The 59536-nt window shown below is 31.8% G+C and overlaps 3 protein-coding genes and 2 long non-coding RNA genes across 5 annotated transcripts; 2 read left to right on the top strand and 3 right to left on the bottom strand.

Annotated features, from left to right (window-relative positions):
- Nucleotides 1-315: 315 nt before the first annotated feature.
- LOC139517586 (uncharacterized) lies at nucleotides 316-9258 on the bottom strand. The gene is made up of 3 exons (XR_011663165.1): nucleotides 8447-9258; nucleotides 1749-1836; nucleotides 316-1042 (listed from the first exon to the last, which is right to left on the bottom strand). It is a non-coding gene; the product is annotated as an uncharacterized lncRNA (long non-coding RNA).
- Nucleotides 9259-14102: 4844 nt separating this feature from the next.
- On the top strand, nucleotides 14103-18817 carry LOC139514509 (uncharacterized). Its single transcript, XR_011662630.1, has 3 exons — nucleotides 14103-14227; nucleotides 16714-16806; nucleotides 18688-18817. It is a non-coding gene; the product is annotated as an uncharacterized lncRNA (long non-coding RNA).
- Nucleotides 18818-28831: 10014 nt separating this feature from the next.
- Nucleotides 28832-34007, bottom strand: LOC139517585 (trafficking protein particle complex subunit 1-like). The gene is made up of 4 exons (XM_071308804.1): nucleotides 33865-34007; nucleotides 31514-31584; nucleotides 30552-30690; nucleotides 28832-29027 (listed from the first exon to the last, which is right to left on the bottom strand). Exons 1-4 carry the CDS (start codon nucleotides 33961-33963, stop codon nucleotides 28899-28901), a joined length of 438 nt encoding a protein of 145 aa, XP_071164905.1. The 5' UTR covers nucleotides 33964-34007; the 3' UTR covers nucleotides 28832-28898.
- Nucleotides 34008-34193: 186 nt separating this feature from the next.
- LOC139517584 (uncharacterized) lies at nucleotides 34194-39389 on the top strand. The gene is made up of 4 exons (XM_071308802.1): nucleotides 34194-34526; nucleotides 35878-36067; nucleotides 36634-36814; nucleotides 37434-39389. The coding sequence occupies exons 1-4, from the start codon at nucleotides 34215-34217 to the stop codon at nucleotides 38263-38265; spliced, it is 1515 nt and encodes a 504-aa protein (XP_071164903.1). The 5' UTR covers nucleotides 34194-34214; the 3' UTR covers nucleotides 38266-39389.
- On the bottom strand, nucleotides 39292-44132 carry LOC139517583 (uncharacterized). Its single transcript, XM_071308801.1, has 6 exons — nucleotides 43664-44132; nucleotides 42924-43063; nucleotides 42080-42405; nucleotides 41313-41435; nucleotides 40625-40817; nucleotides 39292-39817 (listed from the first exon to the last, which is right to left on the bottom strand). Exons 1-6 carry the CDS (start codon nucleotides 44066-44068, stop codon nucleotides 39292-39294), a joined length of 1713 nt encoding a protein of 570 aa, XP_071164902.1. The 5' UTR covers nucleotides 44069-44132.
- Between the last annotated feature and the right edge of the window lie 15404 nt (nucleotides 44133-59536).

Below are 59536 nucleotides of genomic sequence, written 5' to 3'. Positions count from 1 at the left end.
GTGAGGAAATTTGTAGCTTCAAATTTTCCTTGGAGGAAATACTTTTTCCTGTGAGGAAATTTTTGACAAACACTTTTCCTTGGAGGAAAATTCAAGACAACAAATTTCCTCTAGGGAAATCATTGTTCTTCAAATTTCCTCTAAGGAAATTTCTGAAGATCAAATTTCCCTTAAGGAAATGTTTTCCCTTATTTTTACTTGTTGAACATTTCTTCACTACACCATGTATACAAACAGTATGAATATAATTATTACAAGACTGTATAATTGATGCAAATGATATTTAAAACTTTAATAAATGTTTGACTCAATATTTTAATGACATTGAAAATAATACAGTCTGACTGTTTAGATCTAGGTATTGTTTATACTTTTTTTTATAAATTTAACTTTGATTTATAATTTTTTTTGGAGCAAATGCTTCTATTTTCTTTGTAATTGTTTCAATGCGATACATTAATAAGCAACCAATTTGAATGTCATACCATTTGTGGTGTTCTAAAGAATTTGTTTATATATTTGCAGATTAAATAATAAAATAAACACTTTTCGTGTTATTTTAAATTAGAATTTCTTCTGTTTCAGCTTGTGTACAGTTATTCAATCCACTACGTAAGAATTCAGTGAATACATTATTCCATTCACTAAACAATTCCCTTCAATTCTAAGAGAAATCATTTTTGCAAATTGTTCTTCAATGATCTTCTTCTGTATATTTGATATGAGGGAGCGATGTAAATGAGTGGATAAAACTGGTGTTCCTTTTTTCAACAACAAAATAGTATTTGTTCAGCATTCTCCTTTCTTTTGATTAAGATATGTTGTTGCTTTTATGCAATAGTGTTTTTGTGTATCTATGATAGAACATTTTGTTTATGGTCATTATCATGTGATAATGTTGAAATTTCCTATTTCTTTTTTGCAGGAAAGCACACATTCCATTTCAAATTAATCCAATTATGCACTATGTAAATAAATTTCAACTATAAGTTTCCTCTTCAGTAATGACCTATTGATCATGAAAACCAAGATGTCTGATCACCTATAAATACACAAAATAAACAAATAAAATGTTATAAATGGAGAGAGAAACAGCAATAAATGTTTTTCATGTGTATCTTTCCTTATTAAAATACATTAAGTAAACTTGAACTCGAGAAAAAATAAATAACTGCGATGTAGACTAGAAAGTATAAAATGCCAAATAAAGTATTCACGAAAAATTAGTTGATTTACAGAAGTCAAGTCCGTGTTTGCAGGAAATTTACATCATTGGTTGTCTGGTGGAGAGTTGTCTTATTGGCAATCATACCACATCTTATTTTTATATAACCTTGCCATATTCCTATTGTGCCTGTCCAAAGTTCAGAGCCTGTAGCTTTTGTCAGTTTAGTCTGACACTAAAATTTAGTGGTTGTTGTTGTTGTTGTTTCATACCGGTCATATTTATTTTTTGTAATTTATTTTGTTATAAACTAGGCAATTACCATGATTAGTTTTACAGTTTGGATTGTTTCAATGTTTCATCTTTAGGTCTTTTATAGCTGCCTACTTTGACTATAGTATAGGGTATGGATTTTCTCATTATTGAAGGTCGTAACAGGCCTACAATTGCTTTCTCAAAGCCATGATAGTTTTCATATTTAACAATATTTAATATACCACATCTTTTAATTTTTATAGTAATCATGATACTAGTAATCATCTTTCAAGTTCAATAACTTTTTTAACATTAAAAGGTGCCTTACCATTTAGGTTTAGTTGGCTTCTGCAAATTTTACATTGCCTATCATTTCTGCTGTATATAATTTCTCTGTATCTTCTATAGTTCTTGTCCTGTACATAAAAGAGTAAAAGTTGAATGACATCTTGCATCAATATTTTTTTCTGTTTAATGTACATTATGTATATTAATGTGTGTTTAATAAAAATCTAAACCATGAGTGCTTGATAAGCTTCTTGCCCTTATAGCTGGTCTTTAAGCTTTAAATGAATTTTAATGATCGACTAAAAAACTATGAGCACTGCGCAAATAAGACCCCTGCCCTCCAAAAAAACAAAAAAACATGCACAAACAGTGGTATTTATTGACATAAAACATGTATATAATTTGGCTCCATTTATAGATATATATCTCAAGTGACTATAAGTTTAAGGCTGTGATTTTTTTAACAAATCCATAAATTTCTAAAACCTTTCAAAGTTTTTGAAAATGGACAATTTTAAAATAACTTTGCAACAACTAAAGTTCCTTAACTCTGCATCTTATAAAAAAATATACATGATAAATAGGGAATGATACTCCAGCTTGCATATTATTCAAAGTTTTAAAGGAACATAACTGAAGAACGGTAAAAGTTTTACTACCAAAATTTGAAATTGATCTGATTAAAATTGTGATAAAAAGTATTTTTTTAAAGTTTAATAAAATTTGATTGAGGGAAACTTAAGTTAGAAGGCCGAAACATTTTTTTCCATTTTTAAAGAACATAACTATAGAATTTAGTAAAAAGAGACACTACCAAAATTCAAACTTAATCTGTATTTTGTGATGATAAGCATTGTGTATTGATTTCATAACATTTGGTTGAGACAAACTAAATTTTAGAGAACAGGAAACCAAAAATTCAGCATATTTTCCCCATTTCTAAAGGGGCATAACTCTGATACTCTAGTACAGTAACACTGACATCACCAAAATTCAAACTTGATATGAGAATTGTGATAACAAGCTTTTGTAAAAGTTTAATTGAATTTGGTTGAGGCAAACTAAAGTACTGTAAGAGAACAAAAAACAACTTTGGGACAGACGGACAAACGATCTGACAAGTGTTAAACATTATGCCCCCTCCACTTTGGGTCATAACAATAAAAAGGGAGTTTGTCAAGATATAAAAACAATTCACCAAAGTTTCATAAAAATTTGTGAAAGCATTCTTGAGACTATCCTAATCCCAAGTCATGATAGTACAATGACATAAATCAGATTTTTTTTTAAATTAAAAGGAAAATTATCATGTTTATGTGATACAAAAATAATTCACCAAGTTTCATGAAAATTGCTCAAAGCATTATTAATAGTATACGTACTGGAAAAATCCCCCCTTTTATGAATAAAATTCCTAACTTTAAATTAAAAATTTTAAATCCCTAAAAATTAAAAAGGAGCTTAATTATCATGATTATATCAATAGATAATTCACCAAAGTATTATGAAAGTTTTATGATTAATGTATTCTAATTCCAAGACTATCTAAGACATGGTTTGTTTGAATTAAAAAAGTTGGAATAAAGTACCTGCTAGAATTCAGGAGAATTAGACCAAATCAGGCTATCTTCTAGATTATCAGTCAATTGACTGTAGGCGAGTGATATGATAGCCAAATTCACATTTTTAATGCACCTACCTAACACACGGCTAAATTATATATCACTGGAAAGCTAAGAATGTGTACTTTCTAAATATCCCGGTCGTCAAAAGAAATTATGGTGCATTTTTTTTTAAATCGAGGTCAAAGGTCATGGGTGCAATTTTAATTCAGGGATACTTCCAGTAGAAAAATCGAGTCAAAACAAATGCAAAAACGAAATATTTTTATAGGAATGCTGTATTACTGTTGGGAAAATATATTTCTATCATAGTATTAACTAATTTTGGTTGATTTTAACGGTAACGCATGTTACGTAACGTTTTCTCTCGGAGTCTTTGAAAATCAACCATTAAGTCATACAAATGTATCTGTAGTCGCCCTTGCATTATCTTAATCTTATAATACCTCCATATCATTTGATTGCACGTATATACAAACATATATCTGCAAATTTGATATAAATAATAAGAAACAATATATTTGAAGCAAGGGGAAAATATAACATATGACGTATTTTGAATTGTTCAGAAAAGTCCCATGATGAGCTGTACTTTAAAATTGAGGAAGCCTATGGTCTCATGTTAGTTTGAAAGCCTACCAACCGCTTCAAGATCAGACAACCATAGGGCAGTTTTTTTATTATTGTTATGCAATATGTTGAGTCTGGATCATTTCATTTACATCACTAAATGAGACCAGACTCAAGCTAGCTAAATCAGATATGATAAGAGTACTAACTAACATTACTAAAATGAGTAAAGTGCTACTAGTATATTTATATCAACAAATTGACAATTTTAATATAAAACATCACATGGAAAATATTATCACTCATTGTACGTCAAACTGTGTTTGATTTTACTTTAGTCGGCCGCCGTGCATCTTGAGATATCTAATTAATCAAACCACACTTGACAAAGTAGTTTGTACTTTTTTTTAAATTACGCTAGTGATGACGTTCGGCTACTTTGTCACTAAGTATTACTTATTTATATCTTGTTTCACGGCTTCAAACGGAGGACAAGGTTATCCTAATATTGAACCTTTTATTTGGCTTTCTTATGTTAAAATCCCGTTAGCGTATAACCTTAATGATCAAAACGTCGGACCCTTAAGTTGTCGGAATATTGCGATATCGGAATATTATAGCTTCATTTTAACTTGTAATCTCATCATTCTTATCGGTCAACATATCCATACAAAGACAACTTCCTTGGCATGGGCATATATCAGAACAGCAGAGGTTTTGCTCAAAGCGGACACAAGATCTAATATATACAGATTGAATTAATTTTTGGGAATGTACATGAGGGATTTGTCAAAGAGACACCAACCCGTTCAAAAAGCAGGCAACGACCGAAGACCACCAATGGGTCATCAATGCAGCAAGAAACTCACAAACCCGGAGGTGTTCTTCAGCTGGCCCCTAAACAAAAATGTACTAGTCTAGTTTGAAATGATAATGGACATCATACTAAGCTTCGAAATATACTCAAGAAATTAAAATAAAAAATCATACAAAACTAAGAAAGTCCAGAGGCTCCTGACTTGGGACAGGCGCAAAATTGCGGCGGGTTTAACATGTTTTTGGAAATATCAACCCTCCCCGATACCTAAACTAATGCGTAAACAGATCAAACCATGTAGAAAGTTGGATGACATCATACCGGACCGATGTTGCCTTTTAGCCAACCAAAGTCATACGGAGAACTTTTATTGTATCTGTAGTTACATGTAGGTCGACATTGTCTTGGATAAAATTTTGACCCCCAGAAGAAAAATAATGCCATGTAGAATGTATGCCCCATTTTCAATTTTTCTAATCTCCTGATCAGTCAAACTTGTTAATAGTTATCAAAGAGGTGTGTCCATAAATACGGTGCATTTGTAATGATAAACCTAAATGAAAAAGATTTTAAAAAAATATTTATAGATTATATACATTCTACTAAAGCCATACATCTAAGAACTTTGTCAATAGGAATATCGTACGCTTTATTAACTGCCGCAGATGCGTCATCATCCAAAAGACAATACAGAAATGTTTTTAAAGCAGGTGGCATAATTGCAATTGAATAATCCAGTGAAATTTTTTTAGATAATGGATATTCATCTGATTGGGTTACAATTTTACCCTATATTTGCTTCCGTAAAATACTAGTAGCTGCATAAAGTGCTTGCAACCAGTTTCGCAGTCACTGCTCAGATCTTTAAATTTGACAGACTGTATATCACAGTCATTTTAAACGGGTAATTTTCCGTCATAACGGCATAAGACAAAATTATAGAGCTACTGTATACAATATTGGATGTACATTGGCCTTGTTGAGGCTGTATACATGTAACTATAAATTGACCATATATTTTTAGTTTTTGTTGAAGCTGATAATATGTTTTGTAGTTTTCTCGGTGGCGATCCTCAGGCAGTAATTAAAACCCGGTTGACTGATCAAGTAATTAAAGTTGTTAACCAGAATACTTCCTTATGTACAGGCACGTCATCTTTCATCGTCGAAATGTTAGTAAAAGCTGTTTTATGTTCAGAATTACATAGCTCTTTACTTTCTGATTTCAAATTTTGTAGCAAATATTTAGCGATGCAAGCTCAATGGTATAAAGATTTAATAATAAAATTATCATGAGTTATTTTGTAAATCAGATCATTGTAGGAGATATATGTAGTAACACTCAATACAGCTTGAGTTTGCTCCTTAGAGGATACCTCATGAAGTTGTGTAACTTGCTTATAGGCTTTATACATTTGCAAAACAGAAGATGATAGGTTATGCTTACTTTTGAAATATTTATAGCAACTCTTATGATATTTGTATTTTCAAATGGGATGCTTTCATTTTTTTCATATTCATCGACCAGTCTTCTGTAAACTCCATCTTTTCGTTTTCCCACTGCGGCAATACAACTGTATCTTCATTTAAGTGTTTAACTACATAGTTTCTATGTAGTCATGGTAGTAAATACATGACAGACTATGCATCTGTGTCAATCAATGGATAGTTTTTGATTAGTTTTTACTTTTTAGCATAGAAAGGGTTTCATCGTGAACTGGACTGTGAAAATTTGACACGACTCGGAAGATTTTCTACAATTTTCCGATACGATTCCTTATTTAGAAAGGGGTGAGTTCTACAGAACTCAAAAACTATGTTTTACTTTGATTTGATCTTAATTTCGGACGATATTATATCTATTTAAGCTACACTGAAGTTAGAGATAGAAATAGAACCGTTTAAATATGATTTATCGTACTCTAATAGTACTATTAAGTACACGGAAATCGACTAATATATTCAGTAAAAAAACGATAACGAAATAGATAAGGGATTCCGGAAACTATAGTGATTTTACCCAACATCATAAAATAACAGAAATTCGTGATTTTAAGAAATGTTGAGATAAAGTGTCTTGATCTTGAATGAAAAAACGATAACTGATGAGTAATTTGTTGTGTTCTAAAACGGATAGAGTGCAAAAGCATTTAATAAAAATTTAATTGTATATCCGAAAAGGTCAGGATTATGAAAATTTTCGTACAAAATGTCAAATATTTAGAAGGAATGCAAAAGCATGCGGACTTACAGTTGTAAATATTGTTTTTCATTATTTAAGAATCTAATTCACTTAATTATTCTGTCTAAAAGAAAAGATACGACTACTTTCCTTTGCTTGAAAAACATGTCGTAATTTTATAATTTTCAACTAATTTCTGAAATAAACGTCAATTTTACAAAAACTGCACCGTACGATTTTGTGACGACCGGGCAAAAATCAAAGTTAAATCATTATTCTTTCATTTAAAAAAGAAATTAGCCGTGTGTTAGGTGGGTGCATTAAAGTCCTTAACTAGACGTCTTTTTCAAATATTACACTCGCCTACTGTACATAGAAAAGGAATTTTCTTTTTTCTTTTTTCTTATTTAGCTATTTGTTATCTCTGTCCTTAATATATATACTGAACTAAGCCATTTTTTCACATATTTTTTTTGTTTTTTCTCTCTTGTGACTTGTTATTTAACATAACAAAAAAAACCAAAGGCAATGAAAGAGAAACTGACAATGCCAAGGCAAAACATAAGATGCAGAAAAGAAAAACAAAACAAAACACTAAGCAACACCAACATCACCAAAAAACTAGTGTTGAATTCATGTGCTCAGTCAGTCAGTGAGAGTTCGCAGATCCTGACCTACTATATCTATGCTTAAAAACCTAAAAATCATATAGTTCTTAACATATTTTGTAAATTTATACTTGATTAAAATGTTGTCATAAATAGCATAGACACCTCTGAGTTTTGAGAACCACATGTGTTAATTGTGCGAGTATAATCATTGATAATCATGCACAAGATTGACTTTTAAAAGCCTATATATTGAAATTTTCTGAAAATATTGCATGCATTTATTAATATGACCAATTTCAAGAAATGCACAAAGATGTGAGATGATTTAGATAATTGTAATTTCAGGAATTTACAGTAAAGGCTTTTATCCTCACTGCATTTTGCACTTTTCCTAATTCAGGAGCCAGAAGTTATGGCCTTTGTGACCTTTGTATGATTTTTATTTTAGTTTCTTTTTTTTATATTGAAGAGTTTAGTATGACGTCCATTATCACTCAACTAGTATACATTTTTGTTTAATGGCAAGCTAAAGCATGCCTCACAGGCACGGATCCAGGGGGGGGGGGGGGCTGAAGGTTGGACATGTTGGAACCCCCCTTTCTTTATTGGACGATCAATGCATTTGAATGGGGACATGTAGTTGGACACCCCCCCCCCCCCCCCCCCCCCAAAAAAAAAATTGTCCTGGGTTAGGAACCCCTCCTTTATATGACTAGATCCACCCCAGTCTCAGGTTGCGGGATTTTCTCGTTGCAATGAAGACCCATCGGTGACCTATGGCTGTTATCTGCTCTTTGGTCATGTTGTTATCTCTTTGATACATTCCCCATTTCCATTTCCATTTTCTTTTCGGTTCTATTATAAATATTAGAAACGAGTTTGGCGCCTTTACAAAAATATAATTGTCTGTGCTGATAGGGGAGTATGTGTGCATACCAATATTTAAATTTTCTAGGCCTTCTTTTTGAATATTTTGTGCATTTCTTGGTAAAATACTGTCAGACCTCGAGTGCTGTTGTTTTACAAAAACGGTCAAGTAATGTAGGGGAAAGAAACTAACTAAAAAGACCAAAATAAGCCACAACTAATGGGGGTCTCATTGGGGGTTCTGTTCACGGATCCCGCTTAGTTACTACTTATTTTTTTAGATTCTCGCATGATGCCATCCCGCGTACACTATGTAAGTGAACAATTCTGCTATTTTTGTAATTTCTCATGTCCCGCTAAACTTCATTTCGCGTTTTCACGGCACAATAATTTGAGGGAGGATAGGACCTTTATCGGGACTGCGGGATCGGGTGTTTTTAAGCTCTGGATTTCGGGATTGACCCTTTCGGGATACGATAATTCTTTTTTCGAATTTCGGGACCTCTGGATTTCGTGTTTTTTTAAGCCCGGGATTTCGGGATTTCGTGTTTTTAAGCTCGGGATTTCGGGATCAGTACCCCTCCTACCCTCCCTCATAATTTGACTTTCATGTGTCACGTTTACAAAAAATACGCCTCGACAATCCCGAGTCCCGCTCAGACCCCCCTTATAGGTACATAATGAATAGTTTACTATGTAGTCAGTAGTCGGGTCAAATACACATGTATACACTTTTAGACGACCTTAGATTCATTTCACAGCGAAAATACTCATTAATATTGAACATTTTAGATCACTTTACATTTAGATTTTATAACTTTTAAAATAAAGACCATATAGATTTAAGATCATTTAATCGAAAGATTATAATTTGTCAATGCGCAACTGTAACCAGGTACTGCATTTTTTTTTTGCATGCGTTAAGTTAAAAGTGCCGGTAATAGAAAAGCAAGTTAAACTTCTCATCTGGACTTTTTAATAAGTCTGTATACCGGACCTCTTCTCTATTTTGGGATTGAAAAAAAATCTAAAGTTAAAAATGCGGTTTTGAGCCTATTTCTTCTTTTTAATTGGGTAACACGTTAAGCCATTAGTGACACTAATATGGTATATTACCAATAATAAGGCCATATATTTCGGTGTGTAGAAATACCGCAAAAGACTTCTTAGTGCACTAAGAAGAAAGTTTTTGCATTAAGGACACTAAAACGATGTTTTAAGATCACAGCGAACATGAATTTTAGAGGATATGATTAAATACCTCAAATCTATAAAGTTAGGTATCAATAGATTTTGTAATTTTGAAGTTAAATGACTTTTTAATCAACGCCTGCCACTCGCCACGTGACCAACGGTTTATTGCAGATTCCCGAATCATCATGTTCAATCAACCTAATCCAATAAACAATTGTCTTTTGATCGTTACTTATTGATTAATCAATGGTTGTTAACCTAACGGTTTAGCGTGGTATAAATTCAAGTTTATGAAAGAAAAATAAAAAATAAATTTTGTGTTTTAAAACTTTGCCTTTGTTATATATATTTAGTTTTTAAGGAAATTGCTATGCAAGCTTTTTTTTTATTTAAAGAACCCTATTTTGAGATAAAAATTGAGAAACAAATGCTTTTGATATTTCATTTCCTTACTAACAACACAAGAGTTTACATACTATCATTATTCCTTGAAAGACATTTGAGAGTATGTGGTGTCCATGGGGTTCTTCAAAATCCGATTACAGAAGTAACATATAGAAAAACTCCAAGAGGTAAATTATATTACGTTTTAAAAAGAGAATTATAGAATAAATCATAACTGTCTTCTATGAACGATAACTTTAAACTGGTGTCAATGCTTTTTTTTAACAATTCATCTTTATTTCAACAATTGAAGATGAATACCATTTTATTTTATAATGTAATAAGCACTATGGGCAGGCGCGGATCCAGAGCTTGAAGTGGGGGTTTGGGGGAGGGGTTATGTGAGAAATGTTTAAACACTAGAGAAGTTTTCATGTTATACCAAACCATATGTTTTTCAATAAATAGCACACTTTTTGTTCATCCGGCATATGGTTACTCTAAATAAAATTTTAAGTATTAATTTTATAAGGTTAATTATTTGATTACAGATCGTATCTACCCGTTTTGCAATTGTTGTATCACTCCAGAGACATATATGTCTCTGATCACTCTAAGCAAGGATTTGTATAGGATACTATACAAATCCTTGCTCTAAGGGAGGCTAATAAAGATATATATAATAAAATATAGAGATAGCAGCCTTGGATTGTCTTAATTAAATCCTTTGGTCCTCTAATTATCAAGTTACCCTCTGGCCAATGTTATTATGACTTGTGTATATTTAAAGAAGTGTAGCGACAACGTGTCACCCTATTCAGTGCTAGATATTCAAATTATAGTAAAGATAACATTAAAACAAGAAATGGTTAATACAAAAAACATTTTAAGATTTTCAACCGGGGGTGGGGGGGGGGGGGGGGGGGGGGGGGGCTCGCTTTAACCCCCTAAATCCGCTAATGATGTGGGAAAACTAGATTATTTAGTTAACTTAATCATATGACTCTTAAGCCCGTTCTGCCATTATTAAGAAACGCTAAAGAACGGAAATGTATGATTTTAAGATTTGGAAATAAATGAAATTGGTGTCACAAATGGTATGTCTGCTTGTATTTAAAATATTTTATAAATAGATATAATGCTCATATACATAATTATTAACGGTTGTTTTACTTCGCTTATTTATAGCATTTAACAAATAACTTCGTATTCTTATTTTCGGCATCAAATAAAAATAATGGAATAAATATATTTTAAAAGACAAGGAAAGTGAATTAAAAAATATATACAACAAAAATAAGCGAAAGGAGATGTGGTACGGCTGTCAATGAAACACCTATCCACAAAAGTTAAAAATGAAGAAGATGTCAGAAATAAATTGGTCATAATTTATTTACAGTCTAAAACATCGAAGGGACTAAACATCAACCTATACATATTTATACTTGAAATGCATTTGTATATAAACATCGAATCAGAAATATGTTCCTTTCCTAATAGATATAGGAAGATGTGGTGTGAGTGCCAATGAGACAACACTCCATACAAATAACAATTTAAAAAGTAAACCATTATAGGTTAAAGTACGGCCTTCAACACGGAGCCTTATTTAAAAACATTGCTGTGATTGTTATCAAAAGTACCAGGATTATGATTTAGTACGCCAGACGCGCGTTTCGTCTACACAAGACTCATCAGTAACGCTCAAATCGAAATATTGATAAATGGCATAGTTCTTAACATTAGAAAAATGAATGAAGTATTGGCAACTGGACGTTAAGCAACCAAATATCAATCCTCACTTTTCCGTGAAGTGTTCACAATTATTTGTCTTTTTAAAAATTAAGAATGAAAAATCCCAAACTGAAAAGAGTTGAAAATACGCTATTACTTTAGAAGTAAAAAATATAGCAGACAGAATAAATACGGCAAAAACAAACAAATGAAAAAAAAATAGAGAACAATTTGAAATACCATATACATGTTTAATCAGTATACTAGCAGATTATTCACGGGCCAAGATTGAGCGAACATGAATTGCTACCGATTATACTAAAGGTGACAATCAACTTTTTGAGGCACGTGTCGAGAAAACAGTAGAAAAAATATAATTTAAAATTATGAAAGGAGTAGGTCCTTAGTGCACATTTTTGTTCTTAGTGCACTAAGGAGGTCCTTTGCGGTGTTTCTACGGACCCCATATATTTGAAGCTGTTCAAAATTCTGTACATTATAGGTACGTGTATCAGATCGGACAATAATTTTCATATATATAAAAAGAATTACTGTATAAGTTATCTAGTATGAAATAAGCTCATATAAACACGAATCCCCGTTTACTCAATTCCACCTTTATTTGTTAATATTTCTTTATCTTTTTCTTTTGATTTTATCATATCTTTTTTGTGAAATATTTTGTGTGGTCGAACATGAAATTGCCTCCGATGCTACAAAGAAAATTTGTTTAATGTCATCTGTTGCAATATATGCTAAGTACTACACGTGGACAGGATGTTCCCCAGAAAATAAGTTATACACACCCCGATATAACCCCGAGGGTACACGCTACTGTCATATGGAAAATTACTGGGTCACCTGTAAGATGGTAATCAGCCATGCAACTAATTAGGTTACTGACCATGTCACTTCAATTTAAAAAGTTTATCGTTAGATATCAAAATGATAAATTCATTTTAATTAAAAATTTAAGAACTAAAGGATTTATCATTAAAATGAAGTGAAATAATTCAACCAAATCGTATATAGATTATATACATTTTTTTTTTTATCTATGCCGGAAAGAATTGAAAAACTGTATTTATAATTTTTGATTTGTTTTATAGAAATCTGTGTAGGTCTCATGAAATGGAACTCACGCAACGCATGCCTAATTAAGATTTATAAATTTATTGAAAAATATAACAAAAATTTAGTTTTGATATAAAATAAAGTTACCTTTCTGCGCTGTAATTTATTTGATATGACATGAATCAAGCAATTTTTGTTGAGGGATTTATGGGTTTGTCCATACAACGTATAAAAAAAGAAGTGTATGTTATTAGTATTTCACATGCCTTGTTTTCGCCTTGAAGCTCATTATTCAGAGTGTTTCAGACAAGATGATGAAAATAACGTGCAAGATACTTTTTTCGATCATCGTGAAGAGACAATTTTAATTCCCATTCCTCGATGCACTCTACCCCTGTTGAATTGTATATTTATAATTCCTCGTGCTTTTAATTAGCCCCCCCCCCCTTTTCGTGGTTACCGTTATGCCAACAAATACCCGGGGCTTGATTTACATGTAAAATCATGGGCGGATCCAGCCATGATAAAGGGGGTTCCAACTACATGTCTCCATTAAATAAAGGGTGTCGTTGCCGCTGGTTTTCTGTTACCCCACCCTTTTCATATAATTTAGATGTCAAAAGTGTATACCTTATTCATATATTGTGTAGGTTAAAATGTTATCTTTTCCCATATTGTTTGCGTTTTGATTGGTGTGTAATGCAACAGTGCAATACCTAAGTGTCAAAAGAGAGTTTTTCCCGACCTATTCACATATTTTTAAGGTTCCTATATACAAGGTGATAGGACGTTCGGTTCCGTTGGAATAGGTTACCTTTTCACGCTATGCCTTAAAACTTTTCCTGATGCACAGGTAACCTATTCCAACGGAACGTCCTATCACCTTGTATATAGGACTTTGAGAGGATTCCCGAGATTATCATTTATGCAATGATTGCTCATAAAATGCTAGGGGAGGCCAACCCCGGATTCCATCCCCTTCGACCCGACACAGAATACAGATATAATTGATAATTGTTATTTAAAAGTCATATACTATAGCCACTATATAGTACTAGAACCGAACACCTGTTTTCGGATATATATATACACCACATCTTCCTATGTCTATATAGCTGATTTACCGTAAATAACTGCGAGAAAATGAATAATACACAAGTTGATAATTGTCTCTTCTCTGCTAATTTTAATGTGCATGCAATATTCACTCTGATTTACTTGTGAGACCACCGACACTAATAATAATTACCTACAAAATAATAGGTGCTCCTTTACTGGGAAGAACATTTCGGATCCGATCAATTTATTGGTTCCTTTCCCCCATTCTACACTTCTCCTTAGAAAAAATGCCTTGCAATGCGTCATAATTATCTGGACTACTAACTTACTTCCATATAACTTCGAAAACAGACTATAATCTATTTCACTGGATGAGATTGGGCTCACGGATTTTTTAATGGATTGGTAATTTTTATTTATAGCACAAGTTTACAAAGCAAGATTAATCACATTTTTCACCCGGCCTACAAATCAAATGGTTGCCTCCTTAGAGTCCTTACTGACTTGCACCTACACAAGCTAAAAAAACATATTCCTGGGGGGGAGGGGGGTGTTCAGATGGGGGATGCTTGCCTCAGTCATGTTTCTGTGATTCCCTATATAATCAACAAAATTTTTCACACAAAAAGGGGGGCAGGGATTTCTCCTTAATAAGAAATCTCTATTTTCAGCATAAACTCATATAAATTTGCCTTTTGAAGAACTGAAATAAATATGAGACGGCTAATGATTTTTCAGATGCTTTACATTAAAATACATCCATGTGACATTCACAATTATATATAGATCCAAATTTAAAAAGCTATTTTTTCAATATTTAAATAATGTAGGATCAAATCTTGATACATGTATGTAGTTGAAATTGTTAGCTTTAAACATGTTAAACATTAAAAAATGAACACCCAAAGTTTAAACCACGTTTAAACATAAGAATGACCATGTAGTCTTTATTAATGTATGCTATTGCTATGAAACTAGGTCATTGTAGGTAAACTGTCATCTATTCCCTTAAATCTTTGTTCCCAGTCACCCCAAGTTTGATTTAAATTAGTCAAGTATATCTACTCTATTAGGTCTCTAGTTTGGATAGTTAATAACTTGCAAATTACAAATGAATTAAAATCATACTCCTCCCAAATTTATTTCTAAAAAATATTATGGATGAAATACATGTAGCAAGTATTAGGGATGAAATTAAATTGGATGAAATGTGGCATTTTTTTTTGATAAAGTAGTATGTCGTCTGATGTTGTCAAACTTAATTATAGACCCTTAAGGGGCGGATCCAGTCATTTTAAAAAGGGGTGGGGGTGGGATTCTAACCCAGGACAAAAGGGGAAGGGGGGGGGGGTCCAATTACATGTCCCTATTCAAATGCATTGATTATCCAAAAAAAGGGGGGTTCCAATCCCTTGAACCCTCCTCTGGATCTGTGCCTGCCCTTTAAAAATAAAATTATCCTTATTTTGAGTTAAAGCTTATAGATTTTTCTATAATGCTTCTCAGGGGCGGATCCAGCCATTTTAAAAGGGGGGTCCCAACCAAGAGCAAAGAGGGGTTCCAACTATATCTCCCATTCAAATGCATTGCTCGGTAAAAGAAAAGGATTCCAACCCTCAAATCTATGGTCAGGTTGTTGTCTCTTTGACACATTCCCTTTTTCCATTCTCAATTTTATCATGTAGTCGTCGTTGTCCCAGGACATTTAGTTTTCGCTTAATGACTTTAGTACAAGTAATAGAAATCTATGAAATTCAAACACAAGGTTTGTGACCAGAGTTTTTGTTCAGAGTTTAGGAATTACATGAATTAGGGGCCAATAGGGGCCAATATTAAACTTTGTTTGATTTTATAGAAAATTGAATTATTGGAGTTCTTTGATATATGCCAAATCTAACTGTGTATTTAGATTCCTAGTTTTTTGGTCCTGTTTAAATTGGTCTACCTTAAGGTCCAAAGGGTCCAAAATTAAACTTATTTTGATTTTAACAATATTTAAATTCTTGGTGTTCAGATTAATATGCTGAATCTGAATATTTACTTAGATTTTTTTTATTATGGGCCCAAATTCAAGTTGATCCAAATGGGGGTCCAAAATTTTACTTTGTTTGATTTCAACAAAAATTGATTATATGGGGCTCTTTGATATGCTGAATCTAACCATTCATTAAGATTTTTGATATTTTGACCCATTATCAAATTGGTCCACATTGAGTTCTAAAAGGTCCAAAATTTAACTTTATTTGATTTCACCAACAAATGAATTATTGGGGTTCTTTGATCATGTTGATATGCTGCATCTAACCATGTATTGAGATTTTGAATATTGGACCATTTTAGAGGTTAATTGTCAATTTAAAATTTTTAAGTACTTGGACCGCATTCATTCTGTGTCAGAAACCTATGCTGCATCAACTATTGAATCACAATCCAAATTTAAAATTCAGAGTTGTATCGAGCTTGAATGTTGTGTCCATACTTGCCCCAACTGTTCTGGGTTCAACCTGTACGTTTGTATCAAGCTGAGCCATGCATAGCATTTTTATCTGATTTATATATTAATTTGAAATTTTGACAAGTGAGACACATACAGATTATACTGTTAACAATATTTCAGAGTTTAACGTAGTCAAGCGAAACAAATGTTAGAAGAATAGTTGAATCATGTCTTTGTTGTCAAATGAAAAATTAGTACGAACACAAAGAAAAAGTATGGGAATGTTTGTTTTTTAAACTATTGACCAGGGTGAAAGTCTTTGAAAGTCATGACTGGCAAAAAGTTTGTGAAATGAAATAGCACAAATATTCCATTCATTTTAAATATAACTGAATATAAAGAAAAACACAAACTGATGTTTTATAATAGTTTTTACCCTTTTTATGTTTTATAGGACAAGAAATATAGAAAAATGATGAAAAATATAAACAGTTACAATAGAAATGAGCGCAAAACAAGATAAACAGAATACATAAAGGCCTAAATGGTAAGACCACTTCTATATACTGTAAATTCAGATTTTTCAGGGAAGGGACAATTTATTGTGATTACAAAAAAAATCTGCATAAAGATCTATATAGTTACATGATATATATATATATATATGTTTCTGTTATCAAAATATGATTTCTTATTTTTGCGATACTCACCCAGTCACATTATTCGCATTACTAAAAAGTTTCGATAATTTCTGAATTACAGTAATAAAAGAAATTGCCTTTGAATGATGACTCATATAAAAATAAGAAAATGTGGTATGGTAAATGAGTGACTTATCCACCAGAGTTCAATGAAGCGGATGCAAGAAATTAAAGGCCAATCATGGGCCTGCCTTCAATAATGAGAAAACACTTCCTTTATAGGTCATCCATTAAAGATCTCAACATATAAAGATTTAAACAATCCAACTTAGTTCAACATGTACAAAGTCAATAACAATTCAGGGTTGGCAAAGTATTACCCACCCGGGAATTCCCGGGCGGGAAAACCCGGGTTTTCCCGGGCTGGGCAATACTCCCAGAAATGGGTATAGTGGGCATTACTGGGCAATATGATTTTTTAAGCTTATTTTAACACAAAATAGTAAAGACTTGTTATAGTTTCATAGTATAACAGCTAAATGCATTCTTTTTATACAGATAACCATTGAAAGTCATTTCTAGAAAATTCAATTTCATTCTCTTCTCTAGTAATTTTATATGTAGTCAGAAGATTTGCGCATTTAAAGATACCTTTTAATTACCAAGTATTGTTTCAATAATCCATACTTTGAAAAATGCATTTTATTGCAGTGTTTAAGTGAATTGTTAATTTTAATTGTCATACATTCATATTGCTAAATAAACACCCTACAGGGTCATGCCATTAACACTTATAAAATTGAAAGGACTGATTATTGTTACATAAACAAATTTGTGTTCTAATCTGAATAATTATTAATTAGTGACAGGACATATACATTATTTAAATGTGATGTTTCTTTAATACATGTAATTGTTAATTCTTAATAGGAGCTCTATTCATTTGAGAAAAAAAATGATTAATTTGCTTTCTATTTACAGTTTGCCAATCTAGACAAATGCTAAACAAACAAAATAGGGTATAAATATCTTATTAAATGTATTGCATTTGTGTTTATCACTGAATCCTCTTTAAAATTCAGACAAATATTTTATATTACCCAGTATTGCCCAGTATTACCCACTAAAACCCAGTAAAACCCGGGTTTTCCCAGTATTTCCCACTGGGCTGGGCAATACTCATAAAACCCGGGTTTTTGCCAACCCTGTAACAATTAATAAAAAAAAATCATGCCTAATATAAAATATTGTTTGTTTCTCCAATCCTGACCGACCCTGCAAAAATGGCCCTACTCATAAAATTTTATTGTCAAAACTAAGCCAAATATTATTATTTTATTCATTTCTGATTTTCGGGCTTGCCGGATCATCCGATAATATTCAGGCTTTTGGGAAAAATAAAATTATTTACCTACCTATCTACCCACACCTGGCTTGTCAGAATAGGGATTAGGGAAACAAACAATATATTAATTTAGGCCTCATGTCTGTGAGCACTCAACCTGACCATAATATAGGACAGTGGTTCAAATATTAACACAACATATGAACATTCTATAACAACTATTGCAAGTGGCTCAACTTTAAATATCACTGCAAGGCACTAAACAACGAATATTAAATCTTGGACACAAAGCACTGAAATAAGAGAACTCATAAGCATGACAAGTAAGAATATCAAATGAAAGTTTCTCAAAATGTTCATTAAAACATGATAAAATAAGCTTATTTATATTGCTGTTTTTTTCTCCATTTATAACTCTTTTTTTTATTTTGTGTATTTATAGGTCAGATATCTTGGTTTTTATGATCATCAACAGGTCCTGCAGGTCTATACTGAAGAGGAAACTTAATTGTTAATACTTTTCTACATAATGTGCTAATTGGATTATTAATGTGAAATGAACTCAACTGTGTGTTTTTCTGGAAAAAGAAATAGAAAAAATCCTACAAAATTGCTATAAACAAAATGGAGTACTATCAAAGAACACAATTGTGTAAAATGTAACAACCTACATTCATATTAACTGATGGATTATGGAGAAATTAAGAAAAAAAATAGTATCTTTGTCATGTTTGTTGTCGAAATAAACACCTGCTTTATCAATTCATGTACATGGCTCCATCATATCAAATATACAAAGAAGATGTTTGAAGAACATACGTTGCCAAAATTTATTCAACCAATTGAAGGAAGATGTCTTGTGGATTGAATTATTTATGCACTGAACTGTTATGTAGGGGGTCGAATACACAGCAGCTGAAACAGAAGACAAGTTAATTTGACATGAAAAGTGTTTATTTTATTTAATATGCAAATATGAGCACAATATTAATAACATCACAAATGGTATGATATTCATAGCATTTTGCTTATTATTGTATTGTCTTAAACATGCTAAACAGTCAGCCTTTTGTTTTTGTATGTTTAATACTCACCATGAAAATTTGTATTACAGTATTAAAGTTTTAATTATCTTTTGTATCAATAATTCAGTCTAGGAGAAAATATATTAATACTGTTTGTACTGTTATGAAATTTCCATAGAGGAAAAACATTTCCTTAAGGGAAATTTGATGTTCAGAAATTTCCCTAGAGGAAATTTGAAGATCAATGATTTCCTTAGAGGAAATTTGTTGTCTTGAATTTTCCTCCAAGGAAAAGTGTTTGTCAAAAATTTCCTCACAGGAAAAGGTATTTCCTCCAAGGAAAATTTGAAGCTACAAATTTCCTCACAGGAAAAAGTATTTCCTCCAAGGAAAATTTGAAGCTGCAAATTTCCTCAAAGGAAAAAGAATTTCCTCTAAGGAAATAGAATTTCCTCAAAGGAAATAGAATTTCCTCAAAGGAAATAATTATGCAGCAAATTCCCTAAGGGAAATCTTTTTCCCTTGAGGAAAAAACAATTTCCCTTGAGGAAAAATCTTTTTCCTTCAGGGAAATTTGATTTCCCTTGAGGAAAAGTACTTTTCCTCTGAGGAAATTGTTGAAAAAAGGGGCATAACTTTTTCAACAGTGGTGCTAGATCCAAAAAATTTTAGGACAAATATCAGGGAACCAATACCAACCAAGTTATCAACTTTGTTTTGACTTAACTCCAAAAATTAAGGTGACAACTTTTGCACTCAGCGGAATTGCAAACTTGTCCCGGAGACTGTTGTATGTCAAAGAACGTCTCGTCCTTTTTCTAAAAAAGTTCATCGGAAGGTACCCAGAACTTGTTGATAAATATTCCGTATCAACTTCACAAATAATACACGATGGTCTTGAAGTATAGATTTTGCGTACTGACGTTGTTTATCATCTAAGGTAGCACTCCACAGTTAGAAAATAAAATTAAAAATGAGCCACAAAATGTTTTATCATCTCCTATTCCTGGATTTCCAATACATTAACCTAACTGTTTGTGTTGTACATGTGCATATGTATGTAATCAGTATATTCCATAGATTTGATTTTCAAAAGTTAAAAGAGTGAAAATTAATTCCTTTTATGTGTATCCATGGCAACATTCTGCATTTATTTACCATAAAATATTGCAAAAAGGGGGGTGGACATGTCACATATCCCCCCAAAATTTGGATCAAACTAGAATTTCAATGCCTTTGAGTAATACCTTTTTAGAAACTGTTTTCATAAATCTTCCTAATGATCAAATACAAAATGGGTGTCTTTCGCCTCATTTTTTCGTAAAATCCAATCACAAAGTTCGTGCGATAAAAGTTGGAAAAAAACATTACAATAATTGCCGGACCAATGTATGGTAGGGACATGCAAATACGGACTGTCATACAGAAAACAGCCTATATTACATACATTACATACTCTTGATGTTCATATTAACCCAATACAAAGGCTATTTAAATACTCAGCTATCCAAAAATGAATTTTATTGCACACTAGCTCTCATATTTGAAAAATCCACAGGGGCCAAAATGCGAAACTACACACCTAACTGTGGAGTGCTACCTAAATAACGTGTTATATTATTCTTTTATTTGTCTTTATTAATATTACTTTTACTGTTAAAGGAGATGTGACATGATTTTTTTTTTATTTTTTTTTTTTTAAATAAATATTTATTTATACATAATTACCCCCAAAAAACATCGATAACAATATAATTATCGTTTAAATGGATAAAAAAATAAATTTAAATGTATCGATCTGTCGACATACTAATTATGCATATTTCAATCCCGGAAGTCACTCAGAGCGAGGCTGTGACGTCAGTGGTTACATCAATCATATTTGACTGACGGGTGTAAAGGCATAATAAGCGCAATTTCATATTCGAATATCTTCCAACAAAACCCATGACAGTGAATAAAAATGGTTCTGTGTTCTGCCAGTAGATGCAACAATAGGCATAAGGACAATTTGATAAAAAAAAAAATCCGTTTTCTGGGTAATCCGCAGACTAGTCCCAGGAAGAGATAGGACTTCCTACCAAGTACTAGTCATATAGACTTTGTTCCGCCCACTTTACAAACATGTTACGATCGTGACCCAGAAGTTATGAAGAATCTCGAGGGATGTCCTACCATGAAGCCAAAACTTCGTCCAAATGCGGTACCTGACATTCCATTGACACAACCAACAACAGCTTGTGAGGAGCGGAGAATGGCTGAGGGAGAAAAAAAATTTCTTCGCAAATATATTTTGCGTCCCTTATTAATAATTTTTTTAATAGTTTAGTCATATTTGTGTATAATTTTATAGCCAAATATATCTCAATGTTTAAAATTTGGTATGGTGTACCTGCGTGTACCTCACTACCTGTTCACGTGTGCAGGTGTGTACACTGAAATTGGACATAATAAATTAAAAGTCATCAACATCGATCAGAAGTTACAGGTATGCGGCACACTTTCTCTGCAGTGCTGTGTTACCTTTGAAGTTGAAAGCTACAGGTGTCATGCCCCCGGGTGGTGATATATATATGACATCGGCAATACGCACTATTGCGTAACATGCGTCGAATCTGTGTACATCCATGATCACCTGCTGGGTGCACAGGTGAGGTTGGAAAATATACTAGAGCAATGGTTACAGATATAAGTTACGTAATGCATATCTGTTTAACCTGTTTGAATAAACAATAGTCAATACCTTACTGTCGGATATGGGGGTTTACAGAATAGAGAAAAGAGGACTGACAGTGCAGCTTAAAAAAGGGGGCGGATACAATATAATGTGTTTGTGAATTTACTTAGTAAAGAATGGAGTATCTATAATAATATTAGATAAGCAAAATAAATAGAGAATTAAGAAGAAATGCTTCTAAAATAAAAAATTAATAAAAAAAAACAAAAAAAACCTGTCAGTCCCCATAACTAATACATAACCTGTAGTGGGACATAAATTTCCTTCTGAGTTTTCAAATAAAAATTAGACAGGTATGAAAGGTGTATTGCAATAAGTTATTAGTACTTACCTATTCTATTTATTTATTAAAAATCATTTTATTTCTTAATAAAAAATAAATTGTGAAGAGATATCAAGTGATGCTTTTAAAATGACAGACCATTGATGCAAGGTTATCGTGGTGAAAAATTATATGCAAAAGGGGACTTGAATGAGAAACAAATATTTTGGCTAGTGAATGTATGCAAGTCTTTATATTGCATAAGACATGGAGATGAATAACATAGTTTCAACTTATATAATGCAGATAAATCCAATTGATACAGACCTGGGAGTAGTAGATAATGTATAGTATAGACTGAGTTAGTTAAAACATATTTTACTTGCTGAATTAAAGCAAAAAGGATTAGACACAAGTAAATCATACTTATGAAGTCTTCTCCATAATACATTATAAAATTACAATAATAGTATGATATAATGGACATGCATATAAGGAAAACAGTTTATAGAATAATACTAGCTTTCATCTGTAAAAAAGAGAAAAAGAAAGTTTAAAAAGTCATATGTTTCTGTGACGGTGACGTGTGTACTGATGATGACAATGATGTTCCGTGCCAGTGACAATAACCTCTATCAAGGCATAAAAAATGTGTTTGACCATTTTATGAAATTTTGAACATGTTTGAAAATTTGAATATTTTCTTCATTCGAAAGTTCCATGTGTCCGCAAATTTTATCTAAAACAATGTTTTCGGATAGCCAGTTGAGATTATTGAATATGGTTTTTCTACATAGTGTGTATTTTGGACAAACAAAGAAGTAATGGTAGACACCATCAATATCTGACTCACAATGACAAGAAGGATCATTTATAAATTCATAATATTAGCTCTAAATAGATCATTGTTAAAGAATGAAGGGGGACATCTCAATTGCGTTAGATGATATTCAATTTCCTTGGACCGTACAAATGAAACGTTTCAATTTTACATATTGGCCTATCGTTTTTTTAATTCTTTCTGTTATGCACTACTACTGTCTGTTTTCTGTCGTGTAGATAATCCTGAAACCACTTCAAGAAGTTTACGTCAATACCATAAGCTTTCATTTTACATATGAGGCCCCTATGCCAAACTTTGTCGAAGTTGAAGGGAAGTCACAAAATACAAAATAATTTATAGACTGAGGATATACCACATGGTAAAAATATCACAAAAAATAAGCCAGTACTCATAGAACATTTTCAATGGAATTATTATGGAGGAGAAAAAGACATATGAATATATATTACTGTTTTAAATCTTAAAATCTTACTTATAATACTTATAATTACTTTTTGACGTAACTCTGTGCTTATGTATCCCTTCATACTTTGAACGACAAAATTATTTTATGATGTGACTCTGTACCTATGTATCTTGTCATACTTTGAATGACAAAATTATTTTGTTTATAAATGGTGCTTTTACTGTTAACCTACTTTTTTTTGTGATATACATTTGACGTGACTCTGTACTTGTGTATCCCGTCATGCTTTGAACCCCATTACTATTTTATTTGTTGTTCCTCTGTACTGTTTGGTCAGTTTTTGTTGTGTCTGTTTTACGTAACTGTATTTATGCATCCCGTCATACTTTGAACGACAAAATTATTTCATGTCTACCTGTGCGAATTTCAAACACGCAATTTTACACCAGTATTCAAAACCCTCCTTGACATTTTTAACTATTGTGTCTGTTTGTTTTGTTCACGCATCGGTGACAATATAATGAAATGTGATACAACTGTCATACAAGTGAGAGGTTTAGCTAGCTATAAAACCAGGTTCACTCCACCATTTTCTACATTTGAAAATGCCTGTACTAAGTCAGGAATATGACAGTTCTTGTCCATTCGTTTTGATGCGTTTTGTTATTTGATTTTGCCATGTGATTATGGACTTTCCGAATTGATTTTCCTCTGAGTTCAGTATTTTTGTGATTTTACTTTTTACAAAAATCTTCTCTGAAACTACTGAGACAAATTTCACCAAACTTGGCAATAATCATCATTAGGGTATCTAGTTTTAAAAGAGTGTCCGATGACCATGCTTTCTACCAACATGGCAGACAAGGCTAAAAATAGAACATAGGGGTAAAATGCAGTTTTTGGTTTATATCTCTGAAACTAAAGCATTAAGAGAAAATCTGACAGGTGGCAAAAATGTTTATCAGATTATATGCTCTGAAATTTTCAGACAAGTCCTACAATCTACTGTTGTGTTGCTGCCCCTGAGTTAGTAATTTTACGGAAATTTTGTAGATTTTTGTTACTTTCTTAGATATCATTATAGTATCTAATATCTTATATCTAATACTACTATTAATTATGTCAGTAAATACAGGTGAGCAACATAGGCTGTTGCGAGCCTCTGGTTAATACTTAATAGTAACCAATTCAAATATGGTGTTTAATTTAAAGTCTTAATATACAAAATCTAACCGCGTGTTTACATTTTGGGCCCCGTTTTTAAATTGATTCATATTGAGGTTAAAAGGGCCAAAGCTAATCGTTCTGTCATCAACAATTAAATGATTGAGGTTCTTCGATTTGTGGCTTCTTTTTTTTACCGTAGAAAGAATTTTTTAATTGTGGGCCCCGTTTTCAAATTGGTCGGCAATGAGGTCCAAAGGGTCCAAATCTCATCTTCGTCCGTTTACATATCTCAATTGATACGTTATTCTCGTGTATGTTCACACTATATAAATGACTTCATATATAAACAGGAGTGTGCTCCTAACGCAGAAACTGCTCAAATAAAGGCAACAGTAGTATACCGCTGTTCGAAATTCATAAATCGGTAGCGAAAAAACAAATCCGAGTTACAAACTAAAACTGAGGGAAACGCATCCAATATAAGAGAACCACGACACAACATAAACACAACATTAAAATGTAACACACACAGAAACGAACTATAATATAACAATGGCCATTTCCCTGACTTGGAACAAACAGAGTTATGAGAAGGAAAGATTGACTTGACACTACGTAACATGTATGGAAACTATCATGCATTCGGTGATCTATACGATGTGTCTGTGTCTAAATTAACTCATGACATTTTTACCACGTCTCAGATTGTTTTTAACATCTTTGTCGTCTGTCAGCTAAGTACCAAACATTACCTATTCCTTAATATGATTGTGAATTTATACCGAGTGTGAATTTTCATTGCTACACGACGTTGTCTCGGTATTTTGTACATCAAACATTCATTTATCTATTTTTGAATGTTTCTGTTAATATGGGTTAGTTTGGATAATGTGTTATGTCTTATCGTTTTTAGTTCAAATACATTGTGTAGTTATAACTGTTATATTCCTGACTTGGTTCGGGCATTTTCTTATTCTTAAATTGTCCTTCAATATTTATCAAAGATACCAGGATTATAATCAAAAACGCCAGACGCGCGTTTGTCTACATAAGACTCATCAATGACACTCAGATCAAAATAGTTATAAAACCAAATAAGTACAAAGTTGAGGACCAAAAATTCCAAAAAAAAAGTTGTGCAAAATACAGCTAGGTAATCTTTTCCTGGGATAAGAAAATCCTTAGTTTTTCGAAAAATTCAGTTTTGTAAACAGGTAATTTATGAAAATGACCATATAATTGTATAAAGTTAAAGATTACATGTAAGATACGTAGGTGCGTTACTGTTTGTGATCTTGTGGTGTCTGTCTTTGATGTAATGTTTGTTGTTGTTCTGCGGTTTGTGTGTTGAGTCGACTAATATATTATGCTTTTTGTGCGTTTCTCTGTGATGAATGTTCTTGCTTGCATTTGTGCTGTATTCCTGTCACGTAGTGTGGTCATATTTTTAAAACATTGTCCTAAAGTAGGAGGTTTTGCTAACCATTAAACCAGGTTCAACTAATCACTTTTTGGGTTAAAATGTCCTGTGCCAAGTCAGGTATATGACAGTTGTTATCAAATAGTTCGTTTCTATGGATGTTTGCGTTTGTTTTTGTTGCACTCCAGTGTTCTTGTTTTTCCTTTGTTTTCCTCTTATATTTGATGTTTTTCTCTCGGTTCTAGTTTTGAACCCGGATTTGTTTTCTCTCAATCGATTGACGACTTTTCAACACCAATATAATATTGTTGCCTTCGTTCATCCATAAAAAAATAACTGATTGAGGTTCTTCGATATGTGGATTATTACCGTGGTTTGAGATTTTTTAGTTGGGCCCCCTTTTTCAAATTGGTCCACAATAACATCCAAAGGGTCTAATACAATATTTTTGTCCGTTTTCATAAAAAATGATTGAGGTTCTTTGATATGAGGATTTTTACTATGTGTTTAGAGATTTCTAAAGGAAGTATACCAGCTATATTTATAGCCAATGAGTTATGTTTAACTATTATGGGTTTTTTCTTAAATACCATTTTTAAAAATCTGTGGTAAGAATAATTAACTATTCACCAGTCATTCAAATTATTTCAACAACGTAAGTTATGGGCCTTGTCTTCAAATTGGTCCACAAAGGGTACAAATTAAAATTGTTTGATTTTAAACATTGGCATGATGAGTTCTTGTGGTTCTTTGATAACTATTGTTGAATCTAAACATTTTGATTGTAAATTTTTTATTAATCTCGATATGTTCGATTCGCTCGTGTATGTAATAACTTATTTGATTTAAGGTGGTACCTAACACTACAGGAAGATAACTCTGTAAAATCATCAGAACGTTTCAATGACGTTGTGTTCTTAAGGGAATATTAAGCTTCTCAATGGTCAAAATGAGTGATTGTCAAACTGCTATATAACCAGTGTAATTTTTCTGATTAAACGGTTAGTTCAATTTTTTCATTTTTTTATATTTTTTTGGGGGGGGGGGGGGGGGGGGGATTGTGCTTGATTTTCATATAATAGACATAATCTTTAATCAGTTTAGTAGAGTAGCTGGCATGTCAGTAACTACTAGCAGTCCTTTGTTATGTATCATTGTCTTTTCAACTTAGTTTCTTTTGTTATCTATTCTGACATTGTACTATCGACTTCATTTGAAATATAAAAATATTTCCTATAAACTGTGTGTAATATTATTGTGTGTTTGTTTATTGTACATTGGCTAAGTATAGTTTGGAGTTTAATATGACATCTATTTTCTTCATCTGTTTATTGCCTTTTGGTCAGGATATTGTTTTGTTGACACATTCCCCATTTCCATCCACAAATTTATGTTTGTTGACACACTGGATAACTGAACAGAGAACAAAGCTACCCTTTAAGGATGATAGTTGCTAAGTATGCTTTTATTTGGTTATTTCGCTCTGTAGTTTCAGAGGAAATTTATGTAAAAATAAATGTACAACTATGACAGATGTTGACCTTTTTGGATTTTTTGTTCTCAACGCTCCTCAACTATGTATTTAACCTGGCCTTTTAACTTTAAAAAAAATTCTAGCATCACTGATGAGTCTTTTGAAGATGAAACGCGATCTTTAATAACTTTTTTTTTATGTCCTTTTTTTACACCTGCCAGCTAAAAAATACAATCTACAATCTACAATTCACAAGAGTTGGTAAATGTGTTATTGTGTGAATCTTAATGAATTGTTTTGCTACTGTCAACTTACATAGAATTATATCATTTTTGCATTGGATTTCTCTATAATGAAATATTAAGTTTAAATTATACATAGGATAAGATAGATATTGTGGTCTGGATTCATTATTCTTCTTGTGGTACAAATGTACTAGATTTCATGGATATTGTTAGTATAAAATTAAATTCAAATCTTTAAAGAAAAACAAATTTCCAATAAACCTATATAATTTAATTTTGGATGTAACGTGTCTTCTGATTGGCTGACGTTATTTTGTTATCAAACCATAGACATAATTTAGTCGTGTGACCGTGACGTCAATAACGTTTTTTCAAGGTTTTCTACGGTTTAAAATGGAATTTAGAATTAAATTATTAGAAATGACTGTAATATTTTTTCTGTCTATTCGAAATAACATAAAAAATGTGGTGCACACTGTTAAATAACCCACTACGCGCGTTATTCAGTGTGCACCACATTTTTTATGTTATTTCTTCATAGACAGAAAAAATATTACAGTCATTCCTTAAATACATATATATGCAGGATTTGTCAAACCCACAACAAGTAGACACAAAAACAATATGTCCTTTAATTGTCCACAAATCCATTGAAATCCCTAGTATTTTTTGCATATTCAGCATGTTCACTTGTTTGATAAATAATAAATGAAATATATATATAGTAATAAATTTGTAATTAGTAAATAAATTTGATTTAAGCTACAATTTCATACAAAAGTAGTTGGTCATAAACAGTTACTTCCCAGTAAAATCTAAATGAAAATACTTGTAGCTGCATGTAATATAGTAATTGATGACCTGCCTCTAACTGCTAATTAATTGGTTAAAATGTCTGGCAAACAGAATATTGTCTGTTGAGCCTTTTGATAATGTTGTGCTTTATGGTAACATCTTATTTCCACAAACCTGAACTACTAGTTTAAAAAAAAAACATGATTACATGTGACAATTTATATATAACAATTTATTGCACATCAAAAAATCAATTAGCTATTAGATAAATAAGTTTACTAGTTTATTCTACTTGGAAAAAATGGTAGTCCTCTTATAAATTCATCAAGTTTTGTTTGAAATAGTTCACTTGTTATTGGTTTATCTAAGTCACATACTGGATTCCTTACAACGTATTCCACATATATCTGAAACAGACAATAAAACAGAGAAAATAAGTAGAGTAAGCATACATTGTATACCGGTAATAATTATTTAATTTTTTATCTAACCAGTATATTTGCTCAAAATAACAGAGATTAAAACATCTAGAAATTTTGCAAAAGCAAAGCCAATACCTATGGATAATTCACCTTGCAAATTTACCCGCTAGTGTTTCTTACAGGGTGATTCAGCCTGGTATGGCAATCTGCTGTGTGTTCTTGACACCCTGTCTTTTTTAGGAAAACAAATTGACCTCTTTTAACTCCATAAAAGATAACTTCTTTCTAATTCAACTTTAGACAGCTTTGTTATTTTCATAAATTACCTCAAGCTTTTTGACAAATTATTCAATGAGAAGTCGAAATTGTCTTTGACAGTTTTCCTCCAACTAGACTAAGAAGGCTAGAGAGTTTATATGTAAAGGATCTTCAATACCTCCTTCCTGTAAGTATGATTAAAACTATACAGTAGCTTCTTAGTTTTAGAGGAAATCTTTTTCCAAAGGGTTCTATAAGAGTTATTGCCTACAACCAATGCTGCCATGCTGTACAACGGACCAAGTTTTATTTATAAAGTGTCTTCAAACTTTAATCCTCTAAAATTTCAAAACAGTTCACCTTGTTCTTAAATTTCTAATAACTTTGTCAGTGGGGGTTCAAGAACCTTCAATGAGGGGGAGGATGCCCAGTCATGCTTCAGTGATTCCCTTTACAACCAACCATTTTTTTTCCAACAAAAGGGAAGGAAACACAAAGTATTATTGATAATGATTTTACCAATTGTTCAATTGGTAGAATAACAAAATGCTCAGAAAGATGTGCACATTAAAACAAATTTAAACTCATTTTAAAATATTCCAATTACAAATGACCATAACACACCTGCAAGTAAACCTACAATAACTCATATCAGATCACAGAATGTTCTAAGTTACAGCGTTTAAACTAATCTGCTAATGTAGAAATCATGTATAAAAGTGCAGATATAGCTTTAGAATGAAATTCAAAACAGTGTGGCTGTGGCCATTGATTGACACATTAAATTCATCCATTGACTGGGTCAATTATGGTGAACGTTTGTATGTAAGGACCACTGCTTACTATGTACTTTTTAAAGACACTTAAACTATGGGGTCACCAAAGGTTCTCAACACCTTAATAAAGTAATTCAAAAAATTAATCAGAAATAACACGATGTTTTGATTTATATCAATTATATAAATCAAAACATATAGGTTATTCCTGATTAATTTTTCGAATTATTTTATAATTAAAGCCGTTAAGAAACCGTTGGTGACCCCACAGTTTAAATGTCTATCGTAGGTACGTCGTGAACAGTGGTCGCTACAGACAAACGTTCACGTAAATTGTCCCAGTCAATGGATGAATTTAATGTGTCAATCAATGGCCACAGCCGCACTGTTTTGAATTTCATTCTATTTGTTAAAACAAATCATTAGGCAGATGTTTTTGGTTTTTTCTAACATTAATCAGAAACATAATACTTACATTACTGTATATCTGATGAAGAGTGTCCCTAATGTTTCCAACACCAAGGTCAGTATTTATCACGATCTTCAATCCTGATGGTGTTTCAAAAAAATGTAGTTTGTATCTGTTTGTCTTAAAATTCAAAAATCCGTCTTTTCTTGTTATAAGTCAAGGAAAACATGTATACAATATATAAAAGACATGACACATTATCAATAAAATTAGTTTTTTTAGAATGGGGGTTGTTTTAATGAAAAGTGCTTGTTTATCATGATGTTTATATTTTTTACATAAATCAGGCTATTAATTTTTTTAGATTTTGAATTGTTTGCAATTGACATTTAGAAGTGGATCCAGAATTATAAAACTTAACCAACATTTTGAGTGAAACGGTAAAAAATATGAATTAACCATTTAACCATAAATGTTGCGCCATTAGCGAGGGAGGTCTGGGCAACTGTATTTGTCATGCCATGTCAAGCTTGTATAGCAAACTATGCAGTATGGGTTTTGCTCATTGTTGAATGCAGTATTGTGACCTATAGTCACTTTGGTCTTTGGTGGAAAGTTGTATCATTGGCAATCATACCTAATCTTTTACTCTGCATGTCTATAATCATTGATTGTTTTAATCACAACAAATCTGAGTACCATATTATAATTTGAAAAAGATTTCTATAGTATACTATTTTGAGTTTTGAATAAAAAAATATTTGGTGATGGTATTTTGTAAATTGTAAATCAACTTAAGAGGTGCGTGATGCTCTGCAAGTAATTTTCAATTATTCAAGGATCACTAGAAACTTAAAGAAGAAGATGTACATTCATGTTAGGTTTTGTAAATTGAAACACTAGCATGTATATTTAAAAGTCTTGACCACTTGCATAGTGATACATGTTGGGGTTTGTTTAATAATGAACCATTGTAAATTTAAATGATGAAGATACATTTGTATCTCCCTGCAATTCTATAAGGATACAAATCTGTTGGTGATATCCTACTGACAAACGACTTGATGGAATGTATCATACCATACATTAATTTAAACTCCTGCAAAATATTCATATATATCATTACATTTTGTGCAATATACACTCTTCTATACTACATTTTTTTCATCATTCAAATGCCTTTAACACTAAAGGTGACTTCTTCAATATATTTGCAAAGTTTTAGATTGCAGTTAATAATTATAAAATATTCAAATAAGAATACATGAACAATCATGCCCTGCTTGCATGTAGTTACATGTATTACATTTCCATGTTCAGCAAAAATATGAAATCTAATTTTCTATACATTGTATCTATATTTAACAGTTCACTTCATAACTGCCTTTAATCGAAACTTTTACCTTTAATACATGTATACTGTAATGGATTAATACTGGATGGTTGGCAGCAAAACATATTAATGATATGGGTCTCTACAAGCCCCTGTTAGTTTTTAGTACTTATTGGCCATCAGAGCTCAGTACACATGTTGGATGTAGAAAACCTTTAAATTGCTGATCCCAACGGAGGTGGCAACACTGGCAAGTTTCTATCTCAAAATCATAATAGTTCCACTGTCAACATGCATGGTCAACCAAAAAATCACATGCCATTTTTATCCTTACTCTTTTCTCCTCATAAAAATGAATATCTACATTTTAATTATTTTAATCAACAATAAACTCCTGTGGTCTCTACAAGCCCCTGTTAGTTTTTAGTACTTATTGGCCATCAGAGCCCAGTACACATGTTAGATGTAGAAAACCTTTAAATTGCTGATCCCAACTGAGGTGGCAAGTTTCTATCTCAAAATCATAATAGTTCCACTGTCAACATGCATGGTCAACCAAAAAATCACATGCCATTTTTATCCTTACTCTTTTCTCCTCATAAAAATGAATATCTACATTTTAATTATTTTAATCAACAATAAACTCCTGTGGTCTCTACAAGCCCCTGTTAGTTTTTAGTACTTATTGGCCATCAGAGCCCAGTACACATGTTAGATGTAGAAAACCTTTAAATTGCTGATCCCAACTGAGGTGGCAAGTTTCTATCTCAAAATCATAATAGTTCCACTGTCAACATGCATGGTCAAGCAAAAAAATCACATGCCATTTTTATCCTTACTCTTTTCTCCTCATAAAAATGAATATCTACATTTTAATTATTTTAATCAACAATGAACTCCTGTGGTCCATAGCCTGATAGCATAAACAAAAGTTTTATTCCCCTTTAACCACCAACCTAACTACATGTAATCATCAAGAAGAAGTCACAAGAACTGAAATTTAATTAAAGATATCATTATTTGGAATATATGTACCATCAACCCTTTAAAAAAAATATACAAACTTTAGTCAGATAATGTTTAAATGTTAACCATGTTAACAGAACCTAATATCATTTCAAACGAAAAGAATTATTAACCTGATCAGATTTATACTATATCAATAAAGTGGTAAACAAAAAAATAGATATATATAAACATGATAAACAAGAAGATGTGGTACATGAGCAAAAAATACATGTATGTACATTTTTTGTATGAATGCCTATGTTCCAGGATAAGGTTTTTTCGTTGAATCTGTCATGTGACTAACAGACTTCCATCACCACAGGACCTAAATGTAAGCCTAGTCACTTCCAACACATGTTGAGCAAATAGGTAAAAAAGTTTGATTGAATACTGCTAAAAATATTTCAGGAATTAAACAATAATAAGATGTCACCCTCCCTCTATCGTACATGAATCAAGATTAAACACTTACGGAACATAAATTATTTCTACATGTACTACCAAACAGAATGACGATTATGAAATAGCTGGAAAATTTTAATAGAGCAGAGATACAGGCACAACTTCGATCTCATAAATGACCTCATACAGGAAATTGACGATCTTTTCAGCTGAAAGACATAATTCCAGAAACTACGTACAATGTATGAGACAACTATCCAAAGTACACATGAAGTTGGTTCAAGCAATTATATGCAACTGTTAGGCCTTCAACAATGAGAAAAAACATATCCTATTGCCAGCTAAAGCCTATAACACTAACAGGAATGGACATGAAAATATGAAAACTATAACACTTAACAGCCCATATTATAACAATGTATGAAAAACAAATATGACAGACATGAACCAACAACATCTACTGACCTACAGGCTGTTGAGACAGGCACAGGGTTAAACATATTTGTGAGCACTCAACCCTCCCCTGACCTGGGAGGAATATACTGATATAGGATAGAAAGTCACAGTCAAAAAGGACAGTGGTGTTGCTGCACAACCTAAGAACGTCAGTGTCGCGTGAAAAACACACATATTTACCTCTGACTGACTCATCCCTGCAGATTTCCTTCTGTTCCATTCTACATAATACAAGCATGTTCCATTCCTGTCAAATATATGTAAATTATAAATTGTCATTTTTGATAGTTTACACCGGAAATACACAAAAAATACTAGAATAGAAACAAAGTAGGGTTATATTGGAATACGGATGTAAGGTTCCAACAAGTTTGAGCTTTGTAAAAAGCTGTGGACTACTCCGCTCTATTCCAATTTTTTTAGGTAATAAAGTCTTTCACGTTAACTGCGGTCCTACTATACGTACATGCGCAGAAACGCTTCCGGACGGCAACCATTTGTTATTTCTGTTTACATTAGTTACGTTAGTTATGGTCTTCAATTGTGTCGTGTTTCAGTGTTCAAACCGGCAAAGTACGTCAGATAAAGAGAATCGTTGTAGTTTTTTCCGTTTCCCTAAGGACGTAAGGAAGAGGAAAGCATGGGTAATAGCTGTAAATAGGGCAGACTGGGCTCCAAACGATTACAGTAGGATTTGTTCTGCACATTTCGTCGACGGATGGCACAGTGACGACCCAAGTGATATAAATTACAGGCCAACACTATTTTCCTACAAAGAAAAAGACCCCTCTGTTTCTGAGCTAGATCGAAATGTTAGACTTGCCAGTAGAAATTTGTTGCAGGTGATTTAATGTTGTTTACAAATACCTCCTTAATTGTCAGTGTTATAGTCATAATTATAATTTTCCAAAACATATTTCAGTGATACAGTTGGGTTTTTTGCAAAACTATCCCTTCCCTTTTTTATTGGGAAAATATGCGTCATTTTGATCAAATTGGGAAATTAAGAATAAACTATGAATTTGACTAGAACTTCAATTTGCAGACCCCCTTTCCAGAGATAAACCCTCAGTTGAAATAAGACCCCTTATTGTCAGTGATGATTCACAAATAGACCCTAAAATTTGCACATGTAATTATTTTAATATGAAAAATGTGTAAATGTGTGTTTTTCAGTTTGTATTCATGCATAATTACTACTGAGACCGCTCTGTTTGGAAAAAAAGTTGTCTTTTTGTTAGTAATTTAATTTAAGCCATTTTTTTCATATTGGGATTGTTCTCCATGGGAAAAAGCCTTTATTCTCCCGTAGTTTAAGGCAAACAAATTGTCAATATCACTGTATTTACTGTACTTTCTTATTGCTAGAGATCTACTTCCAGATTACTTAATTTCTGTTCCTATAACCTGTTCATTCTTATTTTTATTCCTTCCTCAATGTTGTTTGTCATGTTTGTACATTTTTTCTTATCACTGTTTACTTAACAGTGTGGACATAAAATAATTTATTAATATTATCACAGTTGAATAATTTTAACTGAAGGTAATTTCACATGTACATGTATTGTAAAGCTGATTACTATATACATGTAAAACCTCAATTTTTATGAATTATAACTTCAAAGAAAAACTGTCGTGGTAGCCATAAGCCACCTGAAGAGTTCCTCTGGCAAGGACGAAACAGTTTCATTAACATTGATTAAAGGATGTTTATAAATTTAAATTTATCCTAAAATATGGAAATGTAAAAACAATTTAGTGATTTTTTTAATCAAACACCCACACCCACATCATTTTAAACAAAGACAAATTTATAGAAAATTATTAAAAAAGAGTTCTTTTTCTGATTTTGAGTATTTTCACATGAAAGTTTCTAAAAGTTAAAAAAAACATTAAATTTATAATAAAATAATTGACCCAGTTTTCAGTTAGTTTAGCTTTTACACTTTGCCAAAAATCAATGCTTGGAACAGTCTATTTCAAATAACTGCTTCCCATAATACATAATCCTTTATATTCTATATCCTCTGAGCTTATTTTAACAAGGCCAATTGTGTGTAGAAATATTATCAGACTTATTGGTTATTCTTCAAGACCATATTTCATAATCTTTTTTGGTAATTTTTGTTTTTACAAATGACCTATACCAGAAAGATGACATGTACAAATATTTTTTTCTTATGATAAATCTAGACTGTTAAAGAACAGAAATTAAAAGTCCAACAAACAGAGAAGGCATGCCTTAACAGCTCAGTAATGATGCATTCCTCTTATGCTACAGCTGGACAAGATGTGGAAATGGAGGAGTTACAGGAACCTCCTGTGTATAATCAGCTAGACAAAAGTTTGTCAGACACAAGCATGTTGCTTACATCTAGTGTTGGTAAGCAATTACACGACCCTCATTGAAATTAAAGAAAGCACCTTTTTAAAAAGAAAAGAAAACAGATCTCTATGCTGTTACCCACTTTAAAGTCCAATCGAATTCTCCCTCTCCATGCTCATCCAAATTTCAAACATTTCTTTACTAAGATCCTTGGTATAATAATTAAAACAAAACTCTAGGTATAGGTTTGGTTGCTCTAAGTAACTTTTCTACTTAGCAATGTTTAATAACATTATAATCCAACATATTATAACACAAATATTTATAAAGTACATGTACAAACACTATTGTTCAATTTTCAAGGAACCAGTATAATTTGTTTAAAAAATCAACTATGCGGCAAATTCAAGTTAATTCAAATACACCCAAAAAAAAAAGCCCTTTTTGTTTTATATTTTCTCTTAAAAAAAACTCACTATAGAACCTGATATTGAGTAGTGACTTAAATTAAAAAAAATAATTTCCTTTCCATCTTTCAGTATATTTTTTAATAAATTGAAAACTGAATCTTTATTATTTTTTAAAAGTTGCTGAAATGACAATTACAAATGTATGAAATTCAGGGTCTCAGTGTGATACAGATCCATTATTAAAGGAAAACATGGTGCTGAGGAAAGAAAATGAAGAATTGAGAGCCGCACTGCAACACCATAAATGGACTATAAAAAAAATAGTAGACAATGACCAGAAGACCAGGTTTTACACAGGACTACCTAAATTTGTAGTGTTCATGTGGCTCTTCAAGTAAGATCTTATTTTTTTTTCTTCACAATAGTCTAAACACAAAATTACACTCACTGAAATGTGTTTTTTTGAAACTCTGTAATATTAACTTTTAATTAATACAAGTATTGCATGAAGTTTACATAGAGTAAATGGTTTCTTACTATGAAAAATTGCAATTGGGTTAATGAAAAAAGAAGAAACACACTGAAACAAGAGAAGTAATACATTTTATAAAATACAGTAACATTTCTTTAATCATATTCTCCTGCACTAAGTATCAATCAGTTCACATGAATCCAATAAATTGTATATACATGTACTTAATTACCAGTTGGGGAAAAATCATACATGTTACGATGTACCAGTATAAATTACCACAGGATGAATTATCACAAACTGAGGTGCCATTTTTTTATATAAATATAAATCAACATAATTATATATAGCAAAATTTAAAATTAAGTTCAGTTTTAATCATTCCAAAAAAAATTAAATGTTTATAAGTCACTGTTCGTCACTCATGTAAATCTTTTTACTGAATTTGTAGTAGTACTCCTACATGGGAAAATTATAAGATACTATCTTTCCAACAAAATTTTCCTTAAATGCAGTAAGATATGGTCAATTACTATTTCAGTTATCTGAAACCAAAGGCAGAGAGAATGCAGTACTGGACTGGTTCAGACACCTATCAGAAGCAAGATAGACAACGCACATCAACCAACTGCATTGATTTAATTGATCAGTTTTTTGCAGTCTTAATGAGACTTAGATTAGGACTTTTCGTTAAAGATATAGCCGAAAGGTTCAAAATTTCCGAATCAACATTTTCAAAATATTTTTCTTCATGGCTTTCATTATTGTATGAGGAGCTAAAAGTCATTAATCCATTTCCAAGCAGAGAAATAGTTGACCGTACCATGCCAGATGCTTTCAAGACCAGATATCCCAAAACAAGGGTTATTATAGACTGTACAGAAATTTTTTTACAACGTTCTGCTAGTCTTGTTAACCAAAGCCTTACATATTCTAACTATAAAAATCATAACACTGTGAAATTTTTAATTGGAATCACTCCATCTGGTGTTATATCTTTTGTTTCAGAAGGTTGGGGTGGTAGAGTTTCTGACAGGCAGATAACTCTTGAATCTGGTTTACTGGATTTGTTGGACGACAATGACTCTGTAATGGCTGACAAAGGCTTTACTATAAAAGATTTATTAGAAAAAAAGAATTGTACACTAAATATGCCACCCTTTAAAGGTATTTCTGCTCAGTTTACAACTGAACAGGTTTTTGAAACACAAGAAATTGCAAAGTTAAGAATTCATGTAGAAAGAAGTATTGGAAGAGTGAAAAATTTTCATATTTTTGATGGTGTTATGCCTTTATCTATTGCACCACAATCTACACAAATTTTTAAAGTGTGTTGTTGGTTAACCAATTTTGATGAACCACTAGTCAAGTAATAGGCTGTAAGTCTTACTCTTTGATAACTAAAATGTTACACAAAGTTTAATGAATATAAGAATTTAAAGGTCTACATTTGCATTTTCAAAAAGTTTTCAGCAAATAAAAAGAATCAATGATGATGGTCAGTTATTTCCTAATTGCAATCCTGATTCTGTTTTTCAATAATTATTACACTTCTTTACTCTTCTCAGCCTGTTTGCCAATTGTGTAATAAGATATTCATTTCCTTGAGTTACTTCCCTTAAGACATAATATTTTATTGACCATGAGATAGCAGAAATATTTATCTTCATGTTATGTTTGAGATCTTATTTAGATTTAAAAATATTGTCAATCAAGTTAATCTTTTTATAACATAAACAGTTAGATGTTAATACTTGTTTTTTTTTTTTTAATATGATGACAAATTGGCAAATGGACTATTGAAGATATGTTTAAAATAGCATTGTGTCTGTCAAAGTTATAGATGTGCTTCTGAATTAACTCATAATATTTTCATGCTATACTCAATATTATTGTAAAATTTAAAACAAAAATGATTCTTGTTCAATTGTCTTTTTATTACAGTGCAATTTCCAGACATTCTTTTGTCACTTTAAAATAATTTTAAGGAGTAACTTGAGAGTAAACGCAAACATCAAATCATTAGTTTCATGATGGATAAGTTTTTGAATGAAAGAAATTATACATATTCATTAATTTTGTCATTATTAGAACGGAAACTTAGGATTAAAAAGAAAATAAATTAATGGTCATATAGCTCATTAAAATTTGCTAGTTCATGCTGTATATACAAATCATATATTATCTCCCTTAGATATAATCTCAAAAATACTAAATTGCCACATACAAGTTTTATTTTAAAGGATTTCTGCATTTTAAAAATTAGAAAAAATGGTTACACAAATACAACAATCATTATCTTGACATTTTTCCAAAAAAATCAATATGGTGATGTTATGCAGTTATACCCTCAAGTTGCCTTAACTATTATACTTATTCTTAAAATTGTAATAATGTGTTTACTGATAAAAGCATGGAAAAATGTTATCCATATAGAATTTCACAAGTTTCTGTAGCATGTTTTGTACAAATTCAGCATTAAAGTACACCCTGTCAATGCAAATGTTGTTTTCTTTTGCTGCTGTCCACAGAACAAAGTCACACCAAGGAAGTTCTTTAATTGCCATTTCACCTTGGACCTGTGCATAATACTTGTGAAGCGGGTTCAATGTTGGACCATCAGGTGTAGAAATCAAACAAAAACTAGGGTCATTCATCCCCAGAATCATGCCAATTTCCAATGTGTTGACTCTCACTCCCTTCAGAGAAAATGGACATTTAATCTCTAGGAGACCATCACTATCTCCTTCAAACACTCTGCCATCACTAGTTGCTCCTAGAAACGAGTAGATGTTGTTTAATGTTAACCCTGCTGTCTCTACTTTAAAGTCATCATGCATGCATTGCTTCAGTTCTGTGTACTGGGCCCTTGCCCTGTCCTCATTGTCTACTCCCCACTGAATAGCTACAGGAAGTGATGAATACCTGCAAAACAGAAATGTATATAAAGATTTTTATCACTACAACTTTGCAAAGATAATCATGGACTTTCATTGAACAAACAATAATAGTTTCTTTATTGAGTCGTCAACAACCCTTTGTCCAAATAAGTAATCATATGAATTGACTGATAGTATTGATTTTCTGTCAATTATGTGGTTATTGTGATACATGTATTCATACATGAATAACTATTACAGAAATATGAATGATTGAATGTCACACTAAATTAAAATCAAGATCCGGTATTATTGTATAGCAATATAATATTTCCCACAGAACGTAACCAAAAGTTAGCGTGCAATAAATTCTAATATTGCACTAGTGCAATAAATCTTCAAAATTCATGACGTCATTAACGACAAAATCTTAGTTTAAACCAATTTTTACTTTCAAATATTATATTGCTATACAATAAAAGGGTTATTGCATGAATATTGGGGAATATTGTCCCTCGTAGAACATATATTGCACTCGCAAGCTCGTGCAATATAAAATTCTACTCGGGACAATATTCATGCAATAACCCTATATTATTTTGCATTAATTTTATCAACTAGTCTATATTGTCATATAGTTTACCAAGACATTCTGTTAAAAATTCAAAAGTTCTGTACTTATCAGTAGTTTGTACTACTTAAACTACATTCATCACTTTAAGTTGTACTGTACATGTTGTTTACATCAAATTAAAAAAAATTATTTGTTGTTAATTATTTCCTGATAGAGAGTTGTCTCATTGGTAATTGTACATTTTTTATGTAGAAATTTCTGCCATTTAAATTTGAATACCTATCAAGGGAGGATCCCTCAGTTATTTGTCTTATAAGAGAATTTGGACTTCTTCCTGCAGCAATAACATCACCAAAAATGGAACTTGTTATCCTTCCTTTATGAAGATCTCGCCATACTGTACTCCCTCTCTGCAACCTTGTATTTCTCTCTATATAATCAACCAGCTCTCTTTCTATTGATGGTGGTGGTACTGTTTTAAAGTATTATATAAGGTATAAGATAGGGTGTTTGCTCAAACATTTAATAATAAAATAGAAGCTTTTTTCAAATGAAGGTTCTTTAGCTTGTGAGCATACTGAAAGGAGACTTATATTTTAAATTGTAAAAAAGTGCACACACTTATATATTTTTGAAGCAAAAATATCATTGCAGTGAGTCCAGCATGCATAACAGAGTGGGGGGTCTAACCATAATGAAAGAGGTCCCAACCCAGGATAAATGAGGGGTTCTTATTACAATATGTACAATAATTCAAATGTGTTGTTTGGACACCCCTCCTTTTCTGGATCTACCAGTGATTAATATTTACATGTATTTGTGATTATATAATATTGTATTTATAAAACAAATTGGCATGAATTCCTTTCAATCAAATAATTTTCCTCACTAATTTGAGTTTATCTTGGATAAATATTTTTAGAATCATGCTTATAGCCATTTAAATAAAATGTTTTAATATAATTACAGTTGTTTTCTGTGTATAGCATTTCTTTCATCTTTCTTTCCATTGGGTCAACCCAAGTATCCATCTCCACTTCTTGGTGTACATCAGGAGTAGATTCAGGAATATTCCATAAATGAGACATGCCTTTTTAAATAAAATTTCAAAAATTAATTATTTGTTTAATAAAGACAAAACAAATTTTGCAAAAATTTGTACACCTAATATTTGCTTTGCAATAATAAGTTACCTCCCCTTTGAAATTATACACTTCAATGTAGTTCAATGCCTATAAGATAAATAGATGATTATTCAAAATAAAATTATATCTTAGTGTCATTAAAAATTATTTGATTGCAGAAAAATTTTAAATGTTGAGGGTTCAACATAATGAGATGTATATTTCCATTAATTCAAATTATCTCCCCTTTACCTCAATAGAAAACCCATAAACTACAAAGTAAGCTGATTCATAATACTATTGATTTTTATTTAATAGAAAATGTGCTAAATTTAAGAAAGGAAAGAAAGCTTGCTTTTAGGAAAATTTTTGGATAATGTGGAAATTGAGCAATTCAGTGAGAATTAGGGGTTCCTTTTCTTGTACATGCATATATATGTATAAAACATAACAGAAGAAGCAATATATTGTGGTATGATTTGTCACCTTTATAAAAAAAATGAGTTAAAGCATTGACACTGATTGTGTTTCAATACTTTTACATCCAATTACTTTTTTATATTATTTTTTAAAAACTGTTTTTTTTTCAATATAATGCTGATTACTATACCTGTATTAGGAAAATCATTCTTTAGTTCCATTAACTGTTGTAATGTTAAGTCCAGATTTACTGTACGGTCAGCTGTATGGCGTGGGTCAAAAGACTGGAATGTGGTATTACCAGCCTCAGATGTACCTGCATTTCCTTCCTCAGATGAAGAAGCCAACTTTGGTTTCTTTGATGCCATGTAACATAAAGGTCTTGGTTGAACATCTTTCCTCGGAACATTCCATGTACAGGATTTAGAGGTACAGCTCTCCGCTTCTGTAATTCCAACTTTAGCTCGGCTCAATGCAAACAAGAGACTACCAATATGGCTACATGACTGTGCTAACCTAAAAATAAAAAAATAATATAAGAAGATATATTGTTGATAAAAATAAACATTTTAGTTACAAATTATATAACAAAGAAATGGAGCATAGATTTCTACTGTACTAATTTTCATTAGTCTATTATTTTTTAATTATAAATGTAGGGGTTAAATCTTGATGTCTAAATGATGTAAGATTTAAGAAGAAAATTACAATGATAGTGTTTAAGGTAAATTGTGGTATCTGATTTAAAATTAGTTTTCTCCACAGCACTAATAAAGAAAATATGAGGTAGGGCAAAATTCAAAGAAAATCAGAACCCAAATGATTTTTTTCTTCACCTAAGCATTAAGTTTGTAAACCTTTACACCTAGATCTTTTAAAATATAAGGCAGCCCACTTTTAAAAGAAATTGTTAGTGGAACAAGGGTTAACTTTGATTTATTCAGAATATAAACCACAAATTAATCAATGGTGGAATTATTTTAAGAAAAATCTTTTTATTTTAAAATATTATAATACTTTTTACTAATAGTTACCCTATAGGACACTGACAGTATCCATATTGCACCATAAAATCCCCACTATCTGTTTTCAAAGTGCATATATACACCTGGTATCTTTGTTTCTTCATGGATGCTTGACACATTGCTCTGATATAAATTGTCTGTTCATTGATCTGAAATCACAAAGAAAGATTTAAGTTTTGTATAAATTATTTGTTTATTAACAGTATTTTCTTTCTTCAAAAATATAATTAATTTTCTTTTAAAAAGTGATGTTTGTCTATACAATTGAAAATATATACAAAGTATAATTGTTTTGTGTTAAACTGTTACTTTCTGCCAAAATACTCATCTGGATGCTTTTAATGGCAACCACAAAAATTTCTAAGTATAAATCTTATAGTCTAAAATAAAGGAAAATTTATTGCTGTTAATATTTCATTTGCTATTTTTTTTGCAGAATGATGTTCTTATTATTAACTACCACATTTAAAAATGATGCAAGTTTTCCTGACCATAAATACAAAAAAATAATAATTACTTTTTACAAGGATTTGTATAGTTAGAAACTATACAAATCCTTGTTTTTTATAATTAAAGTTTCTTATTGAATTATGATTTTTAATGATCATGGGCATACATATAAATTATTATATATGTTTTTGGTGTCTTTATTTTCATTTAATTAACTAGTGCTATCTCTATATATCATTTTAATTAAGTGTGCCTGTCAAATTCAAGTCTGTTATCTTAAATATTCTGGGTTTTATTACCTGTGCCATTCCTACTTCTTGGATATCACCAGCATCATAATGTTTGACTGCCTTGTCAAGCCCCTTGAAATTTTGAGTTGTTGTCCCTGAATACGTAGGTCTTGTTACCATAAAATCATAAATATCTGCAAATTTGATTATTGGAAATTTGGTTTGGTCACAGATGGTGTAAGTCACTCTATTGAAGGGCGGGAGGTTTTCATTTTGTTCACTGGGAATCGTCACATCACCTACTAGGACTGCCTGCTTGATAATCGGTGTTAAGGTAGATGAAGGAACTTGTTCTGTCAGTATATCCGAAATTATCCTTTCCTTTTTCTTCTTTTCCACTTCAATATTATGCTCCGCGGCAAGAATCTTTAAAGAACTGAGATTTAACTTATTTAAACTTTCCCGGGTCGCCATGTTGGTATCTAGTGTAAACAAGTTGCCGTCCGGAAGCGTTTATGCGCATGCTCGGGATTTATCGTGAAAGGGCTTATTGTTCACTTTACTTGTTGAAAATTAAAACATTTATGAACACACACTAATCTGTAGGTGTGCATAGATTAGCAAGAGGTATTAAATACAGATAATGCATTTTTGTGAGGTGTAGAACCGTGCATTGTTTGGCAGTAAAATAAATCGTACATATTGCAAGACTAAAAAGGCAAATACACACGTATTTTATAATTGATATTTCAATATTGAATTTCAGTGTGCATTATAAAACCAAGGATTTGTATAGTCTAACTTTACAAATCCTTGATAAAACGCGGAACATGAATTAATGACTGTTGATCGGAACTGAAATACACATAAGTATGTCAAGTATGAAAAAAAATATATAAATAATAAAAAAAAAATCAACTTACCTTTTGACAATGAGATTCTCACCAAGAAGCATTAAAGGGAAACTTCGCAAAAAAATCAAAAATTGATATTATGTTCATTCTGTATAAAAATGCTCAAATTCATAGATATTAAAGTTTTATTCCGCTAGATAAGCGATCACCATCGATTTTAAATTTAGAGTATTAATTCTCTGCGTTCCGCCATTTTGTCCTTCTTTCCCGATTAATGCAACGATATGTCTATAAACCACAAAGAAACAAAACTACTGTAACCGATGTAGTCGCAATTGCGTGTCGATATCTTGTCAATCGTACGGTTGTTTTATCCGACTAACTAGCCATGGTCTGTTGTTTTTAAACTTGATATTGGAATTAGGTGAAAAGTCCGCAAAGTTGAAATCATAAATAAGTGTTCCGTGAAAATTGTTTTCGAAAATCTAATTTGTTCATAATTCTTTAAAGTAATAAACTGTTTTCAAATAAATTTTGATCTTCCCTCTTCTGATCACCAGCATGGCTAAAGGTATTACTTCCAAAGGTATTGTGAGGGGTGTGAGGTGACACGTCCAGGTATTCAAGCGATTTCCTGTCGGGCTTGCAAGTTCACGCATCGTTTCACTTCTGCAGGTATTGATCAGTGTACACGGCTGATAACATTTAACTTTCCATTTTGAACTATCAGATTTATAATATACAACTCTGTCTTACTTGTCATCACCAAACTCATACGCTTGTTTATAAATAACATTTCTGGTGTAAAGAATATTATTCATAAAAATATAAATAATACCCAAAAAATAAGATTTGATGAAATTAAAATCTATTTAAATATTTTTTCCAAGGGTGAATTTGGGAAAATGTAATATATACTCATTGTCAAAAGTGAAGGACAGATTGGAACATACCAGAAATATTGATTTAAAAAAATGTACGCACTTGCCGACGATTCGTTTATACGACTGGATAGAAAGTTACGGAACTATAGCGCAATTTAAAATATATACATGTATACATTGAACATAAGAAAAAAACATATATTTTGAATAAATAGCGGTAAAAGTGTTGTAATTAGACTAGTCCACGTATGCCAACAGTATGTAATCATCGAATGTCGATAGACTATTGTATACCAGAAGAAGAAGAGAACCAATTTGATTTAAATACAGGTCGATGTATAACTTTTGCTTTGGTTCATTGAAGTTGTGGACATAGTAAAATCACAGATTTATATTTCAATAAGATTGTTCTCGAACAAAGGAAGGAATTCGTCATCACAATTGTTATATATTCCACTGGACGAACATTAATTATCCCGAAGGGATGTGAATATTTTGCTGGGAAACTTTTGAGTATCAGAGTTTCAAATTAATTTCGGGATTTTTTTTTCTTGGTATTCAATAACAGAAAAAAGAATAAATTACTTGTCCGCTAAATAGGGGTATTCTTGTCAGATGAAAGACTTTTAGTCATATTTAAAAAAAAAATAGGGAAATATGACATTAAATTGGTTCTGTCTTTTTTATAATATGGTTGTATTGGAAATCTTTTCATACAGATTGACAACTCATTGTCCGATATGCATGTAATATTTGCCACATGACGCCCATAGTTCTTTCTACCATCATCATCTTATTCTTTGGTATTGCTGTCAACATCGATGGTTCACACCCAAACAAAATGGGAGTAATGGACCTTCAGAGCTTCTCCGTGTTATACACTTGTGAAATATATAGACGAAATTTCTGTATTGAAATGAATATACATCTCACAAACAGGATTTTCAAATAACGATTTTGAGTAATCACCTTACAAACCAATATAAACGTATGGCAAGATATAACCATGAAGGAATTTAGTTTTTGTCAGACACAAGAACTCATCACTATCATAAACGTATACGTATATATGCATACAATTTCAAATATCAAAAACAAGCGGTCGATGTCGATAGTCCGTTTTCTAACTGTTCGAGTTAGACATGTCACTTGTTCATTCTTGAAAGCCTTCATATTCCCCGTCTAACGATGGGAACTGTTTCTGATTGTGTTGACTATAAATGCTTGTATGGTAATTCTGTTGTTTATCTGTACAAGCCGTTGCATTTCCTCTCCTTTCCCAAAAAACAAACGAACGAAACGCTACTAGTCTGCTTTCTCTGGAGCTCATCCTCAATGGCTCTTATACGTCAGGAAACTTACATGTATACTAATAATGATTGTTTCAAGAACAACGATGTATGGACGAACTATTCTAAATTCGTCAATATCAGTTATGCATGACTAAAATATAACTTTTATTACAACTACTGTATTACTTATTTGGATTAATGACGGCTATCATGTTCAACATTGCACAACTATTATCATAGAATTAAAAAAAAAATCCTCAAAAATCCTTAAAAAAAATAATGCCTTAGCTTAGATAATTGGTATTTTTTCACAAAAAGTTCGTGTAAATGATTGTCAAATGAATTTAATTATGTAAGAATAAAATGTTAAAAAGAAACTAAAAAAAAATCATGTATGTTGTTTTTTTTTGTCAATTAAAAACTTTAAAATTGCAATAGTTTTATTAGCATTTAAACACAGCCAGATTTGAATACAAGTTAAGAAATTCCGGTAAAGTCAATGATATCAAACAGATGTACAATGGTATATCAAATTGGGTAATATTGCATTTAGTTTTTATTAAAGATTAAAACTACTATTTTTTACTTCATATTTGAATCTTTACGCCAATTGCCGCTAAGAAAGTAATCAAAAATTGTTTCCTTTTATTTTTATACATTTTCGGATTTACGAATCTGAATTTTATTTTCAATTAATTTACACAATTTAATTATTGAATCTTTATTCTCATCGTGTATTAAATCTTAGTGTATTAACATCGTGACATCATACTCTTTCTAATCCTTTCTGTATATCCTTTCCAAATAACAACATTTATACCTGTGTACGCTTGAACTCACACCTGCGGCTAAATAGCAACAAGGTAAACGAATTGACCTCAAGCCGAGAAATATACAGTGACCTTTACAAAATAATATACACACTCTGCTCACACATTAGTTGCATTGAAATGATTATCAAAACAATAACGGTAAATAGACAAGTAAATAGTAAAAATGTTCAATAAATATTTTATGAATAAAATCTCAACAATAATTAATTAAATTTATTCAAAAACATTTACTAGAGACAGAGACATATAATTTTATAGGAGTTTAATTCAATGAATACAAAACGGTATATGCATATTCATTTTCGTTCATTATTATATTGTGGTTAATAACTACAACCATTCGTCAGCTGTGCGCTTTTAATTACGTATATTGTCGATAAGCTATAAGAGTTAAACAGATTTTATTTTTTCCCAGAATTCAATAAATCGGGCTAATACGTCACGACCCACTCGAGAATTCAACCAAAAAAGTTACAAATACTTGATTTTCTCCGTTATTACAAGGACGTATATTAGATTAGTTATACGTCCTTGGTTATTAGATGGAATATAAATTTAAAACTTTGCAAATGTGTTTTTTATGTTAAGATGAACATAATTAGATGATAAGTAAAAAATCGCGGAATTTCCCTTTAATTCAAGTAATTCACAACAATTTTCAATACCGTTAGCGACTCACTATTTAATTGATATAAGCAACTTATATGATGAAGAAAGTAATTTGTTGTTAATAAGTCACGTCTCAGTCATTACAGCTGAACGGACGTGCTGGGCCAGCTCTCCTTTACCCGCTATCTTCGATGAGGGTTTACAGTTAGATATCAACGACTTACTACTTAAGATGACAGAAACCGATCCATGCCGTACAGATAGACGTAGTAGTTGGCGTACCCGCGTTAACATGCACTCCAAAACCATTGTATTATGGGGAGTGTAATGCCGATTAACGTCCGAGGGCTGTATCCTAGGCTGTTGGGTGATACGACCTTCATTTCACTGCCTCACGGCTTTGGTCCTGATAATGCTTCCTGTCATCTTTCGAACTACGTCCGAGATCATCTACCAGTACTCCATCATCGAGGCTAGCGGGCTGCCAAGCTGACCAAACTGGCCCTGAAAGAAGCCGTTAGTGAAGAATAAACAACAAAATAGTCAAAAACCAAAAACAACTCACCAAAACCAAGATGGCGGCCTCCATATTGCGACCTCCACTACTTGTTCCTGACCCATGGCTCCAGAATATTTAAAGCTCACCAAACGCCTTCGGGCACCGAGCCGACCGTGCGAGGGCTGAAAGGCCAGTCAAGGTCGTTAAACACCACCACATATATGTTGTTAATAATAGAACATTATTTTTATTTTCAGAATGAGGTTATCTTTTAAGACCTTTCAAATATTCAAAGGATGACCATTTTAATTTTTGGAAAACTGATATATTAATATAGACTATGATAGACAATATTTTATTGGCACAAACGCATTTACAATAAATGGAAATGACCGAATGGATAAACAATTTGCTATACATGGTAGTAAAATACAAACAATTATATATACATATGTGAATAAACGATTAAAGGTATAATGAAAATCTATTACAATAGATTACTTCTTGCATTTAAACAATTTGTTACGAAAGAGGAAGATAATTTTAGTGCCGTATAAGATGTATTTAATTTATTAAGTATAAGATTTATTTTATTTTTATCCCACAATGTGGTTATCCTTTTTCCTGTAATTTTGAATATTTTTAATACAAAAGTCTTTCTGATACTGGAGTAACCTCTGCAGTGTATATATATAGCAGCAGCATGTGCTGTTCATTTTCAATTTCGCCACTTTAACAGATTTCACAAATTCTTTGTACTCTGGGCATTTTTAAATATCTTCCTCTTTCAATGGCAAGGTTATGAGCACTAACTCTTAATTTACATAATGATGATCGATCTGAATCTATTTTTTAAAGCATCAACATAAGCCCGTTCACTCATTTTGTAAACACTCTAGAAAAATGTTAATTTTGGAGATGCTGAAACTATTTGCATGTTGTTCCTGAAAACCCTGGTCAATTAGTCTTTGTCTTATAGAACCAAACAGGGGTTTAATAGTAAGGTTATCTTTTGACAAATAGGATAAACCTAAGTTTTGAACAATAATATTTAACCTTTTAACCCATGGGTTGCTTTTTTTGTAGCATTATATATTTCTTCCTTCTGAAGTGATTAAATGGTCCCAGAATTTAATGCTACATAACATTATCCTATTTTTCAATGGCAGTCTTGCAAGTTCGGAACGATATGCATCATTCGAGGCCTTACAGTGTACTCCCAAGATTTCTTTAATAAATTTTATATGCAACTTTTCATAGGCATCACTGTCTTTAAATGTCGAAATAATTCACCAGATTTCGCTACAATAAAAGAGAATGGGGACTACTAAGGAAAAAAAAAGTTTTTCCAGAAGTTTACAAGGGTTATCTAATCCTATTATTTTCTTTATTTTAAAATATGCTTTCCTAGCTTTTTCCATAAGCGAAGTGATGGCGACACTAAAGCTGCCATTATATCTAATATTAATACCCAAGTAACAATACGTATTAACTGTCTCTAAGGATTTGCCATTATAATAAAATTCGTTCAGAAAAGACTTTCCGTTTGAATTAAAAACCATAACTTTTGATTTCTCTGTATTGACTTGCAATTTCAAAGAAGAACAATACTTACTTATTGTATTGAGACAATTTTGCAAACCCTCTTTGTTATGAGATAATAATGCAATATCATCGCCATACAAAAGTGCATTTAATGAAACATCACCAACTACAACTGGATCTGCATTGATATTTTCCAAGTCTTTAAGTATCTAGTTTATAAAAAAATTAAAGAGAAGAGGACTAAATACATCTCCTTGTTTAACACCACAGTTTGATTCAAATGATGGACCATTAGAAAATTTAATTCTATGTCCAATATCTAAGAGTAAAGGTAATCCAAATGATGCGGATAACTATCGTGGTATTTACACGGGTACTATATTAGGTTTTTATGGAACAAACAGTTAATTTCAAAAAGATGGGGGTAATGTGCTTTTTTCTGAGTCAGAAGGTTTTTTTTAGTTTTTCGACTTACATTGACTTTGACCTTTTCCCCATATCAGTATATGGTAGTTATCATTGTCCAACCTGATCTGACCCATATGACATGTCATAAATATTTCATATCTTTTGGATAGTTTGTGGTGTTTCGTAAATTATACCATAGCTTTTGTTGAAACCCCCGGCAATAACCTCACTCGACTTCGTCTCGTGAGGTTGACGAGGGGTTTCAGCAAAAACTATGGTATAATTCGTCTATTGAGGTTGCCGAGGGGTTTCAGCAAAAACTATGGTATAATTTACGAGACACCACAAAACTTTCCAAAAAATATGGAATAGCTATATTAAGCTATCGCATTTATTGCTGTTTAAAAATGTGTATTTCATATATTTTTGTTTTTGTTTACGCAATTTTAAAACCTTTTACCCTATATATGCATGTAGCAGTACAGTTGAGCCTATGGAACTACAATCTAAGTAGACATCTGATTCACCGAAAATCAACTTATATTTTCATGTATGAGTTAATGATAAAATGATTTTAACACATTTATACATTTTTTACAGTTTGTTCATTTAAAAATATAGGACAACGGAGTTGGTGTACTTGGGTTCGATTCCATCACTAGGCATTTATTTATATCAGCTAGTGCAAAGCGGACAGTTTAGCTTAGTGGCCCCACACTGACTCTGTTGTTCCTATGTTACTTAAAAAATTCAGTCGGCCTTGTCCAGTCTTGCCGTCTTTGTTTTTCGTTCCGAAAATCCTAAACAACAAAACCATGGTATAATTGTGAAAATTATACCATAGATAGCTATGGTATAAGTTTCGGTTATTGAGATTTATACTCATGTTACATTACCATAGATTACATTGTACAGCAATAGGTTATTAAAACCTTATCCACTTCGTGTCCGGCTCATATCCCTTTCATCGTAAAGCTCACGATAACCAAATTTAGTATGCAGTTGCATCATGGGCTTAGGGAGTGTCACATACAAAAGTAAGCTACTAATAACTCTGTACAGTAAGCTGTACCTTTTTTAAAGTCATGAGATGAGTCAATACTTATGTGTGTTGTTACTTATGTAACAACCGTGATTAAGGTAGCACAATACAGAGATTTTTCAACTCCATTCAGACAACTTTTAACGTCTGGAAGTAATTACTATGATGTGAAAATTTATAAATGAGAAACCGAAAAGAAATTAAAAAAAAGAATATTCTTTTAAGTGGTTAATAATTTTATTATGATAATGTTATTATCATATGATTGATTATAATTTACTAGTAATCAGATGTTAGATTGTGGTGCCGGTACACATCGGTTTTCGTGGGATCAAAAATGTTTGGTAGATTCTTATGCACCGACTAAAACTGTTTGGCTTACACAATTTGTCCTTGATTTTCCTAATGTATTACATTCTTTGAAAAGATCTTTAAACCCTTCTCTTGATTCATAAGTAATCACCGAATTCATTTGAGTATAAAATGTGTTGTAACATAAATTGGATTTTTTCTTTTGTTGTTTTGATAAAATAATTTGCTTAAAAAGTGTGTTGAGAGAAAATCATGGTATATTATCTGCAATTTGATGTTGTACCATACTTTGCTAATTAATTATGCAACTCAACTAGAATCCAAAGGAAAGAAGGCGGGGCTTTGCTATGGTACAATATATTCATTTTCATGTTATTCCATGCCTTAAGCTCGTCCCTTTTTTTTGAACGGTATCCGCCTCAACAGAAACTGAAAAATGTAAAAGATCAAAATCTTCATTTGTTTTTATTTTATAACAAAAAGAAATAAATCATGTGTACCACATCTTAAAAGAAACCTTTTTTTTCAAACTATATAGGATTATTAAGAGTTCCCTTAATTTTGGAAAAAATACTAAAGTTTCTTCTTTCAGTTCTGAAAAAAATGCAATACCACAATGTTGTACAATTTCCTTTGCGAAAATTCAATTAAATTTCGATTTAAAAATGGAGGTTGGGTAACTATAGAAAAGGAATACATTTTGGCTACAAAAATTTGTGAAAAAATAGTATTCTTTTTGCGATCGAATAGGGGTACACTATCTACACTCTCTGGATCCGCCACTGTTGAGTGGTTTATCATTAAAATTATGTTTTAATAAATAATCTAATAATCGCATTAATAAAATAACGGAAGAAAAGCATTTTGTACGAAAACTTTAAATGTATAAATATGTTTTTTTTCAATGAAATGAACAACCTGTAAAATATTGTTAATCTGTATGACACCTTAAAAACCAACAAGAAAACAACAATTCTAACCGTCATTAGAATAATTATTTAATCCTGGTCGCTGGAATCCGACATTTTAGTTTACTTTCTGATGACATACAATCTAATTAAAATTAAATCCTTTAATTGCTCCCGTTCTGATATGTCGCGCACCTTGATGAGCGACATATCAGAACGGGAGCACTTAAAGGATATAATTTTAAATAGATTGGATGAAAGGTGCGCGACGTATCAGCACGGAAGCATTTAAAGGATTTAAGTTTAATAATTAGATTGGTTGACATATTGAAATTATCTGCGCATACGATTATACATGGGCGCAAAACTAAAAAAAAAAACCGGAAAAATCCCACATTTTCTTTACTCTCTGCAAATTCTGGGGCTCTATTAATTTTAGTGTTTTTATATCCAAGTCGCATTTCTAACTTTACTTTACAAATTTCTAACTCATCTTCAAAGTTTTGTAACTAGAATTTACAATTATAAAAATCAAACTTCGGAAATGCACAACCAATGCACCAAAATTCAGATCTAGCGGGAAAATTATTTCACAATTGACCTTGCTCTAAGTCAGATATGGTATTTTCTGGTTAAAACCAGGATATGAGTATAACATGAACAGTAAGTCATTCTTGGGGATTTATTTGGGGAAGTCTACATTTATAATCATATACAAATTTTAATCTGTACGCATCTTAGAAAAATATTTCAAAATTATGAAAAAAAACCAAAATGAGTTCGCAGTTACAATCTCCCCCCCCCCCCCCCCCCCCCCCGCAACACACACAAAAAATGATAAAATAAAATGATATTTGTGACCGTAAATTTCCACCTGAAACTGTAGAGTTTCATAAGCATTTGATGTATTTGCATTTCTAAATTCACAATTCTATCTTTTTGAGGCTGAGTGTAGATTCGCATGGCGGGCTATGCATGTAAAATCGGTGACGTTTAGTCTGTTCCCAACTGTGTTTTTTTACTTTGATTTGTCTTCTTAATCGATTTGTGAGATAGTCTCGATCACCCAGACGCATTATGAATATAGCGTCTGGATTTTTGTGTCTTTGGATTTCGTTCATAGATGGCGTTTTAAAATTAGGTAATGACCTTGACTACATGTTCCCGGAAGGAAAAACTTCAGGAATATGGACGATAACATGCGGCAGTGGTTGACCAGAGTTGATCAGAGTTGTGAGGTTCAGTGTAAAATGAAACGTTTAAACAGCATGGAAACTAGACAATTAACTTATCAAGGTTCATGTTTACGAATGTCTATTTTAATAGGATAGGGAAAAGGTAGTTTTTTAACACATAACTCAGAAAAGGGGGGGGGGTGCAAACTTATCCTTGGTTGTTACAACCTACTGTTTTTGTACACCTTTATGCAACCAAGGATTAGTTTGCAAAATCATAACAACCAGAGGCGGATTTAGGGGGGGGGGGGGCCCTGGCCTCCCCTTTTTGAGAAAAAAATTTGGTTGCTTATATAGGGAATCATTGAAGCGTGACTGGAGCGGGCCCCCTCTTAGGTCAGTCATTGGGCCCCCACTTTGAAAATTTCTGGATCCGCCACTGACAACTAGTATCATAAAAATAAAATATTTGACAGTTTGTATTAGGTTTGTAGTTATTTTACCTCATGCATCGATCAATGAAATCTGAGACAACACAGTAAATTATCTCAGCTGAAATCTCAATATAAAAAAAACCCAAAACTACCAAAACATTTGACTCTTGAGTTATACTGCAAATCACAAGGATATTTAATATGACTAATCTGCAGTAAGCACCAAGAATTGTAGTCCAAATAATTATGACGTCTTGAAAGGCTATTATAATTTTTTTCTTTGACGCCTTACATCGATCGACGATGTAAGGCGTCAAAGAAAAAAATTATAATAGCCTTTCAAGACGTCATAATTATTTGGACTACAAGAATTGATGCTTAAAGGGAAGTCCCTTCTTGTACTTTATGAGATGAGTCAAACTCCTAAATTATTTAAAATATATTTTAAAAGCATATTTTTAAGATTATAGATTCTGTGTCCAACCAGCAAAGATCATCAAGGGACGGTGCAAGAGAATATGAAATTCTTCTTACAATAAGACAATTTATCCTCATGCTATATATATGGATTATGCCATTTAGAATTTAGAATGCACTTAATGAAACTAACAATTAAACAAATACAGATTTACCGTTGTAACAATTGTTGATTGCCATAACAGGCTGATTAGTATTGAGAATGAAATAAATAATATGACCAACAGAATACAGTATATTATAACTATCTATAATCTATGTACATTGTAATCTATGCATAAAGTATCTGCATTGAGTTGCATCTGAAATAGTAAAATACTGACATATTATATCTTTTCCAGGTCAGTTATCTGTATTGAATGGCTGGAGAATACAAACCTAGTACAAATGTATATAGGGGAATGAAGAGGCCTCACATATAACTGACTGTCATTGGGTAATTTTATTATTAATAAAAAATTGAGAATGGAAATGGGGAATGTGTCAAAGAGACAACAACCTGACCAAAGAGCAGAAAACAGCCAAAGACCACCAATGGATCTACAAAACACTGAGAAAATCACGCACACAGAGGCATGCTTCAGCTGCCACCTTAACAAAAATGTGTACTACTCCTGGTAACATGGGGTCAAGGTGATAATGAATGTTATACTAGACTCCGAAATATATAAATGAACTAAAATTAAATATCATACAAGACTAACAAAGGCCAGAGGCTCCTGACTTGGGACATGCGAAAAAAATGTGTAGGGGTTAAACATGTTTTGCAAGATCTCAACCTATCCAGCTAGCCATTGTAGAAAAACAAAAACAATAGGCACATTAAATCTCAGTTTAAAGAAGTCATATTTAGTCCTATGTCAGAATAGGAAACAAACCAAACTAAGCAAAATGACGATGAAAAAATTTACAAAGGACTACTAGCAGTTACTGACATGTTCCTCGGACATATGTGAACTTAACTTTAAATGTCATACACTATATGCATGATATGTTTTATCACTTTTTGACTTCTTTTTTTTTAGCATATGAAATATATCTTGAATATATTGTACCAATGGTTTTTTTAAGAATATTTTTTTGGCACCCTAATACCGGTACGACATGAATTACCAATAAGAAAAATAATTTCTTTGGTTTTATTCCGATACAGATACATGAAGTCAGACTAAATGTTTTTGAACCTTGCATATCTACTTGAACTTGTTTCTTAGTTTTGCAAAATTACTTTATTCAGTAAAATTTCTAAACAAATGTATAGTTTTGTAGACATTGGCCTCACACAAATTGCATTTTATTAAACTTGAGCTAATTATATTTCAGCAAAAGGCTTTGCAGCCATACAAAACATGTATTTCATCTTGGAAGAAAAAGAACAACAGTCCTGATGATGGTGACAGGTCAAATTAATCTACCAGGTAACACATACACAACATATTGTTTTAAGGCTTTTCCATTTAAACATACATGCATGCATATTGGGACCAGGGAAGACACTTAGAGATCCAAAGTTATAATGTGGGGTGGGGTTAATTGCAATGAAAATGTTAGTGAAATTCTCAATTGGCTTCTATCAGTTGATTATTGATTAAGTATAAATTTAACTTTATTAGCTATAGTTGAAAAATCTACTTTTTTCATCTGTTATATTTATCCTTCCATGGATGGGCACTTGTTGTTTAACTTACATACATTATCGTTATGTTAGTTTAGTAAAATATAATATGGATTAAACCCAGATTTTAGTTAAATATAGCCTCCTTTTGTTGTGCTTGATATCCTGAATTTTTTTTATATTAAGATAAGTAAGTTAACACTTATAGATATTCTCCATCAAATATAATATTTTTTTACAACCAGTATATATTTTAAATGGAACGTCAGAAAGCGAGAGTAAAAAAAAAACAATTCACAAAAACAGAAAAATTGAAACAAATGCATGACATAGATGTGTTGAAAAACAAAAGGAATGTTTCTCTGTTTAAGAGTTATTGTATGGACTACAAACACAATACAACCCTCTTAAAACCCAGGTTATATCAGGTGTTAAAAGTGAACATACACTGCTTGTATATGATTTATAGTTCATAACAGTCTCATTCTGTACCTCTGTCAAATTAGCCATACTTGGTATAGAATAAAGATTATTTGTACACAATGATTTTCAATGTAAAGTTTCACATAGGAAAATAACTTTGTATAATTTTCATATGTCTGTTTCCTGTAAACTAGTAACGATTACCAGCATAGTTGTATAGTTCTGAGCATTTTGTCAAACATATAAACTTGTAATAATATTCCCTGAACATTTTGGTACAGGATTGTGGGTAAAACTCTTAAAATATAAATATTTCTGTAACAATTGTACATGTAATAACAATTAGCCACTTCATGATATCCATTACCAAAAATGTTTTATAGTCTGATTATAACCACAGAATTTACTTTGCTTTTCAGATACTAGTGAAGAAATAAAGAAACAAGAGTAGACACCATTTGACCAACTGTGCTTACAATACTTGTGCAATAGTTGTAATTGATGTCCATACTACATTGTAGTGTCATACATGTATGATAATACATTACAGCATTATCATCTTGGTCGTCAATGCCTCTCATTTCTTAATAAATTGCATTTGTTATTTTGGTTGTATGATTTTCTAAAAAGACTTTTTTGTTATTAATGGAGTAGAATGTTGAAAAAACAAATGACAAAGACAATTGCTGAATGAAGTACAAGTATTTTTTTTAAAGTTTAAATAGACAATTGGTATGGTGTTTGAGTGATTTTAAATAGATATTTCTTATTTGTTTCCAGTACATTAATAAGCACTTTATCACACAATCAGTGGCAGATCCAGAAATTTTCATAAGTTGGGGCCCACTGACTGCCTAAGAGGGGGTCCGGCCCACTCCAGTCATGCTTCAGTGATTCCCTATATAATCAACCAAATTTCTTTCCAAAAAAGAGGAAGCCAGGGGCCCCTGGCCCCCTCTAAATCAGCCTCTGACAATACCATGAAAATAAATTAGCTGTAGCTATTTGTTGTATTTCGTTTTACATTGTTTATTTCTGACATAAAACCCGCTTAAAAAAATACAATTTGAAACTAGAAACACTTATCCTAAAAATTGCATTTTAATATTAAAACCAAAGAGAATGAAGAAAGAACACTATCGAGTGTACCTTAATATGATTCCGAAAAGTAATCATTACATTGAATGCTTATAATTATAATGAGATATGGTATGATTGCCACTGAGATTTATATCCACCAGAGTTCAAATATTGTGCATTCAATTTGTAGGTCACCTTTCAACCTTCAACAATGAGCAAAATCCATAGCCTATAGTAAGCTTTAAAATGCTCTAACATGGCAAAAAACATTGTTAATCTAACTGATATTTCTAAATTACTGAATGTTCAATTGTTATGATGGAGAAAATAAGTGGCATTACAGTTTATCATGTTTATGTCATGGACACAAAGACCATCTAGGAGTTTTGCAAATGCCTACTTTGGACAGTCAAACGACAAGTAGGAATAAAAAAATCTACTTTAATGTTGAATATATTAAATTGATAAAAGATATGGGGAATGTGTCAAAGAGACAATTAAGTAGAAGAAAACAGCCAAAGGACACCAATGCTTCTTATCACAGCAAAGAAAATCAAGCTCCCTCAGGCAGGCTTTAGCTGAACTCTAAAACAAAATGTGTACTAGTTCAGTGAAAATAGATGTCATACAAAACTTCAAAACATAAATGAACTAAGATTGAAAGTCCTACAAGGCTATTTAACATGCATAAAAATAAGAAGATGAGTATAAAAAAGATGTGATATAATTTCCAATGAAAAACTATAGGTTACTGTACAGCCTTCAACAATGAGCAAAACCCATACAACGTAATACAAATATACAGTTGTATAAAGATGAAGGAAAAACAAACGACAACCACTGAATTAGAGGCTGTTGCCTTGGGACAGGCACATATATACATACATACAGAATGTGGTTGGGTTAAACATGTTAGCGGTATCCCAACCCTCCCCTAACCTAGGACAGTGGTGTAACAGTACAACATAAGAACGAACTATAAAAACATCAGTTGAAAAAGGCTAGTCATCAGATGGATACAATTAGAAATACTACATAGAGGGGACGTGGCCGGGGTACTTGTATATCCCAACAACAAAGGTACATTTGAGTATGATTGCCAATGAGACAACTCAATCAAAGTTCAAATCAAGTGGATGTTATCAATTATAGGCAACTGTACAGTCTTCAACAATGAGTAAAACCCATATATAGTCTGCTGTTAAAGGCCCAGACATAAATTATATGAACAATTCAATGAGAAACTGACGGCCTAATTTATTACAAAACAAAAATATCGAAAATTAAAAATTACATGCATGAACCAACAACAACCACTGAACTAAAGCTTAAGGCATAACACTGTACAAGGGTTAAATAATACTATTAATTTGAAAGCATGCCTTTTATGGCTTTATTTGTAAATACCCAGCTATCTATCTAATTGCCAACTGCAGAAATTGTAATATTTCATAAAAGGCTATCAGGAACTATGATACTGAAAATATATGGTTTTTGGTAGGGTTTGTGTTGCTTTCTTTAGTTTTTGTTGTTGCGTTGTGTCCTTCTTTAT

This window comes from Mytilus edulis, chromosome 3 (assembly GCF_963676685.1).
Source record: "Mytilus edulis chromosome 3, xbMytEdul2.2, whole genome shotgun sequence".
NCBI classification, from domain to species: Eukaryota; Metazoa; Mollusca; class Bivalvia; order Mytilida; family Mytilidae; genus Mytilus; species Mytilus edulis.
This window is presented reverse-complemented; position numbering and strand designations above follow the sequence as displayed.

Coding starts and splice junctions, on each gene's coding strand:
- LOC139517585 (XM_071308804.1), bottom strand. CDS start 33,963: ATGACAATTTATAATTTACATATATTTGACAGGAATGGAACATGCTTG. Junction 31,585..33,864: donor CAGGGATGAGTCAGTCAGAG/GTAAATATGTGT, acceptor AATATTTTGCAG/GAGTTTAAATTAATGTATGG. Junction 29,028..30,551: donor TTCATCAGATATACAGTAAT/GTAAGTATTATG, acceptor TGTCTGTTTCAG/ATATATGTGGAATACGTTGT.
- LOC139517584 (XM_071308802.1), top strand. CDS start 34,215: ATGGTCTTCAATTGTGTCGTGTTTCAGTGTTCAAACCGGCAAAGTACG. Junction 36,068..36,633: donor GTTGCTTACATCTAGTGTTG/GTAAGCAATTAC, acceptor TATGAAATTCAG/GGTCTCAGTGTGATACAGAT. Junction 36,815..37,433: donor GTGTTCATGTGGCTCTTCAA/GTAAGATCTTAT, acceptor TTACTATTTCAG/TTATCTGAAACCAAAGGCAG.
- LOC139517583 (XM_071308801.1), bottom strand. CDS start 44,068: ATGGCGACCCGGGAAAGTTTAAATAAGTTAAATCTCAGTTCTTTAAAG. Junction 41,436..42,079: donor GAATGATTTTCCTAATACAG/GTATAGTAATCA, acceptor TTATTTAAAAAG/GCATGTCTCATTTATGGAAT. Junction 40,818..41,312: donor GCTATACACAGAAAACAACT/GTAATTATATTA, acceptor ACTTTAAAACAG/TACCACCACCATCAATAGAA.